The following is a 63,071-nucleotide window of genomic DNA, read 5'->3' as shown; positions in this document are numbered from 1 at the left end:
CTGTGACTGCCTGTTGCTGTCACAAGGGATTCCTTGTGACGGCAATAAAAGTGGTCAATTTTTTTTTTTTTTTTTTTAGTGCCCCATCCCTCTGTACTCATGTGCGAAAGCATATGCCAAGCCGTGCCCACAAATGTAGATAGTGTTCAAACCACACATGAGGTATCGTTGCAATAATTCTAGCCTAGAACTCCTCTAACTCTAGACAGGTAACGTCCATTTTTAAAGTGTTGCCTATAAGTACTCTAGTTTGTTGCCCTTCCAAGTGTGCAATTTTAAAGCATGATGTGTTGGGTATCTATTTACTTGGCGTAACATTCTCTATACAAAAAAATGGGCTAACTTTTACAGTTATGGGTTTTTTAATCTGCTGGAGATTTTGCCAAAATTGCCTTTGAAAGACTACTGTGCAGGTACAGTGACATAAAATATTGGCACAACCATTCTCTTAGAGTCTTTGCTGGATCTAAGTATTCTCTAGCAAAAATACTGTAGCTTGTAAGCAACAAATGTCAGACACCTGGTCTTCAAGTGGTTAAATGAATGAGTTTGTTGGCTATAACGGCACCTTTAGCGCAAGGAAAGCTCAGATGCATTTCTATGTCCTCACTGCACCAGAAATGCCCCCCACCTGTTGACAAATATTTAACGCATCAATGACACGTGTTATGTTTTTGATGCGGTTTTTGAATCCTATGAACACCATAACCACAGTAAAATTATGGCAATTGTGTGCATTTTCTGCACCCTTTTCTTGATTAGCAGAATGCTGATAACGCTTTTTGAAATTTCAGTACATCTCATTTTGTTTCCCAGAATACTTCTGGGGAAAATCGGTAAGCCAAACACAGAAGCAGTTAATTGTTTTCAGGGGGCATTCTGTGCAGTGTGTGTATAGACCACCCCCAGGTTGCCATATTGAATTTTACAGAAAATTAGAGCTGCCAATTGAAAAGGAAAGGTAATTTTTTTAATAGCCTTCAGTTGCAATGACTTGAGTCACAATTGTATAAGCTATATTTTTTATTAGATTTCTTTTTTTTTTTTTTTCCCCTCAAAGTAGTCACCCATAAGATTTCTTCCATCCATACTTGGTGGCACAGATGGATAATTTGCCTGTCCTGGTTATTGTATTTTAACAGCCAACACTGCTGGTTCATTAGGAACCATCATTGTTTGGCCAGCATAAACTCCCAATTTTCTATCCTGAACAAAAGCTTTTACACTTCTGGGGGTCCCATGACTGCACAGTATATTTTGTAAAGATGAACTTTGCATTATTTAATTTAGGGTAAAACAGAAGGCTAATGTTCTCAAAAATATTGTTTTTTTTTTTCCAGTGCCATTTGAGGTGAGAAACGATCAAATGAAAGCTGCTGGCTAATGGGACAGTTGGAACTTGTTCTGCATTTTAACACTTCATACTCTTCTCTAAAGAAAACGGATGAGGCTAAAACAAGTGCTGTATGTACCTGTGTGTTTAGCTGAATAAAATGGTAATATCTGTCTGGCTTCACATGGAACATCTTGTGTAACTGTCTTTACAAATAAACCTCTTATCTAAACTGTGGTTCCCTCTGTCTTTTTATATATTGAAAGTTTGGTGCACTAAATTTTTGGAACTGATCCCTTGAAAGGTAAGGGGCACAGGCACATGTGAATATTATGTGGATATCATGGCTGTGTAGGGAACACAACTACTGTGGTAGTAAGTTAATGGCGGTGTTGAGGCCCAAGCAGTTGTGTCACCATGCTGTGGTGGTAAACGTAAAGTGTGTAGAGATATAGATACTCCTTTTGTGAAACAGACCATTCAGTTTAATATGGAAATGAAAGGCAAAACATCTGTGTATTGAGATGAAAAAAACAAAGCTTAAATGATCTCACATTCGGTTCTCAGCTCCAGAAGAGCCGGGGGAGGAAAAAACTGCAGCCCATGGATTGTCCCAGGGAATGTTGGGGTATTATTAAAGGAGAGCAGGTGGGAGTTTCCAGCACAAGCTAGTGAACAGATGAGACTGCAATCTTCTGGTAGGTGTCGGTTGTTAATCTGAAAGCGGAGGTACTGACAAGAACACCAGGGATTTCACATAAAGAAAGCAATAGATACTTTTTCATGCATTGTACAGCAGGTACATGTCAAATATGAAATGTTGGGTTTACATGTACTTTAGGGTTAGTTTACCAATACCAAAACTGGCTATGCAGAGAAGTTGTGTTTTTATGTTAAACACTGCAGCTCTGACTAAAGTTGAATGCCATAGGTGTAGGCAAATGCACCTCCTAAAGCCTGACTGGAATGCTCCTAGTATATTGAGCAGTAATGACTAGGCCTCACTTGAGCAACTTCACAATCGCTGGAGTGAACACTCCAACTCAGAGCTACTGTGGCGGGGGGGGGGGGGTTCACTTTAGAAGGATCACTTGTGATGCAACAGATCAATAATGTCTAGGCCTCACATGGCATGGCTGAGTATTCCAGTTAGGCTTCAGTAGCCAAAAAATGGCCTTGTGTAGCGAGGGCATTAGACTTCAGTTAATAACAGACCAGTTTTGTTCTGGTTTTATAGACCCCTTTGAAAAGGTGAACGTGTGTGTGTGTAATTTTCTGTAGCCAATAAACTCCCCAGCATTTTATCCTGTGTCCATACACATATGCTATTAGCAGTTTTCTGGCTGGGAAAATGGTGTCTTTGAGTTTTCAGTTGAAAAAACATGACTTTGGCATTGATCAGTGTTTTTTGAGCCATAAGCTTTTGTGGGAGATTAGTTTTGCTAACGATGCTACTCCAAAAAGCTGAAACGCCTGCTGCTACAGCTTGCCAGTTTTTATTTTAAATGGATTAAAATACCTTGTGGCTTTTACAAGAACAGTATGCATGATGTTTACCAGATTTGAGAGCATTGGTGTTTTTATCAAGCAAAATAGCCTCATAGTTTTAGGTGGTAGACTTAACACAGTGGCACAATTGTGAAGCAGAAGGAAAATTTATTTTTACAAATGTTTGAAAATCGTGGGCATTTTTCAGCCACCCCACCCAATCAATACTTTGTAGAACCACCTTTTGCTGCAATTACAGCTGAAAGTCTTTGGGTGCACCTCCACCAGTTTTGCACAGTAAAATTTTTGCCTTTTTTTTTTTTTTTCAAAATTGTTTAAAGCTGTCGATTAGATGGAATGTCTGTGACCAGTAACTCTCAAGTCTTGCCAGATTCTCAATTGGTATTTATGTCTGGACTTTGGGCTATTCATACATGTGAATAGGCTTTTATCTAAAACATTCCATTGTAGCTCTGGCTGTATGGTTGGGGTCATTGTCCTGCTTGGAAGGTGAGCCTCCACCCCAGTCTTAAATGTTTTGCAAAATCTTTACCAGGTTTTCTTCAAAATTTGTCTACATCAATCTTCCCATCAACTCTGACCAGCTTCCCTTGCTTAAGAAAAGCATTTCCATAACATGCCACCGCTATGTTTAACGGTGGCGATGGTGTGTTTAGGCTAAAGTGCAGTGTTTTCCACTGTACAGCGTTTTGTTTTTAGGTCAAAAAGGTCAATTTTGGTCTTATCTGACCAGAGCACCTTCTTCTACAGGTTGGCTGTGTACCCCCACATAGCCTTTAGCAAATAGTACTTTTATGGGTTTCTTTCCTCAATCAAAACCAGGGCATGAGGCTGGTATCCCTAAACCTTCACCAAAAAGTGCTCAAAGGGTTAATGGAAAAACACCAGCCCCAGTTTTTAAACAAGTCCTTTACTAAAAAAACCCATAAACACTGACCCGAATAGCAGAAAGCTGCTTTCTGAACACTACTGGTCCTGTCCTGGGACATAGCCAAATCACAAACATAGGGGTGAGTGTCATTCACAAAAAACTGATACAAATGGGGGTGGGGGTTACCAAGGGACTTCACCGGGTGATCCTGCTCACATGTTTATCTCTCATTCAGGAATAACACTTGCTCAGTTAGAGGGGGACATGTCCACCCTGTAGCGTCACTTTTTTTTTCTGCGAAGTTTGAAAATTATAAACATTTAATCTGGGTTTTAGTGGGGGTTGTAATGTGCTTCGGGGTGTTTTGAATATATAAAGTGCTTATGTGTGATTGTCGCTTAAAAACAATTATCTATGTAAATTAATTTCTATAATCCCTTTGTATATATTTCATTCCAAAATTCATCCTTGGTTCATATAAAGTGCTTGTGTGAATATCTTATTCCAATAATTTACTAAAGTGAATATCAAGTGCTTCCTGTAACAAGTGCTCTGTGCATCCAGTGCCAATATAAAAATTTAAATCAATATGAATATAAGGCCCCGTTCGCATAGGGGCGATCCGACTTCGGGTGGCGACCTCCGAGGTCGCGGTGCGAGCAGCGCACCGCGACCTCCAACATTGAAGTCTATGGCGGTCGCCCCAAAGAAGCTCCGGACCCTTTTTCTAAGTCGGAGCGACTTGTGTCACTCCTATTAGAACGGGTCCGCAGCTTCCCTATGGAAGGCGACCAGGTCGCCTTAGTGTGAACGGGGGCTAAATCTAAATTTCAATGGTAAAAAAACTATATATCACGTGCAAACAGCCAATACATGTATCAATAAGTGTCCGATCCAAAGAGTGCACCAAACAGTTCTTATATTAACTGGCTGCACCAGATAGCTTGATATACGGAAAAATAAATAACGGTGATAGGGTTGTGCAATTTCCTCTCCTCCACTTTGTGCCATGATTCCACTTCTAGGTGTGCTATATTCTCACCTCCAAAACAGAGGATAATACACCTGGATGGATAGTAGTTCCTCTTCCTCCTTTATTCCAGCGTGGTGTCTAGAGGCCACAATCTCCTCCCAGAGATTCGTTTGTTCCTTCCTGATCTTGTGGGGTCCTTTTAGTGCCTTCCCTTGTGTGCGATCTCTTTGGATGTATATCACCTCCTTTAGAGCTCATTAAATTGATGGGGCCATCATTGTGCAGAATTTCTAATATTTTAGTCAATAAAAAATAGCAGACTTACATTTTAAAATAGCCTTTTCCATTATAAGAAAAACGCCGTGCGAGCTCTGTCCCGTACCACACGTCACTTCCGGGTTCCTACGCGTTGAGTCACACAAGGGAAGGCACTAAAAGGTCCCCACAGACAGCACAAGATTGGGAAGGAACAAACAAATCTATGGGAGGAGATTGTGGCCTCTAGACACCACGCTGGAATAAAGGAGGAAGAGGAACTACTATCAATCCAGGTTAAATACAGGTGTATTATACTCCGTTTTGAGGTGAGAATATAGCACACCTAGAAGTGGAATCATGGCACAAGGTGGAGGATATCACCGTTATTTATTTTTCCGTATATCAAGCTATCTGGTGCAGCCAAGTTAATATTGAGAACTGTTCGCACTAGTACCCAGCAGTACCCAGGGGTAATCCATGACAGAGGAGGGGGGGGGGGTGTAATCCTAGTCACAGCTTTATTTCAAATGATTAATGAAAAAAATATATATATCTTTAAAATAAAAAAAAAAAGATTTTGAGAATCTTGATTCTAAGCAAAAAAAAATTGTGACTCTCGTTTTTGCCAGAATCGTGCAGCTCTACTCCCTAGACACCTTTCTCCTGGAAGCAGAAAAATGCTGGATTCTGGTAAACGTGTGTGTACCATGTTTAGCAGTTTCCAGCGCTTGGGTGTGAATTCATTTCATTGGCCAGAATAATAATTTATTCTATCCACTGAAATGAAAGTGTTAATGCATTTACGACACACACTGTTTTTCTGTCAAAAAACTCTCCTCTCCTGAATGGAATTCTCCTGCCTTCAGGAGAGGGACATTTGCTGCGTAAACCCCTTTTGTTTACATTTACCTATAGGTAAGCCTATATCAGGAAGAGGGACACAGCGGCTTCAGATGCCCACACCGGAGATGGCCGCGCTCTGTGATCATTTTTAAAAGTAAGAAATTATCTACAATCAAATACTGTACTGTACTCTGAGAATATTGTTAATGTCATTGGTGATATATTAGTATTAAAGGGGTATTTTTATTTAAAAAAAAAAGTATTTTTGGCCAGAACTCCGTTTTAAGTACAGTAATTTCCGCCATTTCACAAGCTCACACAGTTTTGAGGCTTGACATATTATTTGGTAACTATTTAGGGGCATAACAAGGAGAAGAATCAAGCTGCACAATATTATTATTATTATACAGGATTTATATAGCGCCAACAGTTTGCGCAGCGCTTTACAATGTGAAGGAAGACAATACAGTTCAAAACAGGAGGAACTAGAGGGCCCTGCTCGTTAGAGCTTACAATCTAGAAGGGAGGGTCAAGTGAAACAAAAAGGCAATAACCGTGGGGGATGGGTTGATGGAGAAAAGGAGGTACATTTCTTAGGGGTTGGTAGGATAGGCTTCTCTGAAAAGGAGGGTTTTCAGAGATCGCCTAAAAGCTAATAGAGTGGGAGATAATCGGACAGATAAGGGTAAGGAGTTCCATAGGATTGGAGAGGCTCTGGAAAAGTCCTGGAGGCGAGCATGGGAGGAGGTGATGAGTGAGCTAGAGAGCAGGAGGTTTTGAGAGGAACGAAGAGAGCGATTAGGTTGGTATTTTGAGATGAGGCTAGCGATGCAGCTGGGGGCTAGGCTGTGGATTGCTTTGTAAGATGTAAGTATTTTGAATTTAATTTGTTGGGTGAGCGGAAGCCAGTGGAGGGCTTGACAGAGAGGAGCAGCGGACACTGAGCGATTGGTTAGGTGGATGAGTCTGGCGGCAGCATTCATGATGGATTGAAGGGGGGATAACCTGTGTAGAGGTATGCCAATGAGAAAGGAATTGCAATACCAAGGCTTTTGCAAACAGCAGCAGTGAGCATTAGCACAACATTAGTAAGCTCCCTCTTCAATATAGTGGAAGCGTAGAGAAGACAAATATTCTACAGTTGCCTCCATTACTGCCTCTACGTCTTCTTCATTCCCTTCTCTGTCTGAATCAAAGAATGTAAATGGCAATGAAAGACAGGAGTGTAGGATCTTCACTATGGGCAATTTTCAACTCCGAAAACACCATAGAATGTGAAATACTGGGGTCGGTTTAACACAGCAAATTTACCCCTCTTGGTACATCACACCCCCAACTGCTTAGAAAAGAGGAACCCCAAACTGTAATAAAAGCCAATGTGTAAATGTATTATATAGTCCGATGCACAACTATGCCACTTGGTACTTCCAAACACTAACATATTTCACTCCCATATGGACCCTTTTCATAGAATGACTCTACAAACAAGCTCTGGGAGAGAAACATGTTAGTGTTTGGAAGTACCACCTGGCATAGTGGTACTAAACTTACATTTTGGCTTTTATTCCTGTGATTGGCTTCCCTTCTTTTCTGTGGATTGGAGTGTAATGTACTTGGAGGGGCTTAGCGACCACTGGGAGCCTGCACCTAGCGTTAAAGGAACATAGGGGTAATATGCCTGCAGCAATTTACTGTATTAGATTTTTGTTTTCTTATTCCTTTTCTTTTTCACTCATGTGAAATAGTTTATACGTTCCTATGCAAAGCTGCACCCAAGATTAGTTAATAAGCATTCATGTGTGGGAATGGTAGGTATGAAATTGGCTAGCCCAGACAACTATAATGCATAATACAGCAGTGACTAGATCAAAATTTCCTAACTCACATAATTAAAGTGCCAATGTTTAGATCTGAATGTTCTAATCATTTTCATATTGTACTTTGTCAAAGTTTTGTACTGTTGAGCAAAATTGTTCTATTTTGTTTGCATACATATAGTTTAAAGCAGCCTTTTTCAACCAGGGTGATGTGGCACTATGGTGTGCCTCCTGGGTTCTTCAGGGGTGCCTTGGCAAAATGCCTAAAAATTGCCACAGGTTTAACTTTGCAGTATTACAACCCCGGGCACCGTGCAGGTCAAGCCACTGGCATCCTGACAACCAATTACATCACTGGTTGATAAAGAGAACGAAGGGGTGCTTGCATACATGTGTGTCAAGTAGTGCAGCGCTATAAGCAACGAAATTAATTATACTTAAAAAATTATATAAATTGATATACAATTAATAATGGTGCAATAAAAAATGAATCAATTGCACTAAGTCATAAGTCCATTCAGCATATGAAGATGGTGGAGAGTCCACTTAAGGGTGAAGATCCCAAGATGTGAAAAGCAATGGAAACAAACAGTCACCCGTGCGGATAGGCAAGATGGCAGCTTACCGCAATGAGTGGGCCTCCAAATTAATGGATGGACCACTAAGAGCATAAGGTAACAACTCCTATGGACTGGGTTCTCTCCTCTGCATGAACGGACCAAGCTTCGCTAGACAGCATCAACCCCTCACTCGCTCAAAGATCCAGAAATAACTCCGATATATATGGAATTTAAACTCAAAACGTCCAGCGGTAGCTCACAGGCTTCCTGCTCATAGCAGTACAAATGTCACTTCCGGCACCCTCCCCAAACAGCCTCAGAGGCTGTTTGGGGAGGGTGCCGGAAGTGACATTTGTACTGCTATGAGCAGGAAGCCTGTGAGCTACCGCTGGACGTTTTGAGTTTAAATTCCATATATATCGGAGTTATTTCTGGATCTTTGAGCGAGTGAGGGGTTGATGCTGTCTAGCGAAGCTTGGTCCGTTCATGCAGAGGAGAGAACCCAGTCCATAGGAGTTGTTACCTTATGCTCTTAGTGGTCCATCCATTAATTTGGAGGCCCACTCATTGCGGTAAGCTGCCATCTTGCCTATCCGCACGGGTGACTGTTTGTTTCCATTGCTTTTCACATCTTGGGATCTTCACCCTTAAGTGGACTCTCCACCATCTTCATATGCTGAATGGACTTATGACTTAGTGCAATTGATTCATTTTTTATTGCACCATTATTAATTGTATATCAATTTATATAATTTTTTAAGTATAATTAATTTCGTTGCTTATAGCGCTGCACTACTTGACACACAATATGAACGGGATTACTATGAATCCAGTGTTCTAGCTGCTATCTTGTTTTATATCATTTGTTTTATGTCATTTTATTATATCTACTTATTCATTATTAAGCGCAGGATACCCCCCCTGATTTTATGTGCTTGCATACATAGCATCCTTGTTTACTCGTACCCTCTCCATTAGCGCTGAGGTCACATTGGCAGGAAGAAGAGACACTGAAGGAGAACATAAACCTTAGAATACTAGTCAGTACCAGTTTGCAGTAATGGAGGAATAAATCACTTCTAATGTTGGATGGCCCATGTGTATGGATGTTGCTGCCTTACGTAAAACTATTAGTTTCGTTTTTTTTTAAATATATAGTAGAATGCGGTGCCTCGAGATTTTGCAGAGTTTTAAAGGGTGCAGCAACTGAAAAAAGGTTGAGAAACGCTGGTTTAAAGTATAACTCCAGTAATATTTTTTTTCATATTGGATAAAGAGTAAAAGTTAGAACCTTTATCAGTTTTTTATTGGTAACTGTTGCTCGGTGGGGAGACGTATTAGATACAACACTGTTCCTGGGACTGTATAAGAGGGCTGATTTTGCCAGCAGAGATAAAACCTTTTTAGTAGAATGGGTGAAGGCAAAAACCTCTATCTTGTCCATTTTTCTTGGTGTCCTTGGCCCCATTCTGAAGATTATCTCTGCCAGTGACATATTTTTAACCACTTTAGCTCCTGAAGGTTTTACCCTCTTCCTGACCAAGCCATTTATCAATACGGCACTGCGTTGCATTAAATGACAATTGCGTGATCGTGTGACGCTGTACCCAAATAAAATTGATGTCCTTTTTTTCCCACAAATAGAGCTTTCTTTTGGTGGTATTTCATCACCTCCAATAAATGACATCAATACAGTGATCAGTGCTAAAATAAAGTGCACTGTCACTGTACAAATGATACTGGCAGGGAAGGGGTTAACATCAGGGGCAATCAAAGGGTTAAGTGTGCTCCTAGGGAGTGCTTTCTAACTGGGGGGGGGGGATGCTGTGACTGGAGGAAAACATCAGTGTTTCTGCTTAGCAGAAACAAATGATCTTTATATACCTCCCTCACAGAACGTCTGTCTGCCTTGTTAATATAGGAAGACAGTTGTTCTGCCTTTCCTGTGAAAAATCCCAGGTGGACCCACTGATTGGCTCTCGCTGTGTCCAATCACAGCGAAAGTGCCGTTCCGGCAGTGTGCGCCCCAGAGCGGATCACAGGAATCGTTACGTTATTTTGCGCTTATGGGACGCTATGGGGCCAGTAAATGTACATGGAGCAGTCCTTAAGTGGTTAACTAGGACAGAAATTGAGAGGAAATCTATAAGGACAGTAACAAAAACCTTGAAAAGATTTTAATCCTTCACCACTCTATCCAAAACTAAAAAGCACATTTTTATTTATTAATTGCAGGTAATTACATAGCTCTGTTAATTTAGGCAGCAATTTACATATACATTGCACACTCACATCAGTCCCCGCCTCAAGGAGCTTACAATCTAAGGTCCCTAAATCACATTCATACATACACATACTAGAGGCAATTTAGACAGGAGCCAATTAACCTATCAGAATGTCTTTGTGGGAGGAAACCCACGCAGGGAAAGGGAAAAAATACAAACTCCAGGCAGGTAGTGCCATGGTTGAGATTAAAACCGAAAACCATAATGCTGCCAGACAGAAGTGCTAATCACTTAGCCACTGTGCTGCCCATTTTGGCTGGAGTTACACTTTAAGGCACAAATGCCATATTAAATTTGTGACTGTAGTACTAAATGGATAACATAAACATGAATTGTATTTCAGGTTGCAAAGATAAAAGCCATGTACAAGCATTCTAATATATCTGTACCCTTTCACAACAGATCAGTCTCTGCACTATTGAAGATGTTCAGACTTCATCGACTAATGTTATCTCTTCGCCAGCCTAGAACACAATTTTTTGGGACAGATGCTGGTACCAGAGGGAATGGAGGTTGGTATAAGTTTAGTATTTGGCTGAAAATTGAATATTTCTCCATTGTGCGTATTATTTAAAATACATAAATAAAAGATAAGTTCACCTTTATAAAAAATAAATACATAAATGTACATTTTGTTGCAGGTAAAAAAATGTGCATTTATAATTTCTCTTACGTCCTCCGACAGTCGCCGCCTCTTCATATTCGTCACATATGGGGTATTAGACTTTGCTCCGAAGGAGTAGCTAGGCAACAGAATATGTTAACAATAAAGCTTTAACATATCCCACCCTCAAGGGGTGGTCCCCTCAGTCAATACCCTCCTACTTCCTGCAACCATATCTCAGTTTTAATGTCTAGGTTGTCAGGAGTGGCTGGCTCTCTCTGTGCTGGGACTTTTTGTCCCAGACTCTTTCTTCTTTTTAATATTTTGTTTGAGTTTTCTCTCTACCTTTACTTAGCTGTTATTTTTGTCAGCATTAGTTAGTTCTTCGGACGAAGAGGATCATGCGGACTGGGTCTCGGGCTGATTCCCCTGGTCGCAGGTCGTGGGTCAGTGGCTTCCCAGTCTGCCATCGAGCGTTCAGCCAGGTAACGCTCCTGGCACAGTGAACGACCCATCCCTGTTCGGTGCAGGGATGATTGGTGAGGTGGCTACCTCACCGGACGCTGTGCGGTTTCTTAACCTCCATTATGTGCGTCTTGAATTGCGACTCTCCCTGCCTCATGTGCAGCGGCTTGTTCGCCTGTGCGGGTTCCCCACGCCATGTGAGGTAAGTGTATTTATGTGGGGACCTGTCTGTCTGGGGGGGTCTCAGTCTGGGACTGTGTAACCTGCCTTTAATCACACTGCTTGTCTCCCTATCTCTCGGCTGCATGCTGTGGGCTGCAAGGGGGGGGGGGAGCTGTATGACACTGTGTGTGTCAGGCTGGGCAGTGTGAGGTGCTGTGTGCTGTGGGGCATGTTTTTTCTTGGCATGTTTGGGCATATACAGCGATCGCTGCGGCGATCTAACATGTATCCTTATATTGGGATGTAATGTGTGTGTTTTTTTATGCACTGTGGAGCGGCGTTTTCGGCGCCAAACGACGCCATTTTACCGGCGCCCGCTCCGGCCGCATGGTTTACATGCACGGCGGCCATTTTCTTGTAGCCTCCATAGGCTTACATAGAGCGCCCTGGCAGCATCACTTCCTCTCTCCTGGAACACCGATCGAGGCAGCAGCAGCAGCGGGGTCTCCTCAGGTTTTGTCCTTCTGTTCTTGTTATCCATTGCCTGTACTCAGTTTGTATATTCCCTGTGGGGGTCTCATTGTGCCTGAGTGTGGTGCGGTGGGCTGCGCTTGCCGCGCTTGCTAAAAGGGGGCAGTTAACCCTTGGTTGTCTGGCATTACAGGGGCAATGGATTCTCAGGAGGGCAAGTTTCCCACAGTATTGGTGGAAAGCCAGGGGACCGCTGTTTCCCCCCCCAGGGGGGGGATTTAGCCACTATTGTGGCTGGCCTTGCTGCCCAGGTGCAAATGCTGGTGGCTGCTCAATCTACTAAACGGCCCAGAGTTGCTCTGTCCTCTGATTCTGAGGGTGAAGGTGATGGGGCTGTTCTGGCAGGGACCCCCCTATCGGGGTCCCGCTCCTCTCTTGATCTAGTGGGGTCTGAGGTAGAGGCTGAAGTTGAGGGGGTTGATAATTCTCCCCCTGGCTCGCCTGAAGAGCTTGCAATCATGGATGAGTTGATTGCTTCCATTAAGCAGACGCTACGTTTGCAGGACGAAGTGTGTCCCCCCGCTGCTTTGGCGGCTTATGGGACGCAGAGAAAACGCAGGACGCCGCAGGTTTTTCCCTGCAATGCTGATTTTCAGCGCGCTGTTAAGGATCAATGGCGCGATCTGCGCAAGCCTTTTGCGGTACCAAGTAAATTCAAGCTGCGTTATCCTTTCTCGCCTGCCACTGATGAACGGTGGTGTGTGCCTCCGCCAGTGGATCATGCAATTGCGGTTTTGAACAAAGCCACTGCGATTCCTGCAGAGGGTTCCCCTGTTTTCCGTGATGCCACGGATAGGAGACTGGAGTCCCTTGCCCGTCATACTTATTCTGTTACGGGCTCTATGCTTAAGGCTCTGTTTGCTTCTCTCATGGCGGCCCAGGCGATCGCAAGTTGGACGCAGATGCTTAGGCGCGTCCTAGTGGCCGATTCGGCCTCGGCGGCGACCCTGGATATGGTGGATCAGATCCACCAGGGTGTCATGTATCTGTGTGATGCGGACCTGGACCTGATTCCGTTGGCTGCACGTGTGCACAGCGTGGCGGTGTTGTCTCGCCGCCTGGTTTGGTTGAAATGTTGGTCGGTGGACCAATCTTCACGTAAGACCTTAGCCAATCTACCTTATGATGGGTCTCGCCTTTTTGGGGAGTCCCTGGATGTGTTGATTAAGGGGATCACCGGGGGTAAGAGCACTCTCTTGCCCCATTTCCCCAAGGCTAAGGGGGCTTCTGGGAAGAAGCATGCAAATTTTCGGCCCCCTCAGGGGTCCTTTCGTGCCTTTCGGCCGCACTACAAGGGCAAACCGTTCAAAGGCCAAGGCTCTCAGAAGAAGCCCTGGTCTGGGAAACAGAAGTCCGGCCAATCCGGACCTGCTGCCCATAACAGTTCGGCCTGAAGGGGCGCCCTCACCCAGTTTTGGGGTGGGGGGACGCTTGCTCGGTTTTCTTCAGCCCTGGTTGGCCCGTGTGCGGGACAGATGGGTTCTGGAAATCGTTCGATCTGGTTACAAGATCGAGTTTCTCTCTCGGCCGGAGAGCAGATTTTTTCCCTCAAATCTTCAACTGTCTCCAGAGCGACTGCGGGATCTGCACCTGGCGGTGCGGGACCTGAGGGCTCAGGGAGTGGTGGTTCCGGTGCCTCATCGGGACAGATTTCGGGGGTTTTATTCCAATCTGTTCACCGTGCCCAGGAAGGAGGGCAAGGTTCATCCGATTCTGGACTTGAAGGCTCTGAACCGCTCTGTGCGGGTTCGCAAGTTCCGCATGGAATCCCTGCGCTCGGTGGTGGCTGCCCTGGTTCCGGGGGAATTCATGGCCTCCATCGATTTGAAGGATGCGTACCTTCACATCCCCATATTCGAGGGTCATCAGAGATACCTTCGATTTGCCATTGCGGAGGATCACTACCAGTTCGTGGCGTTGCCCTTTGGTCTCGCCTCGGCTCCGCGGGTCTTCACCAAGGTGCTTGCACCGGTTCTGGCATTATTGAGGGCCCAGGGCATTTCTGTCCTGGGGTATCTGGACGACATTCTGGTTCGGTCTGCGACCAGACAGGGTCTGGAGAAGGACCTGTCTGTCACGATGCAAACTCTGCAGGAGTTTGGTTGGACGATAAATGTTCCAAAGTCGACACTGAGTCCGTCGGTTCGTCTCCCCTATCTGGGAATGATACTGGACTCGGTGCAGGCGAAGGTCTTCCTGCCGGAAGACAAACTCAGGACTCTTCAGGAGGAAGTCAGGTCCCTCAGGGACGTTCCACACTCGTCTCTGCGGACGTGTATGAGATGTCTGGGATTGATGGTCTCGGCCTTCGAGGCGATTCCTTTCGCGCAGTTTCACACGCGGGGTCTCCAAGCGGAGATCCTGTCCAAGTGGGACGGGCGACCTCAATCTCTGGATCTTCAGATCTCGTTGAGTCATCGCACCAGGGAAAACCTTCTGTGGTGGCTCCAGTCCCCGTTGGTGTCCGGGGGCAAGTCGTTTCGTCCGATCTCGTGGACGATAATCACCACGGATGCCAGCCTGTCGGGCTGGGGTGGTGTTCTGGGCGTTCTGTCCGCCCAGGGGACCTGGTCGGAGGGGGAGTCTTCCCTCCCGATCAACATTCTGGAATTGCGTGCGATAAGGCTCTGTCTTCATCGCTGGACGGACCGGCTGCAGGGCTGCCCGGTTCGGGTGCAGACGGACAATGCCACGGCGGTGGCCTACATCAACCACCAAGGGGGCACCAGGAGTGCCCGAGCGGCTCGAGAAGTGGCCGACATTCTGTCTTGGGCCGAGACTCATGTCCCGGCGATAACGGCGGTTCACATTCCGGGAGTGGAGAACTGGCAGGCGGACTATCTGAGTCGCCAGACCCTGGATCAGGGGGAATGGTCTCTCCACCCGGCTGTCTTCCAGATGTTGTGCGCGAAGTGGGGTCTTCCAGATGTGGACCTGTTCGCGTCTCGCCTCAACTACAAGGTGAAGAGGTTCGTGGCAAGGACGCGCGACCCTCGGGCAGACGCGTCGGACGCGTTAGTGGCCCCGTGGCATCAGTACAGGCTGATGTACGCGTTTCCACCGATTCAGTTGCTGTCCAGGTTCCTTCGCAGGTTACACTCGGAACGCAGCACGGTGATTCTTGTGGCACCGGACTGGCCTCGCCGGTCCTGGTACGCAGACCTCGTGAATCTGGCGGTCGACGCCCCTTGGCGTCTGCCTCTTCGAGACGATCTACTGTCTCAAGGACCGATTTACCATCCTGCTTTACAGTCGCTGGCTTTGACGGCCTGGCTGTTGAGACCGAGGTCCTGAAGGAGAAGGGTCTCTCTCCAGAGGTCGTTCATACTTTGATCAACGCGAGGAAGTCTTCCTCGGGGAAGGTTTATTACCGTACTTGGAAGGCCTATTTTGCCTGGTGTGAGTCCAGGGGGTTTTCACCCCGCACGTACTCGGTTTCCCGTGTGCTGTCTTTCCTTCAGACGGGTGTCGATCAGCGTTTGGCGCTGGCTACGATAAAGGGTCAGGTGTCTGCGCTGGCCGTTCTGTTTCAACGTCCCGTGGCTTCCAACTCCTTGGTTGGCACTTTTATTCAGGGTGTGCGGCATCTGGTCCCTCCTAGGAGGGATCCTTTGCCCCCTTGGGATTTGAATCTCGTTCTATCTGTGTTACAACGTGCTCCTTTTGAACAGATCAGGGAGATCTCGTTGTCTATGTTGTCCAAAAAGGTCGCCTTTTTGGTGGCGATCACTTCGGCTCGCAGAGTGTCGGAACTGGCGGCTTTGTCCTGCAAGTCTCCGTACCTGGTTGTTCATTTGGATAAGGTGGTCTTGCGACCTAATCCTTCTTTTCTGCCGAAACGAGTTTCGGAATTCCATCTTAACGAGGATATTGTTTTGCCTTCGTTGTGCACGAAGCCTAAACATCCAAAGGAGGTGAGATTGCACTCTCTGGATGTTGTTCGGGCGATAAGGGTTTACCTTAAATCGACTGAGTCTTTTCGTAGGACGGACTCCTTGTTTGTTCTTCCGGAGGGTCCTCGGAAGGGCATGGCGGCTTCGGCCTCTACCATCGCCAAATGGATCAGGCAGACCATTGAACAGGCCTATGCTTTGCAGGGGAAGGTTCCCCCTGTACCTGTGAAGGCGCACTCTACTAGATCTCTGAGTACGTCTTGGGCCTGCCGTCATGGGGCTTCTGTAGCCCAGGTGTGTAGGGCGGCGACTTGGTCGACCGTGCACACTTTCACAAAATTCTACAAAGTAGATGTTCAGGCATCGGCGGATGCTTCCTTTGGCCGCAAGGTTCTTAGTGCGGCTGTTCCATAGGGTCCCTTGTTGGGGACTCCTGGCTGTTGGGATAGTTTTTTGTATCCCCTGGTTTTTTTGTCTTTTCCTGGGTTGTTGCTCCTGTTGAGCACTTATTTTTGCTGTTGCCCAGCTGGTTTCCTTCCTTTGGTAAGGTTCCTTTCTTTGATGTGGAGACTGCGTTGCCTTTCGGCGCGGATGCGTTTCCCACCCCTCATGTTTGCACTGCTTTGGGACGTCCCCATATGTGACGAATATGAAGAGGCGGCGACTGTCGGAGGACGTAAGAGAAAACGGAATTTTTGTAAAATCTTACCTGTAAAATTCCTTTCTCTGAGTCCTCCGACAGTCGCCGCCCCCGCCCCTCTTTTGGGGTTTGAATGTATACTCTACTGCTATTCCACTAAAACTGAGATATGGTTGCAGGAAGTAGGAGGGTATTGACTGAGGGGACCACCCCTTGAGGGTGGGATATGTTAAAGCTTTATTGTTAACATATTCTGTTGCCTAGCTACTCCTTCGGAGCAAAGTCTAATACCCCATATGTGACGAATATGAAGAGGCGGCGACTGTCGGAGGACTCAGAGAAAGGAATTTTACAGGTAAGATTTTACAAAAATTCCGTTTTTTTGTTATTAGGTATTAGGAGCCTACAAACCATTGCACACAGGCTCAGCAGATCACGGGTATAATCTTAGGCTCCTGCTGACTATCAGTGTAGCTGTCCGCTATGGGGCCAGATGTGCAGGCTCACTCCCGAGCTGGGCTGTGTGCATCCATACATACACACATTGTGGTTCTGCCCCGCCCACTGTTCACAGGATTTGATTGACAGCAGCAGAAACCAACAGCTTCCACTGTTGCCTTTCTCTTGTGAATGCAGGGATAGAGCCGCTACAGGCAGGCACAGCGCTGCATCAACTAAGGACTCAGGTAAATATTTAGGGGGGGGGGGGGGTACTGCTACTGGGACATTCATGCTCTGTTTATAGAAAATACTGCGTTTCCCTGAAAATAAGCCCGGGTCTTATATTAATTTTGGCACCAAAAACACACTTATTTTCGGGGTAGGTCTTATTTGTAATGTGCTGTCTTCTGCCTCCCTGCCTGTCAAGAATCCCCTGTGTGAACCTAGTAAAAGTTGTAAAATCCTTGCATCCATTCTATTACCATGTTATATAATGTCCAGTGTGTTTCTGTAATCTAATTGTGTAAAATACCTTCGGTACAGCGCCGCTCGGCACTCAGCTCATCTCCCACTCTGCTCTCATTCTCTTCTCCCCCGCTGACAGCTGGGGGTCACAGAAGCGCCAGCAGGGGGAGGAGACAGCCAAAATACATTAATGTGTGCAATACTGACAGTTGCCATCAGAGGGAGGAGAGGTGAGATACAGGAATGTGCGCGATACCGACATCGGTCAGCAGAGGGAGGAGAGAGCTGAGATACAGGAATGTGCTTCCATGATCCGTTCTTAACACTGCAGAGGGGAGGGGCTGAGATTCCCTACCAACAGCTTTGAGAAGAGCAGAGTGGGAGATCAGCTGAGCGACAAGCGGCGCTGTACCGAAGATATTTTACACAATTAGATTACAGAAACACACTGGACATTATATAACACAGTAATAGCGTTGATGCTAGGATTTTACAAACACTAAACTAGGGCTTATTGTTGGGGTAGGGCTTATATTGCAGCAATATACTGCAATATAAGCCCTCCCCGAAAATAACAGTAGGTCTTGTTTTCAGGGTAGGTCTTATTTTCTGGGAAACAGTATCTAAAAATGAAATGCAAAGGGAATGCATTAAAGTAAAAAATGCCTTGGCTTTAGAACTAATTTAACATTTCATATGTTCACTTTAGGAGTTCAGATCTTTAACATATCATAGTGTTAAGTTAGCAAAATGATAAACTCGCCCTTTTGTCTCATAACTTTTTTTATTATTTTTTTTCCATTAGAAAGTCTTCGAAACAGTATGGGTGATAGAATAACTTGGGATAACATCTACTCCAAAAATTCCCACAAAGGATTTTCACATTTTGACTGGTTTTTCGGTTATGAACAACTGAAAGGTCTTCTTCTCTCTCTTATTAATGAAACTGCTCTGGGGGAGCACACTGGGTCACCAATACACGTGTTGGATTTGGGTTGTGGCACTTCTGATGTTGGAGTTGGTTTATTTCGAGACTCTCAGCTTCCACTTCTAATATCCTGTGTGGATAACTCTGCTCCTGCAATTCATGCTATGAGAAAAAGCCTTCTAACAGCAACACCCATTGTGCCTGCACATCAAGATTCCCAACTGGAATATTTAGAAAGTGATGTTACTCAGCTCCATGGTTTTCTGTCCGGTAGTGTATCACTTGTCTTGGACAAAGGGACCTCTGATTCTCTCCTGCGATCAGGAAGGGAACAGGCTCAAAAAATGGTTTTGGAAGCCCTACGGGTTCTGAAGAAAGGGGGAAAATTGGTTCAGTTCACAGATGAAGATCCAGATGCCAGAATTCCTTTTTTAGAAAAACTTGGAGCCCAACCAAATGTGACATTTCATGACTTAGCACTTAATGATGGAGCGACATACTATGCATATATTGTGACACGAGCCTCATAGGCATCAATAAATCAGTTGTTTTGTTTACATTAATTGCAAAAAAAATGACTTGGTATGCAAATTTACATTGAAGGAAATCTTTACAAAGAGAAATACAGACTGCCATTGTCGGCCTCAGTCTGAAAATGCTAATTACTTGGCTGTCTTTCTAAACAAGTTGCTTTAATCCCTTCATGCTGCCACCTCCCGTCCTTAGGAGGTTCTAAATGCTGGAAGGCGAACATTTGGGTCATGTGACTGCTGTGATTGGCTGTCACAGCAGTCACATGATCAGAACGCTCCCAAACGCAAATATGCATTGGGAGCTTGCCGATTCCCACTGGTGACGGTGTAGGGAGCGCACAGAAAAGTGTTTACATAAAGCCACATATATGCGTCCTCTTGGCGTTAAAGTTCACCTGCCGAGAGGCCGCATATATGCGCCAAGTCGGCAAGAAAAAGCTAAAGCAGTATTAAACTCAAAAGCGAACATTTATTATATAGCAGCTTACCAATTCTTAGATGTGATGGCTGTATTAGTTTCTTTTTTAGGCTTTTTTTCTTCTATTATCATCTGGTTATCCAGCCAGCAAGTCTGTTGTTTTTCACAAGGTCAAGCTCTCCAGCAGAATCTATCAGTTTACATGGATGAGACAAACCACTTAACACCGACAGAAATGATTATAATGATCAGCTTTTACTTATTCATGCAAACCCTTTATCCCAGAAGCAAAAAACTGTTTGCTGTAACTGATTATACAGTGTGAGCGGAAGTTTGCCTTCAATTTGTTAGTGTATCTCAATCTGCTAATATTATTAACACTACCCTCCCCCTAGAATCACAATACTGCTGTTCCTCCAGAGTTGTGTCTCACTAATACAGGTGGTGGGTTACTGGCCAGATCACCAGGTGAAACCAGAGGGAAAATTGATGCAGCCACCACATCTAATGATTGTAATCTGCAATACTATTTTATACAGGATTTATATAGCACCAACAGTTTGCACAGAGCTTTACAATGTGAGGGCAGATAGTACAGTTACAATACAATTTAACACAAAAGGAATCAGAGGGTCCTGCTCGTTAGAGCCTACAATCTAAGGGAGGGTCAAGTGATGCTCTCTGTTTCGGAGTTATCCTTCGGCGTGTCCTTTGGCTAAAATGCTGGTCTGCGGACCAGACTTCTAAAAAAGCCCTGGCTGTTCTTCCATACAAGGAGATCGCCTGTTTGGAGCTACCCTGGATGACATCAATAAGAGTCTCACAGAGGGGAAGAGCACCTTTCTTCTGCAGGCTAGTAAGGGTAAGGAACCTCTTCGCAGACGTGGCCCGTCCTCGGCTAACAAGAAGTTTTTTTGTCCCTCAGGGTCAGCTGACAAGCGACCTTGGTCTGGCAAGTCCAAAGCGGGTTTCTCCAGACCCACAGACAAGGCTCCTTCTGCATGAAGGTTCACCCTCACCCGTGCCTGGGGTGGGGGTACGTCTTCACTGGTTTCCGGATCCGTGGGCTTCCCTGATGCAAGACAAGTGGATCCACAAGTGATACGGTCTGGCTACAAGATTGAGTTTCATTCTTACCGTCCGGAAAGGTTCTTTCCTTCCAATGCGCGTTTGTCCCTGAACAGATTGCAAGCCCTCTTTGGGACCAGTTGCTTCAAGGGGTGATTGTTCCGGTTCCAACTTCGGAATGTTTTCAGGGGTTTTATTCACATTATCGACATCAAGGATGCTTACTTACACATTCCAATAAGTGTCTGTCATTAATGATTCCTCTGCTTTGCTGTGGGAGAGGAACATTATCAGTTTGTGGCGTTATCCTTTGGTCTCGCCTCTGCTCTTCGGGTCTTCACTAAGGTGTTGGCCCTGGTGCTGGCATTGTTATGTCTCAGTGCTGGGCTACCTGGATGACCTTCTCTTGCGGGCTGAGTCTCCTACTGCTCTGATGGACAACGTGGACATCACTATACGGACTCTGAGGGAGTTTGCTCGCTTCTGAATTGTCAGAAAGCTGCTCTGGTTCCTTCCACAAAACTGGACTATCTGGGTCTGACTCTGGACTCGGCTCTAGCCACAGGATTCCTACCTATGGACAAGCTCCAGAAGTTGCATGCTGTGATTCATCTCTTGCTGTCCAGCAGGTGGTCGCCTGTCCGGACTTGCATGAGGGTGCTGGGCCTGATGGTTTTTACCTTCGAGGCGGTCCCATTTGCACAGTTCCATATGAGGTCCCTGCAAAGGGAGATCTTGGCCAAATGGAACAAGTGTCGGAAGTCTTTGGACAATTAAATCCAGCTGAGCCAAAAAACAAAAATGTCTCTGATCTGGTGGCTTCGCTCTCCAGCTCTTCGCCAAGGAAATTCTTTTCTCCACCTGTATTGGACAGTGATTACCACGGATGCCAGTCTGTCCGGAAGCCAACGAAGAATGCCGGCTACCTCCAGAGCTGCCAATTCCGTTGCATTCCCTGGATGTGGTTCAGGCTATTCGGGTGTAGCTGGTAGCCAGAATCTTTTAGGAAGTCAGACTCACTATCTGTGCTTACGGATGGGCTTTGAAAAGGAATATCCGCTTCATCTGCGACAATTTCTAGAGGGATCAGACAGATGGTGACTCAGGCCTATTCGATTAAGGGTCAGGTTCCTCCTTTCCCTGTGAAGACGCACTCTATGCAGACGCTCAGTGCTTCTTGGGCCTTCGTCATCAGGCATCAGTAACACAGATGTGCAAGGCGGCTACTTGGTTGTCTGTGCACACTTTCACAAAATTTTGTAAAGTGGATGTGTTAAACAGTGCATTGAGGTCTACTTGTAAGTTGGAGACCTCCTGTAAGGACATTATTCCACTGCATAGCTTGGTGTTATCTGCAAAGACTGAAATGGTACTTTTAATTCCAGACCCTATATCATTTATAAATATATTAAAAAGTATGGGTCCCAACACTAAATCATGGGGTACACCACTAACATCCCTAAACCAATCAGAGTAATGCTGGCCATACACTATACGGAAAATCGGCCGAATTTCAGTCATTTGAACAGTTCATTTGTTTTTCGGCCAGTTAATGGGCACAAATCGGTAATGTGATGGTTGTGACGTTTTTGAGCCGAAAAAACAAAGGACAAGTTTGGAAATTTTCTGCCGAATGAACGATAAATTGAAAGGTTAATGTGTTTCTTAAGAATCATTACCTCTCTAAACACAGTCTTTTAGCCAGTTTTCTATCAATTTACAAACTGATTTTTCCAAGCCTGTAGCCTTCATCTCACATATTAGCCATGTGTGAGGAACTGTGTCAAACACTTTTACAAATCCATGTATACTATGTCAAAGGTTTTGCTCTCCTATTCATAAAAAAAAAAAAAAACAGATTTGTCTGACAACATCTGTCTTTCATAAATCCATATGGACTTTTGCCTAAAATGTTTTTTCCTGACAGACTCCATGGCAGCATATGTTCGGGTAGGCCCCGCCTCCTCTCCTACCCTATAGGACCCCACTCCCATAAATCTTTGCTCCTTTTCAGCATCCATGTTCCTTTTTCGTCCTCCTCAAGTTACACATACCTGTGTGTTTCCTATCCTTCGTTTGGACGTTTTTTGGATTGTGGATTTGGTTCAACATGGTCCTGCCTCCGATAAGCCCTTGCTATTAGCCGGGTATGGAGGGGGCAACCGAAGATTTGTCTGGTGACCAAAAGCCCACGCTGCTGCGGGTGGTCCTGTGTTGCCCGAAGCCCGGTGTACTGCGCCTGACCGTGTCTGAACTAAAACCGCAAGTACTCTTTACCTTTTAGTGAATTGTTTTTCCCTGGTGCTAGTGTGTTTTCTGTACCTTGTGCCTCATTGTTTGCTGCAGAGGGGGTTGGGTGTCCTTCCTGTCCGGCTTTCGGCGCTTCCTGTGTCACGATCGCCGGTGTTGTGATCCTCTGTGCATGCGCGGCCGGGTCCGAAAGCGAGGCTTGATTAGCGCATGCGCAGTTCCGTATTCAGCGGCCATTTTGCGCATGCGCAGTTGCCGCGTTTGGCGATGACGTCATTTTGGCGCTAAATTTAAACGGGAAATTGCCTCTGCAAACTGGGAATGTCATTTCTGTTGCAACAGGCTTTCCCGGCGTCCGGATTCCTATACTAACAGGTTAGTGTTTGGTTTTATTCCCCCCCCCCCCCCTCCTTGGCAGCTTAAGCACAAATACCTATGTCTGTCTTCTTCTGTCTCCAGCGAATCGCTTCAGCCAGTATGGAGTCATCACCGCCCCTAAGTGATCAGCCCGCCCATGGCAGGTATTTAGTGGGGTAACTTTTGGTGGGAGGTATCACGGATCTTATGTTTCCCGTGCTATCTTCTTATCATTGTGTTTTTTAGTTCTTCCAGATGCGATCCGCAGCATAATGCCCGCAAGGAAGATCATCATTCCAAGTCGCAGCACCGGCATTCCTCGTCCAGATCGAGGTGCAAATCCCCCTCCAGCTCTAGGCACCGTGGTGAACAAAGGTCATCCCCTTCCAAAGGCCACGGTCGCTCGGATCAACCCCCTAAACATAAATGCTGGGGGTGTGGTCAGCGGGTCCCAGACGGAAAGTCTCTCTGCGACCGTTGCTATACTCAAGCCGCAAGGGAAAGACAAAACTCAGATCAGCATCTGGAGTCGGTGGTAAAACGAGTTTTGAAGGACTCTTTAAAAGATTTGGGAGTCTCTCACCAAAATGTAGCTTGTGCTCAGCCACGTTCTCCAGATTTGGAATCGCAAGGCCAGGATGTTTTGGATTCTTCCCAGCCAAGTCGCCCTTCCCTCCTTCTATCGGACAGTGGCTCTGATTCGGATGATCCCTGTACAGGCTTTAACTTTGGGCTTGTTCCCCCTTTGGTGAAGGCTGTAAGGGAAGCCCTTGAGTGGGAGGAGTCAGCAATTCCCCCTCCAAAACAGAAAAAGTTTTTTAAACAGTTGAATAAAGAACGTCTCAATTTTCCATTCCTAGAAGAACTAGGGGAAATAATCACTGAGGAGTGGGCCAAGGTGGAGAGAAGAAATTCTATGTTTTTCAAGATGGCAAAACTATATCCCTTCAAACCAGAAGAGGTTAAACATCTTGAATCTCCTCCACTTGTTGATGCTGCAGTGATGAGACTCGTAAAGCATGTGACTCTCCCTCTAGAGGATACAGCCTCCTTTAAGGATCCATTAGAAAGGAGAATTGACTCTGACCTGAAGCGAGTCTATCTCACAGCAGGCATGGCCTGCAAGCCAGCCCTAGCTCTAGCTGCTACTTCCAAAGCTATGGAGATCTGGTCTGAAGATATGGAGGAGACTCTCAAAAGTGTCTCTGAAGATGTCGCCAAGAGCTCTCCTATCCAAGAGTTGAAGATGGCATCCGCCTTCCTGGGGGAGGCCTCTATTGACATGATCCGTCTTCTGGCCCGTGTGATGTTATCTTCTGTCACCGCCAAACAGGCACTTTGGCTTCGGCCTTGGGTAGCTGACGCCGCTTCAAAACAAATATGGTGTCGGATACCATTTGAGGGATCTTCCCTGTTTGGCAACAAATTGGAGAGCGCCATCTCTAAGGCCACTGGCGGTAGGTCAGGGTTCCTCCCTCAGGATAGGCGCCAAAGTAACTTCAAGAGAGCGCCTCCTAGGAAGCAAAGCGCTGGCCGTTCCAGAGACGCACGCAGCTACAAGCCAGGCAAAAGCTATAATAGAGGCTGGAAGTCTAGACAGTCCTCCTTTCAGAAGCCATCCAAGAGCGATTTGTTTGGCGATCGGGAGGCCACCAAGTCGTTTTGAGGGTGGGCCCGCTCAGGCATGCCAGGTAGGGGCCCGTCTGTTCCACTTTTGGCATGTCTGGGCGGCCTCAGTTCGGGACGCTTGGGTGGTCGACACAGTTTCGGTCGGTCACTCTTGGACTTTCAGTCGCTCCCCGAGGCTCAGGTTTGTTCCAACCTCCATCCCTGCCTCAGAAGAAAAGAAACAGATTCTGTTCTCTTACGTAGAGTCTCTGCTGCTCCAGGGTGCAGCAGTTCCCGTTCCAGACATCGAAAGGGGTCAAGGAATCTACTCCCCTCTTTTTATGGTACGAAAGAAGAACGGCTCTTGGAGACCCGTCATAGACTTAACACATCTGAATCGTTATATTCTCAAAGAAAGATTCAAGATGGAGTCCCTCCAAACAATTCAACTCTCAGTACAGCCGAAAGACTGGCTGATATCTATCGACTTGAAAGACGCGTACTTTCACGTCCCCATCGCAAGAAACCTTCAGCGATTTCTTCGCTTCGCCATAGGAGAGAGTCACTTCCAGTTTGTTTGTCTTCCCTTTGGACTCTCCATGTCGCCTCGCACATTCTCAAAAGTCTTGCTGGCAGTGGTGGCATTGATCAGAGTGGAAGGCATCAGATTGTATCATTACCTGGACGATCTGCTCCTCTTATCTCAGGACAAGTCTCAGCTCCTCAGACACAGAGACCGTTTTATCGAGGTTCTTCAAGAGTTTGGTTGGATACTGAACCTCGAAAAAAGCCATCTGGTTCCCACCCAATCTCTCATCTTTCCGGGAGCTCTGTTCGACACAGAGAAGAATACTATTTCTCTTCCAGTGGAGAAAATTCCAGTGATCAGGGAGAGGATCTCTCTAGCCCTCTCCTCCTCTCATCTCACGGCTCGTCAATGTCTGAAAGTGATCGGGACTCTAGTAGCGACAGTTCCTATGGTAAAATGGGCTCTCTGGAAGTTGAGACCATTCCAGAGAGGCTTTCTCCAGCAATGGCAGTCAGACGATCTATCCCAAAGGATTGCATTGACAGCAGTTATGAAGAGGTGTCTTCCATGGTGGTTGATAAGAGAAAACCTTCTCAACTGTCACTCCATAGCCCCCATATCCTGGATCACGGTGACGTCTGATGCCAGCTCCACGGGTTTGGGAGCCCACTGTCTATCCGAAACAGCACAGGGCAAGTGGGACTTCTCTACCGTCGGGATGGTCTCCAACATTCTGGAACTCAGAGCAGCCTTCAAGGCACTCCAGGCCTTTCAACATCTGATTCAAGGTGCATCTGTAATCCTCAGATTAGACAACACTACAGCAGTGGCCTACATAAAGAGGCAGGGCGGAACACGCAGTTGGTCTCTACTGCAGGAAGTAAAGCCAATAATGCTCTGTGCTCAGAGGTACCTAGCCAATCTGTCAGCGGTGTATGTTCCGGGCATTCAGAACCTACAGGCAGATTTTCTTTCCCGAGTGACACTCGACAACAACGAGTGGTCCCTCAACATGGAAGTTTTCAACTGGATTCAGTCTCTAGATTTTCTTCCGGAGGTCGACCAATTTGCTGCTCCAGACAATAAGAAACTTGCAAAATATTACACAAGGTTCCGAGACCCCCGAGCCATTGGGGTCGACGCTCTCACGGACCGTTGGAAGTTTTGCAGAGCCTACGCCTTCCCTCCGACTCCAATTATTCTTCAGTTCTTGCGGAGACTCAAGACGGAGGCGGTGGAGATCTTAGCGGTGATCCCATATTGGCCCAACAGGCCATGGTTTCCCCTATTAACCCTGCTCAGTAACCGGAAGCCTGTAACTCTACCTCTCAGGCCGGATCTTCTGTCACAAGGTCCCACCTTTCACCCGTGCCCAGCTCGACTACACCTCAAGGTGTGGTTTTTGAAAGGGGGAGGTTGGAGGCATTAGGATGTCCGGCAGAAGCAATTCCTACCCTTTTGAGTGCTAGACGAAGCAGCACCAATAGGGTGTATGAAAGAATCTGGGCGAAGTTCTCCAGTTTTTTGTCTCCTAGAAGTGATCCTGATGTGATTCCTACCATACAAGACGTCCTGGGGTTCCTACAATCAGGCTTAGACGTTTCCTTATCTGTCAGTTCATTACGGGTTCAGGTCTCAGCAATCTCTGCCTTCACAGGAGTTTCTTGGGCAAGACATACATTGATTCGTCAATTTTTCAGAGGTGCTATGAGGTTAAAGCCTCAGAGGAAGCCGAGATTTCCAAAATGGGATCTTTTTTGTTAGTTTTGGAGTTCTTCTCCTCATTAGAATCATCTCTTGGTAGACCTCTGTCAGTCAGAGAGCTTACACTTAAAACTGTGTTTCTGGTGGCAATTACGTCAGCGAAACGAGTCTCTGAGCTACAAAGTCTGGGGGTAAAAGAACCATTCCTAACCTTTTTCCCTGACCGAGTAGTTCTTATACCTATGTTGGGTTCAACCCCAAAAGTAACCTCAGTATTCCACGAGAATCAGGAGATTGTTCTTCCCGTCTTTAGAACAGATGAAGGTTCTCAACATCATCCGCTTGATGTGGGCAATTCCTTACAACAATACCTAACAGCCACAGCTGGCTTTCGTCAAACAGACTTTCTTTTTGTTCTTCTTCACAGAAAAATGAAGGGAATGCGGGCCTCTTCGAGAGCTATTGCTGCATGGATCGTTCAAGCCATACAATGGGCATACAAATCCAGGGGCTTGGATCCTCCAGAAGTGGTGACCGCACACTCAACCCGGAGTGTCTCAAACATCTTGGGCAGCTTCCAGGCAAGTAATCCCCGAAGTAGTTTGCAGGGCAGCATCCTGGTCTTAGATCAATACGTTCATGTCTCACTATTGTATTGAACCAGCTGCCTTATCTTCTGTAAAGTTTGGTATTCAAGTACTATCGGTTGATGGTACCAATTAAAGTTTACTTTTGTTCAGCATCTTCCACCCCGGAAGTGTATTGCGAGTTATTTCCCGAACTTATGCTGCCATGGAGTCTGTCAGGAAAACGGAAAATTTATATCAAATACTTACCGTAATTTTCCTTGATGGACTCCATGGCAGCAGGAGTTCCCTCCCAGTTCCTGAGTAGGCTAGTTATAGAACATGGATGCTGAAAAGGAGCAAAGATTTATGGGAGTGGGGTCCTATAGGGTAAGAGAGGAGGCGGGGCCTACCCGAACGTATGCTGCCATGGAGTCCATCAGGAAAGAAAAATTACGGTAAGTATTTGATATCAATTTTCCGTTTTTTTTTCCAGCAAAAAAAAATCTATGTGGTCTTTTATTAAACTCTCCAGTACAGTGCCTTGAAAAAGTATTTATACCCCTTGAAATTTTCCTAATTTTTTCATGTTACAACTAAAAACATAAATGCGCTTTATTGTGATTTTATGTGCTAGACCAATGCAAAGTGGCACATGATTGTGAAGTGGAAGGAAAATGATGAATGGTTTTCAAATTTTGTTACAAATAAATATCTGAAAAGTATGGCGTGCATTTGTATTCAGCCCCCTTTACTCTGACACCGCTAACTAAAATCTAGTGGAACCAATTGCCTTCAGAAGTCACATAATTAGTAAAAAAAGTGTGAAATTTAATTTCTGTATAAATACAGCTGTTCTGTGAAGCCCTCAGAGGTTTATTATAGAACCATAGAGTCCACCTGTGTGCAATTTAAATAATCCCATATATACATAAAATCCCAATATAATACATTTACGTTTTTGGTTGTAACGTGAAAAATTGTGGAAAATTTCAAGGGGTATGAATACTTTTTCAAGGCACTGTATCTTCCCCCGACTATAGAAGGTAAACTAACAGGTCTATAGTTACTTGGTAAAGACTTGGACCCCTTTTTAAATATAGGCACCACATTGACCTTATGCCAATCCAATGGTACTATGCCAGTCATTAAAGAGTCCCTAGAAATTAGCTTTGAAATGACAGAGCTCAATTCTTTTAGGATCCATGGGTGTATGACATCCGGTCCAGGTGCTTTATTCACCTTTATTGTTTTCTGGACCATATCAATTTTGAGCCATAGTGGTTCATTTGGGGCTGTGTCAATATCATCCCTATTATGGACATGAGCTTCCCCATGCTCCTTTTTATACACTGAGCTAAAGAAGGTATTTAATAATTTTGCCTTTTCTTTGTCCCTAGTTACTCACTCCAGAGTAATAGTAGAGTTATTCTGTAAAGGGCCTACATCAGGAGTGTCAAACTCAATTTCATTGTGGGCCACATCAGCATTATAGATGTCCTCAAATGAGCCGATTCAAATTTATCCAGGGCTTTTCCCCCAGAGAATAGGTGCATGAAATCAACCACTCCCCCCATGAACCACATTGAATTATGGGTGTGGCCAAATTATAGTGGGAGGATTTTACAGGAGCATCAAATCCCAGGAGTGCGTTTTGTGTGGAGTTCAGGGATGCGCTACATGCAGAGTTCAGAGGTGTGCTGTGTACAGAGTGCAATGTTGAGGAGTGCTGTACATAAAGAGAACGGGGTTTAGGAGTTTGCTATGCACAAGGTGCAGGAAGCAATGCTCTTTCACAGGCTGTTCACATCTCACTTCCATCCCTCCCCCTGGGTGCGAGGGCCACATGAAATGGCCTGGAGGGCCGGATTCTGCCTGCAGGCCTTGCATTTAACACATGTGGCCTACATGTTTAGACCTGACCTTTTCACTATTAAAGTAGTTGTTCCATCAAAACCTAAACCTACTCGCAGCCACATTCTAAACCTAATCTATCTAGCCCTGTAAAGAAGAAATCGTTATACTTAACTGTTCTGCAACCGGTCCAGTCCCACGCTGAGCTGTTAGCGGCGGTTCAGTATGTGGGAATGTGTAGGAGAGGCAGCTGACAACGAAAGCCCCATAGTAACTCTATAGGTGAGACCACTTCCTAGGCATTTCCCAGTCATTGTCGGTTCTCTCCTGCACACAGCATCCGCCTCTGGAGACTGGATTGGCTTCAGAAAAGTTATTATATAGTGATACATTTTTGTTTACAGGGCTAGAAAGATTAGTTTTAGAATGTGACTGAGAGTAGATTTAGCCTTAGAAAGTTTTTGGCTGAACTTCCACTTTAATATATTTAAAGAATTTCTTTGGGTTTGTCTTACTCTCTTTTGCAGTCTGTTTATTTTGCATTTTTGTGACCTTTTTTCTCTTTTTACATATTCTGGTATTTTCTTTGTAACATTTAAATGATGATAGTGTTCCTTCATTTTCAGATTTTTAAAAAGCTCTTTTCTTATTTATAGATTATTTAACTTTGGGGCGTGAGCCACACAAGATTTATTTTCGCCTTTAAAACTTGTTGCCCATGGGAATATATTTTGCAGCGTTTTTTCCATACAGTCGTTTTGAAGAATTCCCATATCTGTTTTGTGTTCATCGATGCAATATTCCCTCCCAGTCTAAGACTTGGTGAGGCAGCCCTTATCCTTGGAAAATTTCCTCTTATAAAGTTAAGTGTTTTATCTTTCTGGTATGTGCCTGTTTCCTGTTAACATTACATTAAATTATGTTATGGTCACTGCTACCCAAATGTTTTTTATATAAACATTAGTAATAAGTTCTGCATGGTTTGAGATTACCAGGTCCAGCAGAGCATCAGTTCTAGTCGGGGTCTATATTTGCCCTTTAACTGTCCCAGCAGTGCCATTTTTCCAGTCAATATCAGGGTAGTTAAAACCCCCCATTATTATCACTGTCCCAGCGCTTGCAGCCCTTTCTATCTGTGCAAGGAGCTGAGTCTCCACCTCCTCATTAACATTAGGTGGCCTATAACCAACTCAAATGATTAACTGAGTAGTACACACACTCATGTGCAGTTTCAGCCATAATGCTTCAGCCTCATTACACTGTCCATCAACTAGGTCCTCTTTCACACTCACTTTGAGATATAGAGACAGACACCACCACCTTTTTTTACCCTGTCTCTTTAAACGAGAGCATAGCCAGGTATATTAATAGCCCAGTCATGTAAAGAATGAAGTCAAGATTCAGGAATACCAATTAAATCATAGTTCTCTTTGTGCACCAAAGCTTCAAACTCAACCTATTTTGCTTGGCAGACCACTGGCATTGGTAAAAAAACACTTTAATACGTTGCCACATTGTGCATATTTTATATTTTAGTACAAATAGTACCATTTCCAATGGTTGTTTGTAACATGGGAACCTTCTTATCACCTGCCATAGCCCCCCCCCCCCCTTTCCCCATTCCACCCACCAATAGGGACTGACCTGTCTGACCCATTATAATCTAATTCACCCTGCCCCCTCAATCCTAGTTTAAATACTCCTCTATCCTTTCCATAAACCTCTCCCCCAGCACAGCAGATCCCCTCCCATTTAGGCGCAGACCATCATTAGCATATAGGTTTCTGCCTTAACAGGTTTTCCTTCATGTGCCATTTTAAATTCACACTTTGTGAGGTGTCTTATATACTAAACCCAATCATTTAGGGCTCATTCATATTATTTTTGGAAGAGCCTAGTGTGGAGACCAGTGTGGCCAATTGATTTTAACAAATGGTCACCTACCATCTAAAGACCAAGAAGGAATTCCCACTTGGTCATATACTAATGCAGGGAGCCACCGCAACCTAGTAACGTAATACACAGAAAAAGGAAAGTGAGGAACCAAAGAACAGTTCCCCAAAAGTGGTTGCATAAAGGGATGCTCACAACTGCTATATTCAAAAATAGTAAACTTTATTGAAAAACAAGACATTTCATGGTGTATAAAAAATCCCTTGGTGAGGGGATAATGGTATACATAATGGAATCAATTGTGATGTAAAGTAGCATGAGACAATATTAAAAAACAATACAATGACAAAAACACACATAGCTGGCCACACACCCACTAGGATAAATGGATACACTGATGCAGTGGCTCACAGTACAGTATTTAGCTCAAATCGAGCCCTCTAATACTGTGATAAACCACTGGAAGTGTATCGGGATACCAAGACAAGGTATTATCCATTTACCAAGATTCATATAGCATTAAATTCATCAAATTCATTAACCGTCACATAGGGTATGGTGAAGGATGGTGATTATATATTGTATCCGCTGGTCTGTTGTAGAATCTGGTGATCAGCCAGGGAACTACCTATCAACTTTACAATATCCCAAATTGTGACTGGTATGCAACCAGGACATTCCTCTCGTTTACGGACAATTGGAGTCCTTCCGGTCACGTGGATGAACAGACTGCTGAAATCACTTTTGAATCAAAGAATGGCATGGGGTGGGGGAAGGTGATCAAAATGGATGGAATGGATATGCTGCCAGTCTCTAATGTATATGAAAAATCACAGGGATGGCCAGACTGGAATCAGAGGCATTTAATCATGGTAGATCAGGCAGCCAAACATAATGATCGTCCAGGGACAAAGATGATACTCTCATACAATGATGTGTAGAGTATTAGAGGAGGGTAAGGGAGAGACGCTAGGTTGAACCTCATTGTATGAGAGTATCATCTTTGTCCCTGGACGATCATTATGTTTGGCTGCCTGATCTACCATGATTAAATGCCTCTGATTCCAGTCTGGCCATCCCTGTGATTTTTCATATACATTAGAGACTGGCAGCATATCCATTCCATCCATTTTGATCACCTCCCCCCACCCCATGCCATTCTTTGATTCAAAAGTGATTTCAGCAGTCTGTTCATCCACGTGACCGGAAGGACTCCAATTGTCCGTAAACGAGAGGAATGTCCTGATTGCATACCAGTCACAATTTGGGCTATTGTAAAGTTGATAGGTAGTTCCCTGGCTGATTACCAGATTCTACAACAGACCAGCGAATACAATATATAATCACCATCCTTCACCATACCCTATGTGACGGTTAATGAATTTGATGAATTTAATGCTATATGAATCTTGGTAAATGGATAATACCTTGTCTTGGTATCCCTTTGAATCTTAGGGCTTATGTGGCATGCCGATACACTTCCAGTGGTTTATCACAGTATTAGAGGGCTCGATTTGAGCTAAATACTGTGAGCCACTGCATCAGTGTATCCATTTATCCTAGTGGGTGTGTGGCCAGCTATGTGTGTTTTTGTCATTGTATTGTTTTTTAATATTGTCTCATGCTACTTTACATCGCAATTGATTCCATTATGTATACCATTATCCCCTCACCAAGGGGTTTTTTATACACCATGAAATGTCTTGTTTTTCAATAAAGTTTACTATTTTTCAATATAGCAGTTGTGAGCATCCCTTTATGCAACCACTTTTGGGGAACTGTTCTTTGGTTCCTCACTTTCCCCTTTCTCATTCATATTATATGGGGTGGCTGTCTGCACCCAATCAACACCAGTCAGTGCAAGGGTAACATAGAACACAATTTTTTTATGTCCCCTGTTCACACCACAATGCTATTTTTCAATATAGCAGTTGTGAGCATCCCTTTATGCAACCACTTTTGGAGAACTGTTCTTTGGTTCCTCACTTTCCCCTTTCTCATTCATATTATATGGGGTGGCTGTCTGCACCCAATCAACACCAGTCAGTGCAAGGGTAACATAGAACACAATTTTTTTATGTCCCCTGTTCACACCACAATGCTGGTGAAATGTGTGGTGCAGAAAAAATTGAGACATGCTGCATTTTTTTTACAGTGCATTTAATGGCATGTTGGTAAAAGGTGAGGAGGACTTGAATAGAGTGAAACTTTCTACACTCTCAAAAATGTAATTGGTGTGTTGTGCTGAAACAACACAACTACAAGTACCATCTTCTGAAACAACACATCAAGATGCCCGCTTACTGCCTGGCATAATAAACACCATCCATTGGTGTCTTAGCATGTGGCTAATGTAAATACAGTAAACCCCCCTCCATTGCGGGGGTTACGTTACGGACCCAGCCGCGAAAAGTGAAAATCCGCGAAATAGAAAAACCCTATTAAAATGCATTGTAGGCATGTTTTTTTTACTGTCACTGTACGTGTAAAAGCATTTTAAGGTCTTTAAACACACTTTTAAAACAATAGAAACTCATTTAAACACATAAAAGATACTGAGAGACATAGCAAGAGCTATGGAAAACACAAAAATATTTCATTTTTAATGATTTATATAGTAAAATAACATTACAAAAAAAAACGCAATATACCGGGACTTCAAAAACTGAACCGCGATGGAGCGGGGGTTTACTGTAAGCCCATAACCAGTTCTGCTCTAGAGCATTTTTTTCATGTTTTGCACACACGTAAACATCTAAATTTTAGGGCCATAAAATTACTTAAAACCCCCAGAACATTATATACCGTATTTAATTAAAGCAGAGGCCCTGTAGAATAAAAAGAGCAGTTGGACAACTGTTTATTAAATTGTATATTTTCAGGGAAAAAAGGGGAATTTTAGTGCAAACACAATATAATACCCAATTTTTTATCAAATAAAAGGTGAGGTTGCGTTAGGTGAATAGATACCAAATATACCACGTCTTAAAATTGCATGCAGCTTTGATATTGCGAAAAACGACATTACCCAAAAAACTCCATAGCAGGGGCGGACTGACAACTCATGGGGCCCCCCAGGTTTAAAGATGACCACCGTTTGGCAGCCATCTTAACAACGCATCTTAACAATGCAACATTAATGTGGCAGGGCCGTGTGGAGGGGCACCAAGCTCTGTGATATGCATAGTGGCAGGAGACTTAAAGCTGGTGACCCAATAAAGGCACCAGGAGCCTCTTACGGGTAGTGCCACCTTAACAGCATTATGAGCCCCTTGGCAAAGTAATGCACTGGGGTCCCTACCAAGTAGATGGTGACCTGTAGTGTGCTGCGGAACACAGTGGGTGTGGCTAAATTATGCTGCAAATTGGGTGTGTTTTTTTTTAATCCAATTAGAAATTTTAGTTAGATTTTTTACAAAGTTTTTTTATTGTTTGTTTTAATGTTCAATTTTCTTTTACATTCTTTTCATAATTTGGTGGGGAGGGGAGCGCTTTGATACAGTATCAGGGGTCTAAATAGACCCCTGAAGTCTTATTTTTGAGAAAGAGAAAGGGACTGACACATCCCCAGTCCCTTTCTCTGTAGCCTCAGCTGCACTGCAGACGAATAAACAGGAGTCAGAGGCTCCTGCCCATTCATGAACTTTTAGATTGTAAGCTCTAACTTTTAGATTGTAAGCTCTAACGAGCAGGGCCCTCTGATTCCTTTTGTTTCAAATTGTAGTGTAAATGTAATGTCTGCTCTCATTTTGTAAAGCGCTGCGCAAACTGTTGGCGCTATATAAATGCTGTATAATAATAATGAACTGAAGCATAGGAAACACAAATACCTGCATCTGCTGCCGACGGGAGAGGAAAAGAGGGGGCACTCTGGAGGTTATAACCTACAGAATCCCTCTTACGTCCTCCAGAGTGTCCCCTTACATCCTCCAGAGTGCCCCCTTACATCCTCCAAAGTATCCCCTTAGTAATTCCGTACTAAGGGGGTACTCTGGAGGAAATAAGGGGGCACTCTAGGAGCACTAAAGGAAACTCTGGAGGAGTTAGTACCTTCAGAGTGCAAAAGTGAATATATCGGCGCAAACAATTGGCTGTATGCAATCAACTAAAGGTGCTAAAATAAGCTGCTATACCAACTGAGTTTACCACTACAAAGCAATTCAATAATCCAAAACAACAGTACAGCGCTAATAAGGTGCATTCAGTGATAATATGTAAAAATAAAAGAAAATATATCTATGCAATATTAAGGTGCTATAATACATAAATCTGTGCAGTATTAAAGTGCCATAGTACAAATAACTGCGCAATATTAAGGTGCTATAATAGAAATAAAGTGCTTATAATAAATCAAATTCATATAATATATAAATAAATAATTGATAGATCCAAAGAGTCCAGTGGTCTTGTGCTAGAATTGGTGCAAAATTCGCTTGATGACAATAATCCAGCCAGTGTTTTACAAGTGAATCTGTGTGTCTTCCACCACCAACACCTAAGATAATTGGCCTCTCACCTGAAGTTTTGACCTGTGTTTCACCACAAGGTCAAAATAAGAAAATAATCACCAGCAGGGATTAGCAGGCTCTCTCACAGCCTCTCAGTAGACACACTGCTGCCCGAAGATAGCCAGAAATAGGGACATGGATCTCATCATGGATATCACATAAAAAATAAAAGGCACAGGATCTAATGCTCTCAATATGAACAGGGGTTTTATTCAGGACAAAAAAATGGTAAAAAAACTCACATGTACAGGCACTACTGGAAACCGCAATTATAGAGCAGCAAACTAGCTGTAAGCTTCCAGGTTGCCAGTGACCCGCCAATCAGGGGGTCCGGGGGAGGGGGGAGCCAATCAGCGGGTCCGGGGGACGCGATCGCTCCCCATGGAGACAGAACGGTGGGCTGCCTAAGTAAACACGGCACACCCCTGTTCTGTCAGTGATGAACACAGGGATTCTGTGTTCCTCCTATTTAGGATCATAGGTCACTGTGTTCATCCAGCAAGTCCATACCCCCACAGTTAGAAAGCATCCCCTAGGGACATATTTAACCCTTTGATCACCCCCCGAGTTACCCCTTCCCTGCCAGTGTCATCAGTACAGTAACAGCGCATATTTTTAGCACTGATTACTGTAGTAATGTCACTGGTCCCCCCAAAAATGTCAGTTAGGTGTTCGATATGTCCCCTGCCATGTCACAGTCCCAGTAAAAATCACTGATCGCCGCCATTACTAGTAAAAAAAAAATATATATATAAAAATGACAAATCTTTCCCCTAGTTTGTAGACGCGATAACTTTTGTGTAAACCAATGAAAATACACTTATTTTATTTTACCAAACATATGTTTCAGAAAACAAGTTGGCCTATAATGATTGGAATGTTATATAGCAGGAAGTAAAATATATACAGTAAACCCCCTTCCATCGCGGGGGTTACGTTCCGGACCCAGCCGCGAAAAGTGAAAATCCGCAAAATAGAAAAACCCTATTAAAATACATTGTAGGCATGTTTTTTTACTGTCACTGTACGTATAAAAGCATTTTGAGGTCTTTAAACACACTTTTAAAACAATAGAAACTGATTTAAACACTGCAAGAGCTATGGAAAACACAAAAATATTTATTTTTTAATGATTTATATAGTAAAATAACATTACAGAAAAAAACGCAATATACCAGGACCGCGATGGAGCGGGGGTTTACTGTATATATATATATATATATATATATATATATATATTTTTTTTTTTTTTTTTTTTAAGAATTGTTGTTTTTTTTTGTTTATAGCATGAAAAATAAAAATCGCAGAGGTGATCAAATACCACAAAAAGAAAGCTCTATTTGTGGGAATAAAAGGACATCAATTTTATTTGGGTACAGTGTCACATGACCGCGCAATTGTCAGTTAAAGTAACGCAGTGCTGGATCACAAAAAATGATGTGGTCATTAAGGGGGTAAAACCTTCTGGTCCTTAAGTGGTTAAGCCACATCCCACTGCCTGATCTAAGGCTGAGCCCAGCAGTTCTCTAATCGGCTGGCTCCAGACTGTGCATGCACAGTTCAGAGTAAGGCCCCTTTCACACAGGCGGACTGTTCAGATCCGCCTGTTCGTTTTTTTTTGGCGGATCTGAACGGTCCCCCCCATGCATTCCTATGGGGCATCGGATGTCAGCAGAGACATGTCCGCTGACATCAGACCCGATCTGATCCGTCAGATCTGGACGGATGGAAACCCTATTTTCCATCTGTCCAGCGGATCGGATGAGAACGGACCGACGGTCCGTTCCCATCCGATTTCCCCCATAGAGATGCATGGGGAACTGACAGCTGTGTCTCCGCACACAGCGCGGAGAACAGCTGTCATCCTTCTGCTCAGCGGGGGATCGGCGGATCGATCCCCCGCTGAGAAAAGCGGAGTCTGTTTGACGGACACAGTGTGTGAAAGAGCCCTAAGGCCCCTTTCACACATGAGGACCGTTCAGATCCACCTGTCAGTTTTTCAGGCGGATCTGAACGGACGCCCCATGCATCTCTATGATGGGGCAGCAGATGTCAGCGGAGACATGTCCGCTGACATCCGATCCTGTCCGTCAAATCTGGACGGATGGAAACCCTATTTTCCATCTGTCTGGCAGATCGGATCAGATGGGATCGGATGAGAACGCACAAGCGGTCTGTTCTCATCCGATTCCCCCTTAGAGAACAGCGGAGATCTGACAGCTCTGTCTCTGCACACAGAGTGGAGACGGAGCTGTCACCCACCTGCTCAGCGGGGATCAGCGGATCGATCCCTGCTGAGCATAAAATGGAACGGACAGGTGTGAAAGGGGCCTAACCGAGAAGGATTTTTTTTTCTAAACTGTTTCACTGCCAGCTACTTGTGAGTACTGTTCAGCAATGTAGAAATAAGCGTGAGCTCTGGTGCTAGAATTATGGTGCTCTCACTTTAATGTTCGCTGCGATATTTCACACATGTGGTGCAGTTGCGGATTACATACATGTGTCCACCCTTTGTGTGCATTTGCATTTGTGGGTGTGTGCAGGGCAACAGAGGGAACTTTTAACTTATTTTAAATATTTTTATGTAACTTTTTATTTTTTTTTTAAATATATCTTTATTGCTATCACAAGGTGGTTCACAAACTCACATATGATAGCATTGGGCAGGTGATAGGTACTCTTTATGGAGACAGTGGGGGTCTATTAGACTCCATAGTCTCCCCTGCCCTCCAAAGGAGCTAACTAAAGACTGGCCGGGGGAAAAAAAATTACACCGCCCACATTGTGAAAGTGATTGGGCGGCTATATTGCCGCCTGAATCATTTTAATTTTACAGCCAGGAGTTGATGGAGGAAAAAACGCACAAGCTCTGTTGCTGCAGCCATGAACTTGTGCTGGCTCCTTCACTCTCTGGCTGTGCTACATTCCTCCAAAGAGCTAAGGTGGTTAAATCAGAAATAAAAGCAATTGAAAATACTGTGAGCAGGCAGACTCTTTGTTGCAGCAGAGACATGTAATGTATCTTCTTTATTAAAGTGATTGTAAACCCACAGTTTTTAATAACAAACATATATATTATACTTACCTGCTGTGTGCATTGGTTTTGAACAAAGTAGCCCCGATCCTCCTCTTCCCGGGTCCCTGGCCCGTGCTCCTAGCCTCATCCCCCTGCCTAGTGCCCACCATGGCAAGCGGCTTGCTAGAAGGGCACTTGTGTGGGCTCCATTGGCATGCAGAGTGCAGCTCGACCACACCCCCTAAGCCAATTAGCACCACTAAAATATCTCTGACGCCCATATATTGCAATGTACTAGGGATAGACCGATATATCGGTGGCTGATATGCACTTTCCCCGATATATCGGTATCAGCCCCGGAACTGGCCGATATTTTTGTGACGTCATTCTGCCTTCTTAGGCCGCCTCCCTTGCCTTGGACAGCCTCGCCTGGAGTCGGGACTAGTATCGTGGGAGTGTATCACAGCCATACACCCACCCACAGCAGCCCGATGCCAGCCAGTCACATCCACAGGCCCTGTACCAGCGAGCCTGCCAGCCAGCCACCCACAGGCCCTGTACCTGCCAGCCAATTACTCACAGCCCCTGTGCCAGCCAGCCACCCACCCACCGACAGGGTACCAGACAGCCACCCACCGACAGGGTACCAGACAGCCACCCACCGACAGGCACTGTACCAACCAGCTGCTAACAGGCCCTGTACCAGCCACCCACAGCCTCTGTGCCAGCCACCCACCTACCACAGGGTTCCAGACAGCCAGCCACCTACCACAGGGTGCCAGCCGGCCATTAAACAAAAATGAACATGTTCGGTACCAGATTTGTGGCAAATATTGACTTTATTTTTCAAAACTTTGAATGTACAAAATATTGGCAGATATTGATACGTTGTGACTAGGGTTGAGCGGACACCTAGATGTCCGTGTTCGACGGGTTCGGCCGAACTTTAAAAAAAAGTCCGGGTCCGTGTCCCGGACTTTTACCGAACTTTTCCCGGACACCGAACCCCATTGAAGTCAATGGGGACCCGAACTTTAAGGCACTAAAATGGCTCTAAAACACCAAAGGAAAGGGCTAGAGTGCTGCAAATGGCAGCAAAACGTAATTAAGAGCATGGCAAGTGCTCTGCAAACAAATGTGGATAGGGAAATAACTTAAAACAACAAAAAAAAACAGAAAAATAAAACAATGTTCTTCTTCATCTCTGAAGGACGAGGCCCATATGGAGTAGGAGGGAGGTTGAGGTGGTGGTGGATGTGGCGGTGACATAGGCGTGCGCACAGGGTGTGCTGGGTGTGCCTGGGCACACCCTAATCACCTAGGGCACATAGCATTGCCAGTGAGGAGATGGGAAAGATCTCCCTGGGACCTGCTCTGCTCTATTTCTCCTTGCCTACAGGTACATGGCCCCAATACATTACTCTCCCTGCTGGCAAACACATGCATGTGTATTTCAACTTTGGGGTGCACACCTTAATGCAATAGGCTGCGCACACCTATGGGCGGTGTAGGTGGAAGCGGCGGTGGAGGAGGACCAGGGCCGGATTAACAGCATCATGGGCTTGGTGCTGAGGATTTTGAAGGGCCTTAAGGGCCGTGCCTTGCCATGCACCCAGAGGAGGAAGGGTGCAGCCATGCATGCCTAATTCAACATGGGATGCTGTCTCTGAAGCCCATAAACACATCCATGCATCGCCAACTGTCCCTCCTTGTCCGGCCTTCACGCTGTGTGGGGAGGTTCTGAGGGTGCTGCCTGGGGAAGCGAGCATAGAAGCCAGACTTCTGTGTTTACAAGTGACAGAAGAGCGGTAACAGTGAATATGGCCAACCCGGGGCCTATATAAAAGGTAGGGGCCTGGAGCTGCAGCTCCAATAGCCCCTACATTAATCTGGCCCTGAGGAGGAGGACGAGGTAGCCAACACTGCTTCTTTTCAAAAATTTTAAATGAGGGTACACCCCAAAAGAGTGAGAAAGAGCAAAAATGGAACAATGGGTGGGTAAGGTCGGTATCCATTGCTATTCTGCATAAGGTACGGAAAAGTCCCGTGGGATCCATGCCTGGTTCATTTTAATGAACGTGAGCTTGTCCACATTGTCTCTGGACAGGCGGCTGCGCTTGTCTGTTATAACGCCCCCAGCCGTGCTAAATACCCGTTCAGATAATACACTGGCTGCAGGGCACGCCAGCACCTCCAAGGCGTAAAGGGCAAGCTCAGGCCATGTGCCCAATTTGGAGACCCAGAAGTTGAAGGGGGCAGACCCGTCATTCACTACATGTAGGCGTGTGCACACATACTGCTCCACCATGTTGGTAAAATGCTGCCTCCTGCTAAGACGTTCCATCTGAGCTGCTGGTGCTGCTGTTTGTTGTGGCGTGCTGACAAAGCTTTTCCACATTTCGGCCATGCTAACCCTGCCTTCTGAGGTGCTGGCGGTGCCCTGGTTGCGTTGGCGACCTCCTCCTCCTCCTCCTCTGCCTTGTGCTTCCACTGTGGCCCCGCTGTCAGATGGGAATGCCAGCAGCATGGCGTCTACCAGCGTGCGCTTGTACTCGCGCATCTTGCGATCGCGCTCCAGTGAGTGAATTAAGGACGGTACGTTGTCCTTGTAACGGGGATCCAGCAGCGTGGCCACCCAGTAATCAGCACAAGTTAGAATGTGGGCAACTCGGCGGTCGTTGTGGAGACACTGCAGCATGTAATCGCTCATGTGTGCCAGGCTGCCCAGAGGCGACGAAAGGCTGTCCTCTGTGGGAGGTGTATCGTCCGTGTCCTCTGTATCCCCCCAGCCACGCACCAGTGATGGCCATGAGCTGGCCTGGGTGCCACCCTGCTGTGAACATGGTTCCATCTCCTCCTCCAGCTCCTCCTCCTCCTCATCCTCCAGAACTGTGCCCCTGCTGGACAATTGCGTCCCTGGCGTTTGCGTGTGCAGAAACCCACCCTCGGAGCCCCTTGCGAATGACTGCCCTGAAAGCCTTGGAAATGTTACCTCTTCATCCTCCTCCTCCTCCTCATCCTGTGCCACATCCTCTTCCATCATCGCCCGAATTGTTTTTTCAAGGAGGCATAGAAGTGGGATAGTTAAGCTGAGAACGGCGTCATTGCCACTGGCCATGTTGGTGGAGTACTCAAAACAGCGCAACAAGGCACACAGGTCTCGCATGGAGGCCCAGTTATTGGTGGTGAAGTGGTGCTGTTCCGCAGAGCGACTCACGCGTGCGTGCTGCAGCTGAAACTCCACTATGGCCTGCTGCTGCTCGCACAGTCTTTCCAGCATGTGCAAGGTGGAGTTCCACCTTGTGGGCACGTCACATATGAGGCGGTGAGCGGGAAGGCCGAAGTTACGCTGCAGCGCTGCCAGGCGAGCAGCAGCAGGGTGAGAACGCCGAAAGTGCGCACAAACGGCCCGCACTTTCTGCAGCAGCTCTGACATATCGGGGTAGTTTTTAAGGAACCTCTGCACCACCAAATTCAGCACATGCGCCAGGCAAGGGATGTGCGTCAAACCGGCTAGGCCCAGAGCTGCTATGAGATTTCGCCCGTTATCGCACACCACCAGGCCGGGCTTGAGGCTCGCTGGCAGCAACCACTCATTTGTCTGCTGTTCCATGCTCCTCCACAACTCCTGCGCGGTGTGTGGTTTGTCCCCCAAACAGGCAAGTTGTAAAACTGCCTGCTGTCGTTTACCCCTGGCCGTGCTGAAGTTGGTGGTGAAGGTGTTACGCTGTCCGGATGAGGAGGCGGTAGAGGATGAGGAAGCGGAGTAGGAGGAGTTAGGAACAGGAGGCAAACTGAAGCGCCCTGCAATCCTCGGTGGTGGAAGGACATGCGCCAAATTGCTATCCGCCTCAGGCCCATCCGCCACTGCATTTACCCAGTGTGCCGTTAGGGAGATATAACGCCCCTGACCGTGCTTACTGGTCCACGTATCCGTAGTTAGGTGGACCTTGGCACAGATGGCGTTGCGCAGTGCACACCTGATATTTTCCCCCACTTGGTTGTGCAGGGAAGGGATGGCTTGCCTGGAAAAGTAGTGGCGGCTGGGCACGACGTACTGTGGGACAGCCACCGACATAAGGTTTTTAAAACTGTGCGTCTCCACCAGACGGAATGACAGCATTTCAAAGGCCAATAATTTTGAAATGCTGGCATTCAGGGCCAGGGATCGCGGGTGGGTAGGGGGGTACTTCCTCTTCCTCTCAAGTGTTTGGGAGATGGAAAGCTGAACGCTTCCACGGGACATTGTGGAGATGGTTGTTGGTGACCCAGGTGGTGGTGTTGCTGACAGATCGTCTGTTTGCGGGGTGGCAGGTGCCGGTATCACTACAGATGTGGCTGGAGCGGCCGAGACTGCAGCAGAAGAGGAAGCAGGATGAGCCAGAGACGTTTCTTGGTTTTGAAGGTGTGTACTCCACTGCAGCTCGTGCTTTGCACTTAGATGCCTGATCATGCAGGTTGTGCTCAGGTTGAGAAGGTTTATGCCTCGCTTCAAGCTCTGATTGCACAGGGTGCAAACCACTCGTGTCCTGTCATCAGCACATTTTCTAAAGAACTTCCACGCTAGAGAACTCCTTTGAGCTGACTTTGGTGCGCTCGTTCCCTTGCTGCGTTGGGCAGTAGCGGGCGTAGTGTCTAGGGCACGGCCGCTCTGCTTCTGCACCCTGCTCCCTCTTCTGCTGTGCTGGTGGCTCTGTGCGACCACCGCCTCTTCCTCCAAACTACTCAGGTCACCTGCATGACGTTCATTCCATGTGGGGTCGAGGACCTCATCGTCCTCCACATCATCTTCCACCCAGTCTTCACCCCTGCCCTCCTTGTCGGTCTCCACAATGCTGAACGCCGCAGCAGTTGGCACCTGCGTTTCGTCATCATCGGAGACGTGCTGCGATGATCCTTGCATGTACTCATCTTGAGAAATAAGTGGTTGGGCATCGCTGCACTCAATCTCTTCCACTTCTGGGGCAGGGCTAGGTGGATGGCCCTGGGAAACCCTGCTGACAGAGTCCTCAAAAAGAATAAGAGACTGCTGTATGGCTTGGGGCTCAGACTGCTGGCCTGATTTGCAAGGGGGTGAGGTGAAAGACGGTTGGACATTGGCTGCAGGTGCCAACTCTGACCTTTCTGCAGTAGACTGGGTGGGAGACAATGTGAAGGAACTGGAGGCACTGTCAGCAGCAAACCAATCTACTATCGCCTCAACTTGTTCTGGCCTCATCACTTCTAGGGGCGTTTGATGCCCTACCAAATACTGATGCAGGTTCTGTCGCCTACTCACACTTGAGGAAGGTGTTTCACTTGTGCGTGTAGCTGGCACAGATCGACCACGTCCTCTCCTTGCAACAGGAGCTCTACCAGCAGCACCACGACCCAGGCCACGGCCCTTATTTGACGGTCTCCTCATATTTCTGTAATTTAAGATCTTGCCCTAGAAAGGTTTTTATTGAATAGCGGAATAGGAAATATGATCCAAAAAAGTGTATGTATCTCGCACGTACAAAACCACACTAGGCCCCAATTACTATTGTTTCTACCCCTAAAAGGATGGATGAGGAGTAGGAGGAGTATGGAACAGACAGCACCCTCAAATCTTCAGAAGTATGAGATGAACCCCAAAAACTTGGAAAGGTGGATCTCACACGTACCGACACAGACTATCCCGCAATTCAATTGATCCTCAAAGGTTTTTATTGAATAGCGGAATAGGAAATATGATCAAAAAAAGTGTATGTATCTCGCACGTACACAACCACACTAGGCCCCAATTACTATTGTTTGTACCCCTAAAAGGATGGATGAGGAGTAGGAGGAGGAGTATGGAACAGGCAGCACCCTCAAATCTTCAGAAGTATGAGATGAACCCCAAAAACTTGGAAAGGTGGATCTCACACGTACCGACACAGACTATCCCGCAATTCAATTGATCCTCAAAGGTTTTTATTGAATAGCGGAATAGGAAATATGATCAAAAAAAGTGTATGTATCTCGCACGTACACAACCACACTAGGCCCCAATTACTATTGTTTGTACCCCTAAAAGGATGGTTGAGCAGTAGGAGCAGGAGTATGGAACAGGCAGCACCCTCAAATCTTCAGAAGTATGAGATGAACCCCAACAACTTGGAAAGGTGGATCTCACACGTACCGACACAGACTATCTCGCAATTGAATTGATCCCCAAAGGTTTTAATTGAATAGCGGAATAGAAAATATGATCAAAAAGAAAGTGTATGTATCTCGCACGTACACCACCACACTAGGCCCCAACTACTATTGTTTGTACCCCTAAAAGGATGGTTGAGCAGTAGGAGGAGGAGTATGGAACAGGCAGCACCCTCAAATCTTCAGAAGTATGAGATGAACCCCAAAAACTTGGAAAGGTGGATCTCTCTCACACGTACCAACACAGACTATCCCCCAATTTAACTGATCCCCAAAGGTTTTTGATTAAATAGCGGAATAGAAAATATGATCCAAAAAAAGTGTATGTATATCACACGTACACAACCACACTAGGCCCCAATTACTATTGTTTGTACCCCTAAAAGGCTAGATGAGGAGTAGGGGGGGTATGGAACAGGCAGCACCCTCAAACCTTCAGAAGTATGAGATGAACCCCAACAACTTGGAAAGGTGGATCTCTCTCACACGTACCAACACAGACTATCCCCCAATTTAACTGATCCCCAAAGGTTTTTGATTAAATAGCGGAATAGAAAATATGATCCAAAAAAAGTGTATGTATATCACACGTACACAACCACACTGGGCCCCAATTACTATTGTTTGTACCCCTAAAATGCTAGATGAGGAGTAGGGGGAGTATGGAACAGGCAGCACCCTCAAACCTTCAGAAGTATGAGATGAACCCCAACAACTTGGAAAGGTGGATCTCTCTCACACGTACCAACACAGACTATCCCCCAATTTAACTGATCCCCAAAGGTTTTTGATTAAATAGCGGAATAGAAAATATGATCCAAAAAAAGTGTATGTATATCACACGTACACAACCACACTAGGCCCCAATTACTATTGTTTGTACCCCTAAAAGGCTAGATGAGGAGTAGGGGGGGTATGGAACAGGCAGCACCCTCAAACCTTCAGAAGTATGAGATGAACCCCAACAACTTGGAAAGGTGGATCTCTCTCACACGTACCAACACAGACTATCCCCCAATTTAACTGATCCCCAAAGGTTTTTGATTAAATAGCGGAATAGAAAATATGATCCAAAAAAAGTGTATGTATATCACACGTACACAACCACACTGGGCCCCAATTACTATTGTTTGTACCCCTAAAAGGCTAGATGAGGAGTAGGGGGAGTATGGAACAGGCAGCACCCTCAAACCTTCAGAAGTATGAGATGAACCCCAACAACTTGGAAAGGTGGATCTCTCTCACACGTACCAACACAGACTATCCCCCAATTTAACTGATCCCCAAAGGTTTTTGATTAAATAGCGGAATAGAAAATATGATCCAAAAAAAGTGTATGTATATCACACGTACACAACCACACTAGGCCCCAATTACTATTGTTTGTACCCCTAAAAGGCTAGGAGTAGGGGGAGTATGGAACAGGCAGCACCCTCAAACCTTCAGAAGTATGAGATGAACCCCAACAACTTGGAAAGGTGGATCTCTCTCACACGTACCAACACAGACTATCCCCCAATTTAACTGATCCCCAAAGGTTTTTGATTAAATAGCGGAATAGAAAATATGATCCAAAAAAAGTGTATGTATATCACACGTACACAACCACACTAGGCCCCAATTACTATTGTTTGTACCCCTAAAAGGCTAGATGAGGTGTAGGGGGGGTATGGAACAGGCAGCACCCTCAAACCTTCAGAAGTATGAGATGAACCCCAACAACTTGGAAAGGTGGATCTCTCTCACACGTACCAACACAGACTATCCCCCAATTTAACTGATCCCCAAAGGTTTTTGATTAAATAGCGGAATAGAAAATATGATCCAAAAAAAGTGTATGTATATCACACGTACACAACCACACTGGGCCCCAATTACTATTGTTTGTACCCCTAAAAGGCTAGATGAGGAGTAGGGGGAGTATGGAACAGGCAGCACCCTCAAACCTTCAGAAGTATGAGATGAACCCCAACAACTTGGAAAGGTGGATCTCTCTCACACGTACCAACACAGACTATCCCCCAATTTAACTGATCCCCAAAGGTTTTTGATTAAATAGCGGAATAGAAAATATGATCCAAAAAAAGTGTATGTATATCACACGTACACAACCACACTAGGCCCCAATTACTATTGTTTGTACCCCTAAAAGGCTAGGAGTAGGGGGAGTATGGAACAGGCAGCACCCTCAAACCTTCAGAAGTATGAGATGAACCCCAACAACTTGGAAAGGTGGATCTCTCTCACACGTACCAACACAGACTATCCCCCAATTTAACTGATCCCCAAAGGTTTTTGATTAAATAGCGGAATAGAAAATATGATCCAAAAAAAGTGTATGTATATCACACGTACACAACCACACTAGGCCCCAATTACTATTGTTTGTACCCCTAAAAGGCTAGATGAGGAGTAGGGGGGGTATGGAACAGGCAGCACCCTCAAACCTTCAGAAGTATGAGATGAACCCCAACAACTTGGAAAGGTGGATCTCTCTCACACGTACCAACACAGACTATCCCCCAATTTAACTGATCCCCAAAGGTTTTTGATTAAATAGCGGAATAGAAAATATGATCCAAAAAAAGTGTATGTATATCACACGTACACAACCACACTAGGCCCCAATTACTATTGTTTGTACCCCTAAAAGGCTAGATGAGGAGTAGGGGGGGTATGGAACAGGCAGCACCCTCAAACCTTCAGAAGTATGAGATGAACCCCAACAACTTGGAAAGGTGGATCTCTCTCACACGTACCAACACAGACTATCCCCCAATTTAACTGATCCCCAAAGGTTTTTGATTAAATAGCGGAATAGAAAATATGATCCAAAAAAAGTGTATGTATATCACACGTACACAACCACACTAGGCCCCAATTACTATTGTTTGTACCCCTAAAAGGCTAGGAGTAGGGGGAGTATGGAACAGGCAGCACCCTCAAACCTTCAGAAGTATGAGATGAACCCCAACAACTTGGAAAGGTGGATCTCTCTCACACGTACCAACACAGACTATCCCCCAATTTAACTGATCCCCAAAGGTTTTTGATTAAATAGCGGAATAGAAAATATGATCCAAAAAAAGTGTATGTATATCACACGTACACAACCACACTAGGCCCCAATTACTATTGTTTGTACCCCTAAAAGGCTAGATGAGGAGTAGGGGGGGTATGGAACAGGCAGCACCCTCAAACCTTCAGAAGTATGAGATGAACCCCAACAACTTGGAAAGGTGGATCTCTCTCACACGTACCAACACAGACTATCCCCCAATTTAACTGATCCCCAAAGGTTTTTGATTAAATAGCGGAATAGAAAATATGATCCAAAAAAAGTGTATGTATATCACACGTACACAACCACACTAGGCCCCAATTACTATTGTTTGTACCCCTAAAAGGCTAGATGAGGAGTAGGGGGGGTATGGAACAGGCAGCACCCTCAAACCTTCAGAAGTATGAGATGAACCCCAACAACTTGGAAAGGTGGATCTCTCTCACACGTACCAACACAGACTATCCCCCAATTTAACTGATCCCCAAAGGTTTTTGATTAAATAGCGGAATAGAAAATATGATCCAAAAAAAGTGTATGTATATCACACGTACACAACCACACTAGGCCCCAATTACTATTGTTTGTACCCCTAAAAGGCTAGATGAGGAGTAGGGGGGGTATGGAACAGGCAGCACCCTCAAACCTTCAGAAGTATGAGATGAACCCCAACAACTTGGAAAGGTGGATCTCTCTCACACGTACCAACACAGACTATCCCCCAATTTAACTGATCCCCAAAGGTTTTTGATTAAATAGCGGAATAGAAAATATGATCCAAAAAAAGTGTATGTATATCACACGTACACAACCACACTAGGCCCCAATTACTATTGTTTGTACCCCTAAAAGGCTAGGAGTAGGGGGAGTATGGAACAGGCAGCACCCTCAAACCTTCAGAAGTATGAGATGAACCCCAACAACTTGGAAAGGTGGATCTCTCTCACACGTACCAACACAGACTATCCCCCAATTTAACTGATCCCCAAAGGTTTTTGATTAAATAGCGGAATAGAAAATATGATCCAAAAAAAGTGTATGTATATCACACGTACACAACCACACTAGGCCCCAATTACTATTGTTTGTACCCCTAAAAGGCTAGATGAGGAGTAGGGGGAGTATGGAACAGGCAGCACCCTCAAACCTTCAGAAGTATGAGATGAACCCCAACAACTTGGAAAGGTGGATCTCTCTCACACGTACCAACACAGACTATCCCCCAATTTAACTGATCCCCAAAGGTTTTTGATTAAATAGCGGAATAGAAAATATGATCCAAAAAAAGTGTATGTATATCACACGTACACAACCACACTAGGCCCCAATTACTATTGTTTGTACCCCTAAAAGGCTAGATGAGGAGTAGGGGGGGTATGGAACAGGCAGCACCCTCAAACCTTCAGAAGTATGAGATGAACCCCAACAACTTGGAAAGGTGGATCTCTCTCACACGTACCAACACAGACTATCCCCCAATTTAACTGATCCCCAAAGGTTTTTGATTAAATAGCGGAATAGAAAATATGATCCAAAAAAAGTGTATGTATATCACACGTACACAACCACACTAGGCCCCAATTACTATTGTTTGTACCCCTAAAAGGCTAGATGAGGAGTAGGGGGGGTATGGAACAGGCAGCACCCTCAAATCTTCAGAAGTATGAGATGAACCCCAAAAACTTGGAAAGGTGGATCTCTCTCACACGTACCAACACAGACTATCCCCCAATTTAACTGATCCCCAAAGGTTTTTGATTAAATAGCGGAATAGAAAATATGATCCAAAAAAAGTGTATGTATATCACACGTACACAACCACACTAGGCCCCAATTACTATTGTTTGTACCCCTAAAAGGCTAGATGAGGAGTAGGGGGGGTATGGAACAGGCAGCACCCTCAAACCTTCAGAAGTATGAGATGAACCCCAACAACTTGGAAAGGTGGATCTCTCTCACACGTACCAACACAGACTATCCCCCAATTTAACTGATCCCCAAAGGTTTTTGATTAAATAGCGGAATAGAAAATATGATCCAAAAAAAGTGTATGTATATCACACGTACACAACCACACTAGGCCCCAATTACTATTGTTTGTACCCCTAAAAGGCTAGATGAGGAGTAGGGGGGGTATGGAACAGGCAGCACCCTCAAACCTTCAGAAGTATGAGATGAACCCCAACAACTTGGAAAGGTGGATCTCTCTCACACGTACCAACACAGACTATCCCCCAATTTAACTGATCCCCAAAGGTTTTTGATTAAATAGCGGAATAGAAAATATGATCCAAAAAAAGTGTATGTATATCACACGTACACAACCACACTGGGCCCCAATTACTATTGTTTGTACCCCTAAAAGGCTAGATGAGGAGTAGGGGGAGTATGGAACAGGCAGCACCCTCAAACCTTCAGAAGTATGAGATGAACCCCAACAACTTGGAAAGGTGGATCTCTCTCACACGTACCAACACAGACTATCCCCCAATTTAACTGATCCCCAAAGGTTTTTGATTAAATAGCGGAATAGAAAATATGATCCAAAAAAAGTGTATGTATATCACACGTACACAACCACACTAGGCCCCAATTACTATTGTTTGTACCCCTAAAAGGCTAGATGAGGAGTAGGGGGGGTATGGAACAGGCAGCACCCTCAAACCTTCAGAAGTATGAGATGAACCCCAACAACTTGGAAAGGTGGATCTCTCTCACACGTACCAACACAGACTATCCCCCAATTTAACTGATCCCCAAAGGTTTTTGATTAAATAGCGGAATAGAAAATATGATCCAAAAAAAGTGTATGTATATCACACGTACACAACCACACTAGGCCCCAATTACTATTGTTTGTACCCCTAAAAGGCTAGGAGTAGGGGGAGTATGGAACAGGCAGCACCCTCAAACCTTCAGAAGTATGAGATGAACCCCAACAACTTGGAAAGGTGGATCTCTCTCACACGTACCAACACAGACTATCCCCCAATTTAACTGATCCCCAAAGGTTTTTGATTAAATAGCGGAATAGAAAATATGATCCAAAAAAAGTGTATGTATATCACACGTACACAACCACACTAGGCCCCAATTACTATTGTTTGTACCCCTAAAAGGCTAGAGGAGGAGTAGGGGGAGTATGGAACAGGCAGCACCCTCAAATCTTCAGAAGTATGAGATTGTGTTCACTGTACCCCACAAAGATTGAGTTCACTGCACCCCACAATGATTGTGTTCACTGCACCCCACAAAGATTGTGTTCACTGCACCTCACAAAGATTGTGTTCACTGTACCCCCCAAAGATTGTGTTCACTGCACCCCACAAAGATTCTGTTCACTGTACCCCACAAAGATTGTGTTCACTGCACCCTAAAAGGATGTTGTTCACTGCACCCCACAAAGATTGTGTTCACTGCACCCTAAAAGGATGTTGTTCACTGCACCCCAAAAAGATTGTGTTCACTGTACCCCCCCAAAGATTGTATTCACTGCACCCCACAAAGATTGTGTTCACTGCACCCCAAAAAGATTGTGTTCACTGTACCCCCCAAAGATTGTGTTCACTGCACCCCAAAAAGATTGTGTTCACTGTACCCCCCAAAGATTGTGTTCACTGCACCCCACAAAGATTCTGTTCACTGTACCCCACAAAGATTGTGTTCACTGCACCCCAAAAAGATTGTGTTCACTGTACCCCCCCAAAGATTGTGTTCACTGCACCCCACAAAGATTCTGTTCACTGCACCCCACAAAGGATTTTGTTCACTGCACCCCAAAAAGATTGTGTTCACTGCACCCCAAAAAGGATTTTGATCACTGCACCCCAAAAAGGATGTTGTTCACTGCACCCCAAAAATGATTTTGTTCACTCCACCCCAAAAAGATTGTGTTCACTGCACCCCACAAAGATTGTGTTCACTGCACCCCAAAAAGATTGTGTTCACTGTACCCCCCAAAGATTGTGTTCACTGCACCCCACAAAGATTCTGTTCACTGTACCCCACAAAGATTGTGTTCACTGCACCCCAAAAAGATTGTGTTCACTGCACCCCAAAAAGGATGTTGTTCACTGCACCCCAAAAAGGATGTTGTTCACTCCACCCCAAAAAGATTGTGTTCACTGCACCCCACAAAGATTGTGTTCACTGCACCCCAAAAATGATTTTGTTCACTGCACCCCAAAAAGGATTTTGTTCACTGCACCCCAAAAAGGATGTTGTTCACTCCACCCCAAAAAGATTGTGTTCACTGCACCCCAAAAAGATTGTGTTCACTGCACCCCACAAAGGATTTTGTTCACTGCACCCCAAAAAGATTGTGTTCACTGCACCCCAAAAAGGATGTTGTTCACTGCACCCCAAAAAGGATTTTGTTCACTGCACCCCAAAAAGATTGTGTTCACTGCACCCCACAAAGGATTTTGTTCACTGCACCCCAGAAAGATTGTGTTCACTGCACACCAAAAAGGATTGTGTTCACTGCACCCCAAAAAGATTTTGTTCACTGCACCCCAAAAAGATTGTGTTCACTGCAGCCCAAAAAGATTGTGTTCACTGCAGCCCAAAAAGATTGTGTTCACTGCAGCCCAAAAAGATTGTGTTCACTGCAGCCCAAAAAGATTGTGTTCACTGCAGCTCACACACAGAAAAATGGATGTGGATCACTGACACCTGCCTATCTCCAATCCCACACCACACAGCAATATCGATTGTAGTTTGTAGAACACAGTTTCCCTAAAATTCAGCAGACTCTGTCCCTAACAGGATTGAGAAGAGATCGTAGATCAGGATTGAGTGCAGATTCACCCCACCCCCCACACAGCAATATCGATTGTAGTTTGTAGAAGACACTGACCCTATAATTCAGCAGACTCTATCCCTAAAATGCCTACAACTCGCCCTGCCTAAACACTCCGACCTGTCCCTCAATTCTATCCGGACACAAATGGTTTTTTCCTGCCTATCTTTCCCTAATCAGCAGCCAGCACATTGATGTGTGCTCTGTCCCTTAGCTAAGCAGCAGAATGACGCTGCTGCGGCGGCTGCCTCGAACTTATAAAGACTTGGTCACATGCTTCAGACGGCCAATCACAGCTACTAAGACATTTGCAGGCATGGCTGGGATGGCTTAAGGCACACCAGTTAAACGATTGTTGATTGGCTGTTGAAAGCCCGCCATGAAAAGAGCGCCAAAGCATGCAAAACCCGGAAATAAAACGACCGAACACGGATTTTTACCCGAACATACAGTAAAGTGTCCGTGTTCGGGTAAAAAAAATCCAATTATTCGGTACGAACACGAATAATACAGTCCGTGTTCGCTCAACACTAGTTGTGACCAAAATATCAGTATCGGCCCTGAAAAAACATATCGGTCTATCCCTACAATGTACCCACAGCATAGTGACTCAACACCCTGCATTGTATTGTCTATTTTTTCAGTAATTTGAATGGAATGCTTTAGCGCAATGCATGTTAACGAGTGTTCATTAATGCCATTCAACGTTACAGAGAGGTGAATCCTTACAAAGTCACACATCCTACTAGAAAACACAAGGAGCCCTTCCATATTGCTAGTGCAGAGTAAAGGATAGCCTCTCCCCATACACAACTCGTTTTATTTTTTTCCCTGCGTTCTATCCTTGGCACTTCCAGACCAGAACAGAGACATTTGACACCTGTTGGAACACATGGCCCATGTGTAGTAAGTTGCTCTTGTCTGAACGTTGCAGAATCTGATAAGTAGCGGTATTCTGATAGAACACCAGTGTTCTTATGGCTGCACACCACCCACTTCCGGTATACTATGGCTGCACACAGTCCACTTATGGTATACTATGGCTGAACACCGCCCACTTGCGGTATACTATGGCTGCACATCACCCATTTATGGTATACTATGGCTGTACACCGCCCACTTCCGGTATACTATGGCTGCACATCATCCACTTCCGGTATACTAAGGCTGCACACCACCTACTTCCGGTATACTATGGCTGCACCACGCCCACTTCCGCTCTGAAGCAAACATGCCCTCTACGGACAGCGCTGTTAGTCAGCAGCGGAAAGGCTGTAGAGCCTGCGGGATTATAGGAGGCGGTGGCTTGATGGCAGCGGGCGGCTACATTTACTTCCACGCCCGGAAGTTTGTCAGTCCGGGCCACATACCGTTCTTCACGGCGGTTCAGATGGTCTTTGCAGTGGGTAAGAGAGGGCAGCCAATCAGATGGAGGGAGGGGCGGGCGTGAGAAATAGCAGCCAATGAGGAAAGTCGGGTGCAGAATGAATATGTGTGCGGGAAGACATGTGGGGAGGGAGGTGACAATGACTCATATATAGGAAAATCTGTCATTACTGGGATCGGTCCGGGATGTTTAATCATCTAGAAGAGTGTATATATATATATATATATCTCCCCGGGGTCTTTTATTCTCTGGACTTTATGTTGCTCTCCTAGTAAAGGGCATATTTACCCCTGCTTTGGTCTCTGAACAGCGATCTGTGTTCGGATTGCTCTTCAGAAGTGTGTAGACATTTGTGTGGGAAGATTTTGGGTACAGGAGCCTGTTCATTCTGAATAAAGTAGGAGTACCTAAGAGAGAAGTAAGGTGCACACCTGTGTCTTATGCCGATGTGTTTGCACAGGGGTAGAAGCCTGTTCATTTGCTGTACCTGTGGGGGGAAAAGCCTCCCACCCTTTATTCCAAGCGGCACCCAATGCTAATTATAATCACCCTTGCCAGTGTTAAGTGGTTTGTCTCATCTATGTAAACAAATACATTCTGCTGGAGAGCTTATAAAAAAACAACAGCCTTACTGGCTAGATCGCCAGATGAAAATAGAAAGTCTAAAAAAAAAATGCAGCCTAAATGTAAATATTTCTGTGCCGAGCGTATGTATCCTGCACCCTCCCAGCACAGCGCCCCTATATTTATGCATATTTGCAATCATGTGACCGCTATGACAGCCAATCACAGGGGTCACCTGACCCAAATAACCGCCTGCCAGCATCTAGAAGCTCTTAACCACTTCTGGACCAAAAGGTTTTGAACAATTTTGAAAAAAAAAAACCAAAAAAACTTTTTGCTATAAAACACAGCAAAAAAAAAAAAATGTAAATAAATCAAATTTTCATCGTTTCTGCTACATATTATTATTTTTTTATTTATTTTTTTTTTACCAGAAATAAATGTGTATTGATTGGTTTGTGCAAAAGTTATAGCATCTACAAACAATGCAATATTTTTATGGAATTTTTTATTTTCTTTTTAACCTGTCTTTTTTTTTTTTTTAGCAGGATTGTGACATTGCGGGGGAAAAATCGGACATCTTCCTGACCCTTTTGACACTTTTTGGGGACCAATGACACTAATACAGTGATCAGTGCTAAAATAAAATGCACTGTCACTCTGCTAATGACACTGGCTGGGAAGGGGTTAACATCAGGGGTGATAAAAGGGTTAAATGTGTCCCTAGGGCAGTGGTTCTCAACTCCAGTCCTCAGGACCCACTAACAGGCCAGATTTTAAGTACGGCACCGTTCACACAAGCGCACCGCATGACGGCGTCTGTTTTTCTTAGCGGGGGGATCGATCCGCTGAGCAGGCGGATGACAGCTCCGTCTCCGCTCTGTGTGCGGAAAGGGAGATGTCAGATCCCCGCTTTCCTCTAGGGGGATTGGATGAGAACCGACCACCTGTCCGTTCTCATCCGATCCTCCAGACGGATGGAAAATAGGGTTTCCATCTGTCCGGATTTCACAGACCGGATCGGATAGCAGTGGGTATCAGTGGAGATGTCTCCGTTGACACCCGCTCCCATTGGGATGCAATGAGCATCCGATCCGGTCCGCTTGAAAAACTGACAGGTGGATCGGATCGCCCGTGTGAAAGGGGCCTATTACCTTGGGGAGATGCAGTGTACTGCAATCACTGAGCAGCAAATTATATCACGTGTGATGTATTTTAGTTATCTTGCAAACCTGGCCTGTTAGTGGGTCCTGAGGACCGGAGTTGAGAACCACTGCCCTAGGGGATGCTTACTAACTGTGTGGGGGTTGAACTGATTGGGCAAAGACAGAGATCCTTGTTCCTGCTTAGCACACACAATATCTCTCCATCTTGTCCCCTTGCAGAAGGGCGATCTGCCTTGTTTACATAGGCAGATCGCTGTTCTGCCGCTCCCAGGGATGATCGCGGCTGGCCTGAGGACATCGGGTCCACATGACCCACTGATTGACATCCCTGTTAACCAATCATGGCGCAATCGCGCCATCTAGTGGCTATTGAATGAAATGATGTACAGGTATGTCATTTTGCGCAATATAGCCACACTGCCGCAGTATATACACGGCGGCCGGTGTTCCGTGAGAAAAACCTACCCCCGTCACTTCCGGTGCACGGCACTGTATGTAACGCCACCGGTTACATTAAAACAGCTGTGCTGCAATATGAGTCATCTCTGCTCCTGTCCCTTCCCTGATCTGGCCTAGTAAATATAAAAGCGGCAGCGGGTGTATGAAAAGATAAATCACGGAGCCTAGAGCAGCTTTTATATTTACTAGCCAGGGAATTTATCAGGGAAGTGACAGGGACAGGAGCGGAGATGACTCATATTGTAGCACAGCTGTTTTAATGTAACCGTCACGTGGGTAGGTTTTTTTCACGGACACCGTGATCATTTCATACTAGTGCGCATGCGCACTAGTCAGCTCAACTCTTCCATTGCGTATCCGGGGCTGTAAGCATGCGCACTGCTGCGCTGCTCAGCTGTTCCTGGCAGGAAGTGACGAGGGTAGGTTTTTCTCACGGGGTAGGTAATTCTCACGTTACACCGGTCGGCAAGTGGTTAAAGTAATCAAAAGATTCTCCCCCTTTTACTATTATCATTGAAAGTAAAAGAAAATCCCAAATTTTGGGTTGTCCCCGGAAAAGTAATGGAGGGGAAATATTTCAATAGGGACACTAGTTCTGGTGACCTGGGGGTTCCCAGGGGATTCCCTTCATTTTCAGGGATTTCCTCTCACTTCCTGTTTGGCTATGGGACAGGAAGTGAAGGGGGAATCTCTACAATAGGACACCGATCGCAATAAATAAACTGACAGGGGTTATTAAAAAAAAATAAAAAAGGGGGAAAAAAAAAAGTTTTGCCTATAGGTCTCTTCTAAGAGTCGGTCCACACTAGCGCGACTTGTCAGCCTGACAAGCCGCGGTCCATTGACTGCTACAGGACCCGTTCTAATAGGAGCGACACAAGTCACTCCGACTTAGAAAAAGGTTCCTGTACTACTTCGGGGCGACTTGCATAGACTTCCATTATGTGAATTCCCTGCAAGTCGCTCCGAAGTTGTGGTGCATTGTAATGCACAAGTCACCCCCGAAGTAGTAAGGAGTGGTGTCGCCTCAGTGTGAACTGACTCTTAAGGGTTGGAAAGGTATTTAGTTGCACCCCCACACGTGTGCCAAAAAGCAACACGTCTTGTCTGGTGATTATACACCAGTTCCTGTTCATGTGTGAATGTAGCCTAAAGAAGTTCCTAGAAGATTATCTGTTTATCCAATGCTTAGGGGTGCCATTAAGAATTAATGGCCCCCCACAGGTCTGCTAAAGAGCTGCATTTTTTGCCTGCGGGTCAGGAATGTGGGCGACTATTTGTGCGTTTCTGATCCACACATGAACCTAGACTCAGAGAGGATTAAAGAATAAGTTCACCTTTGTAACATGTACGCCCACCCCCCCCAATTCCTCATTGTGACAGTAGATGAGGAATCTTCTCTCCGCACCTGCTGTCACAATTTAAAAACCGCATGTCTGTCTGGGGCTCCGCCCACACAAAAGCGTCATTCATTCATTCACACATTGACGTTCCAAAAAAAAAAAAAAAAAAAACACTCAGGTGTGAAGAGGGATAAAGGACAGATCTGTATGATGTTTATCATTTAACTGCTTTCGGCCTGCCCGCCGCAGAAATACTGTGGCAGGGCGGCCCTCCTGTGTGAACCGCCATAAATATACATCGGTCGTACACCTGCAGCACACTCCCGCCCCCACTCGGCAGCAGGGACTCTGATGCACGGGGAAGGCGGCTCTGATTGCCGCCTGCCACCCACGATCGCTCCCTGCTGAGAGAGAGAGAAGGACCGTTCGCTGTTGTAAATACAGCTGACCGTTCTCTCTGGAATGATCACAGAGCTCCTGTGATCCTTCTATATAGGATCACAGGTCTTTATGGTCTATTCACAAGCCCAACCCCTATACAGTTAGAATCACTCCCCTAGGTACACATTTAACCCTTTGATCGCCCCTGGGTTAACCCCTTTTCTGCCAATGGCATTATTACAGTAACAATGCATATTTGTAGCACTGATTACTGTAGTAATGTCACTGGTCCCCCAAAAGTGTAAAAAATGTAAGTTAGGGGTCCGATCTGTCTGCCATAATGTCGCAGTCTCACTAAAAATTGCAGATCGCAGCCATTACTAGTAAAAAAAAAAAATAAAAATGACACAAATCTTTCCCGTAGTTAGTAGATAACTTTTGCGCAAACCAATCAAAATACACTTATTGCGATTTTTTTTTTTACCAAAAATATGTAGCAGAAAACAAATTGGCCTAAAATGTTAAAAAATTTCGATTTTTACATTTTTTTTTTTTTTGGGGAATGTTATATAGCAGAATGTGAAAAATATATATATATTTTTTTTCAGAATTGTCGCTCTATTTTTGTTTATAGCGGAAAAAAATAAAAATCACAGAGGTGATCAAAAGAAAGCTCTATTTGTGGGGAAAAAAAGGACATCAATTTTATTTGAGTACAGCGTTGCACGACCACACAATTTGTAATTGTAACGCAGTGCCGAATCGCAAAAAATGGCCTGGTCATTAAGGGGCAAATCCTTCCGGTCCAGAAGTGGTTAAAGTGTATCTAAACCCAGAAACAAGAATGTAATATCTTGCAGCTTATTGATCCTGTAATGTGGTGGCTTCATTAGTTTTCTTTTTTAGACTTTATTCTACTTTGTGATCTAGCTGAAAAAACACACCTCCTGTCTTATGGTGGCTCCACTCTGACAATGCTGCTGTCCAAAGAGGTCTCAACTGCTCCTTTATCCAGTCTGGAGAGAGGGTAGTGTTAGAAGGTATTAGCAGAACTAAAGGCAGCAATACTTAAAATGGTTCCAACGGTCTGATGCCTGCAAGGTTCCTAACCGGCTTCTTTCATGTGCCGGCCTTTGGCCATTTTAAATGGCCGGTGTGGGATGAAGTCATTCATCCTGGCACTGTGCTAGACATGTAAAGGGAGCTGCGCATGCTCCTTTAACCTCCCTGGCGGTATGATTCTTTTGGATTTTAGGTGCTGAAAGCGGTACCATTATTTTGCATGTAATTCTTGTGAATGAGCAGCCCAAACCAACTGTATACATTAAATATATAATGTGTGTGTGTGTGTGTATGTATGTATGTATACAGTTGGTTTGGGCTGCTTATTCACAAGAATTACGTATATATGTATGTATATGTGTGTGTGTGTATATAATATATATATATATATATATATATATATAATGTAAAACTGCAGGAAAGGGCACTGGGGGGCAATGTAATGTGATTTTATTTTGAATGGTATCAGTGTGTTTTGTGTGTTTTTACATTTGAATTTGCCGCCGGTTCCACCCCCTGCGAACGTCACGCCGCCGGAGACGGAAGCCGGGGCTCGCAGACGATCGGGAGGAAGCTCCGCCGCCGCATACCGCCCGCATTCTTCGCTGGATCCTGGAGAAAAGGTAAGTAAAACCTCGACCAGGGTCCAGCGATCTTCCTAGCGGTACCCCGAGTGTGGCTCGGGGTTACCGCTTTTGGCTCTAAAATCTAACCCCGAGTCACGCTCGGGAATACCGCTAGGAAGGTTAACATTCTGCATAGGGTGGCAAACAGGCATGTAATTGTCATTTGTTGCAGAAGAGACATTTCATGTACTGTAATAAGAAGTTGAACGCAGCACCTATATATCAAAACATGTTTCCTTTTAAAGGACTTTTAGGTCAGAAAATATTTGTCTTTCAATATTCTTTTCTTTCAGGTGTGACAACATTGGGTGTAGTAACCTTTTCAAAATCGGCTGTAGGTCCAATCGATTCTAGTAATCCAATTGATGAAAGAAAATGAGCCCAGCAAGAGGCATGGACTGCCGAAGGTGTATAATTTTGTAAAGACTGAAGCTGTAGATCTACCTTTTAAAGGACAAGAATTAGACTTGTATGAGACTGTTCCATAGATTTTCATATGATAATAAAATAAAAATGGTTATCCAAAATGTCTTAAGATTTTCTTCCTTGAATGGTGGCACTAGTGTAATCCAATTAGAGGTTTAGTCACGTAAAAAGTGTTTTATGGCTTGAACATAGGCGTGACACAGGGTGTTCTGGGTGTGCCTGGGCACACCCTAATCACAGTATTATCGCTCTGTTTGCCCGTGAGGAGATGGGGAAGATCTCCCTAGGACTTGCTCTGCCATAAGAGAAGTGCCACACACTTCTATTTCACTGTGCCAGCAGGGAGAGTAATGTACCGGGGCCATATACATGTAGGCAAACACATGCATGTGTATTTAAACTTTGGGGTGCACACCCTAATGCAATAGGCTACTCACACCTATGGGCTTGAAACACTCTCCCGGTGGATATTTAAATCACTAGTAAAAAGGCTTAATTTAAATCATCATTTTTAAAAAAACAACTGTCATCTCTGTCCCGCAGCGGCTCCTCCTTTGTCCCGCTGTTGATTCGACAGTCCCATTCTCTTTAGTTTCAATTTAAATTAAGGCTGGTGATGTGGCAGTGACACAACAAAGTAAGGGACGTGGGGGCTGCAGGTGAGTGGATACTCGCTAACAGGCGCTGCCATGATGGATCTGAAATGACAGGTGCTCTTTAAAATGTAAGGACTCATTCTTGCATCAATGCAGTGCATGTTATCTCAGCTCGCAGAGCTTGGATTCATTGAACGAGTTTACCAAAAATGTAAATATTGCAAAATATACAGCCTCATACTACATAACTAAGCTCAATTTCATGCTGAAAAAACGAAATTATTATTGTGTCTTAAATAGAAAACTATCTTTTAGATAGATTTTTACCCAAGCTTTTTTTTTTTTTTTCAAATAAATTTGATAAAAATCAATAAAATCTGATTTTTATCCACCCTGAACACTCTTGAGATGCTATCCATACACACAGGCTTCTAAATTTAGTAATTTTTATAAATGGAATTAAAGCAGAGTTACGGCCACATACACATTTTTTAACTAAAAATACCTCCCTAATCCTAAGCTATTCCCTATTACCCTAACACTAACCCCACATTACAGGTCAGCCTACTAGTGAGTGTCATCTTACCTTGGGAAGGATCTGGCTCAGGGCTACAGCAGCAAGAGGGACCTGCTAGCAGCCTCCCTATTTATGCGGGGCTCCTGACCGGCACCGCCGCAATGGCTTGTGATGTCACTGGACCCGGCCCCATAGTGCGCACGCTCAAGGTCAAAATACAGACGTCCGTCCACCCAGAGAGAGGCCCACTAGACAGTGATGGGAGGGCCGACGGACTGTCGCAGACCACCCATCCCCACAGGGCTGCACATCCGCTGGAACAAACAGCCCCGGGCCACCCCGCAAGAGGCCACACCCAGAGCAGGCAAGGGCCCAGGGCTGCCATGAGTTGTTGCTGGAGTTCATCATGAAAGCAGAACATCTAGTACTGCAGGCTGATTTCTTTGACTAGTTTCAGGCCTGGCTATCTGCTCTGATTACTAGCCAGTGTAAGTAGGGCAGTGTACAGAGGTCAGTAGGATGTTGGGCAGTGGACAGAGGTCAGTAGTTTGTAGGTCAGTTTCCAGGGGTCAGTAATACGTAGGGCAGTGTACAAACGTCAAAAGAATGAAGAGAAGTGTATAGGGGTCAGTAGGGCAGAGGACAGGGGGGGTCAGGAGGGCATGGTAGCAGGAGCTCAGAGTGCAGGGGGGTTAGGAGGGTATGGTGCAGGGGCTCAGGACGGTAGAGTACAGAGGGGGTCAGGAGGGCACAAACATTTTTTACTTATGAGTGGCGCAGGGAAGGTGTCATGGCAGAGCTGCATGTTATAATTCCCACCGGCCTGCCTCTCATATATCACCTGTAAGTGCCTTGAATGGATCAGAGGGCAAGGGCCAGTGAAGAGGCGCACACTGCAGTCAGTGGAAGAGCTTGTTCATCTTCGGTCACAAGCACAAACCCTACCAAACAATTTCCGAGGCTTTAACCGCTCGCCAGCTGCACGTATGCTAGGGGCAGTGGCTGTTTCTGCAGGCTTGGATTGGTTGATTGTGGGCCTGTGCGCTCTGAATCATTTGGGGAAAAACAGTGTTGGCAACCTGTTCAAGACCCAACTGTCACCTGCCGTGATCAACAGATTGCCGACTCCAGCTCTATAGGGCCTGGCAGAGACCCCCACATGTCTGCACATGTGCAAAAATCTTGCGGTGTGTCTAAGCATGCGCAGACTTGCATCCGGTCTTGCTAGAGCCTATAGACCTGCAGCATACATCATCTTTGCCCCCAAGTAAAAATAAAAAAGAAAAGTATTTTTTCTCCACAGTTGCTTAAAAGGGAGGGGGAGGGGCCAGAGGTACTTTTCATTGGGGTGAAGGCCTGTTTTAAAGCAGACCCCCCCCCCCCCCCCAAATTTGTTTGTTTTCCCCTTAACCCCTGCTTACCAGGTGGTGTGTTCTGCAAAGTTTAGCTGCTCAGTGAATCCAGCGTTGTCCTGCAGAATCCTCTGCTCTTCAGCCGCTGATTGGGCCCCACACCGCCATGTTTTTGTGTGATGTCATCAGGAGGCTGTCTGCCCTTCTAGGTTCTTAAAACAGAATTATGGCCACAGCTTTTTTGAGCATTATGGTTCACAGGAGTGCACTTACTTTTGCACTCCTG

General features: G+C 45.3%; 1 protein-coding gene and 1 long non-coding RNA gene across 2 annotated transcripts; both read left to right on the top strand.

The window, feature by feature from the left end:
- The first annotated feature begins 10,822 nt into the window (after window positions 1–10,822).
- CSKMT (citrate synthase lysine methyltransferase) lies at window positions 10,823–19,197 on the top strand. Its single transcript, XM_082270546.1, has 2 exons — window positions 10,823–10,961; window positions 18,456–19,197. The coding sequence occupies exons 1-2, from the start codon at window positions 10,874–10,876 to the stop codon at window positions 19,106–19,108; spliced, it is 741 nt and encodes a 246-aa protein (XP_082126672.1). The 5' UTR covers window positions 10,823–10,873; the 3' UTR covers window positions 19,109–19,197.
- A 34,867-nt stretch (window positions 19,198–54,064) lies between these two features.
- Window positions 54,065–60,421, top strand: LOC309565338. Its single transcript, XR_014225803.1, has 2 exons — window positions 54,065–54,312; window positions 60,188–60,421. It is a non-coding gene; the product is annotated as an uncharacterized lncRNA (long non-coding RNA).
- Window positions 60,422–63,071: the final 2,650 nt, after the last annotated feature.

Source organism: Pelophylax lessonae, assembly GCF_965119305.1.
Source record: "Pelophylax lessonae genome assembly, chromosome: 10".
Taxonomy (NCBI): Eukaryota; Metazoa; Chordata; class Amphibia; order Anura; family Ranidae; genus Pelophylax; species Pelophylax lessonae.
The sequence above is the reverse complement of the archived record's forward strand: the minus strand, read 5'-3'. Positions and strand labels throughout refer to the sequence as shown.

Coding starts and splice junctions, on each gene's coding strand:
- CSKMT (XM_082270546.1), top strand. CDS start 10,874: ATGTTCAGACTTCATCGACTAATGTTATCTCTTCGCCAGCCTAGAACA. Junction 10,962..18,455: donor TGGTACCAGAGGGAATGGAG/GTTGGTATAAGT, acceptor TTTTTCCATTAG/AAAGTCTTCGAAACAGTATG.